We start from the raw sequence: 70,911 nt of genomic DNA, 5'->3' as shown, positions 1-70,911 counted from the left end.
TTCCTGAAAAACCACCTCCTCCCTCAAATGTCAACCCTTGCCAGTGCCTGAAGAGAGAAGGGATGGGTGGGAGAGAGTGGGGATGAATATTTGTAGATGGACACAAATTATGGTTGCCCAAGTCACAGTGGGATGGGTGCTTGAGCTGGGGCATGGGCTCTGGGGAAGGAAGGAAAGAAGGAAGGAAAGAAAGAAGAGGAGGGAAGGAAGAAGGAAGGAAAGAAAGAAGGGAGGGAAGGAAGAAGGAAGGAAGGAAGAGAGGGAGGGAGGGAAGGAGGAAGGAAGGTGGGGAGGGAGGGAGGGAAGGAGAAAGGAAGGGAGGGAGGGAGGGAAGGAAGAAAAGAAGGAAGGGAGGGAGGGAAAGAGGGAAGGAAGGAAGGAAGGAAGGAAGGAAGGAAGGAAGGAAGGAAGGAAGGGAGGGGGAGGGAGAAGAACAAAGATGTTTGGCAGACCCTGGCGAGCCCCTGAGCACAGGACCAGGCACTGTTCTGGACACTGTGCTTACACTACTCGTTGGGTCCTCGCCCACCCCTGTGCGGTAGATCCTGCCATCATTCTGCCCATCTCACAGATGAGGAGGTTGAGGCTTGGGAATGAGGGAAGGCTGAAACGTCCCCCCAGACAACCGCAGGTCCCATACCCTCCCCCTACTCCCCTAGAAAACTGCACATCCCTGCTGGGAAGTCAGTGCCAAGAAGGGCCCGAAATGTTCTGCCCCAGAATGTTCTGCCAATGTCCACACTCCTCCCACACTCGCACTGAGCCCTTATGATCTGGGGCCCCCAGTATATTGTTGATCAAGATTAACTGTGGTCAATGAAGCAGGGACTTCAAAGGAGCACACAGGAGGAATAAGGAAACAAACGAAAGAAAAATCAGAGTCAAATGTTCCCAGCAGGTGCTGACACCTGTTCCCAGCCAGGGCTGATCCCCGAAGGCGAAGACGCTGTCCCCATCTCACACCCCCACCCCGGCCCACCTCCTGGGGCAGGGCGAGAGCCTGAGCCTTAGGGCAGAGAGGACAAGACTTCCTCACACTTGGGGGCTGCTGAGTGGGCTCCAGACTGGAAAGAGTCACCATGACCTATGGGTCTGTCCCCTGGGGCCATGCTTCCCCCCAGGCCAGCCTCCAGCTCTCCCAAGCCCAGCCAACTCCCGGAGGAGCCCAGACAACTCCAGGAGGAGCGTGCCTTCTTCCTTTCTTTGTTGATTCAATTCTGAGCCGGGTCGGATCTCAGTCCAGGCCCCAGCTGGAGTTTCAGGGAGCAGGAAAGGAGGAAGGTCAGGGGTACAGGCGGGTTGAGCCCAAGGCAGATGGCCCAGAAAGTGATGACAAGTCGGGCTGGCTGGGCTGCAGGCTTTTTTCTCCCAGGTTCCGGGCTCCAGCTGTGCTCTGGGCCCCCGACGGACCCACCGTCCGCTGGGCTCCCTGCTGGGGAGGAGGCATGAGCAGGAATGGGGTGCTGGGGCAAGGAGGGAGGCCTGGTGGGAAAGAGGGGCTTCTCCGGTGCAAGATGTCCACCCACAGTTCCCGTGACAGCCGCCGGTGGCTGTGGAGGACCGTTGCCCGCTTCCTGTCAATCACAGAGACACTGAGGTCACAGACAAGGCTGGCGGGGGTGGGGGAGGCTTCCGGGGACCCAACACAGCTCCTAGGGAGTCATGGGGCCTTCTAGAGAAGAGGGCGGAGGAGGTATCCACTGCCTAGAAGGCCCTCCGGCCACTCCCTTCCTCTGATTTTACAGAACCCACTCCTGCTGGCTGCCTCCTTTATGCCCATGGGTGTTGGCAGTCACACCCGTAAAGCGGTTATTTAAACATCTTCCTCAAAAGGTCAGAGTTCGTTGCGGTAACGCTGGGAATTTATGGTGCATTAACTGCGGCCACTATTGGCTAGGAGTAGAAACAAAGGCCCGGTCAGGTGGCTGTCGACCCGCCGTTGCCGGGGCCGGGGTCAGGGTGCATGCTGCGGCCACCGGGTGAAGACCTTCCCTTGGGACTGCGTGTCAGGTCTACACTGCGGGCTCACTTCTCGGAGGAGGAGGAAGCTGGGAGGCCCTGGGCGTGACGCACACCGGGACCGCCACCCTCCACGCAAAGGCTCAGGAAGGAGCTCAGAAGAGCAGGTGTCCCAGAGAACCGTCGGGAAGCTTCGGAGGGCACCTGAAGCACTGGGAGAGGAAAGACAGAAAGGACAGGAGTAACAGGACTGAGCACACGTGTGTTCGCTCCTTCAGTGAAAGGAGGCTGCAGTTTCAAGAAGGAACAGCACATCTGTGCCCAGAAACCCTCTCTCCCGCAGGCCACACTACAGACCCCGGTCCCCTGGCAGGAACAAGGAAGCTCCAGGGATTCCTGCCTCCTGGCCCGCAGCAGTGCCCTCGTGGGCTACGCAGGAGGAAGGCCCAAGGCAGAAATGTTGCCAAGGGTGGGGAGGGATGATCTCAGGCAGGGCAGTCACCCAGAGCCTGATTGATGTAAACCAGCCACAAGGTGAATAGCTGCCTTCAGCTTCCATTGGTGCATCCGGTCCTACAGGAGTGGCATTTCCAGTTTGCCAGTTGGGACCTCAGTTTTCTCACCTCTAAAATGGGAACTGTAATCTCCATGGTGGTGGTGAGGATTGGACAACTTATAAGAAGCTTAACATGGTGTCTGGCGCACTGAGGAAATGTTGGTTCCAGTCTTCCTTTTTGTCCCGTCTGCCGGGCACCCAAGCTACATGTTGCTAGGGTTTCACAACCACTGGGATATATGAATGAATCAGTCAATCAATCAATGAACGAATGAATGAACGAGTGATGAATGCGTCAGTGAATGAATGAATCAACCAGTCAATAAGTGATGAACGAATCAATGAATCAATGAATCCACGAGTGAGTGAATGAATGGTTGGATGGATGAATGAGCGAATGAGTGAATGAATGAGTGAAAGGAGGCAGGGAGGAAAGGGAACAAGGAAGAAAGGGAGGAGGGTAGACACTAGGAATGCAACCAATACAGATTCCACTTCCAAATTCCTCAGAGCCTCCCTGGGAGTTCCAGGCTGAGCCAGTGCTCCAGGGCCAGGGCTCTTCCCCACCCTGAGCCCTCCCCCTGTCACACCTCAGCCGGAGGGCCTGTCAAAGGCCTGCAAACTTTGCTGAACTTTCCAGGGGGTGGGGGAGGTTCCCAGCAAGAGCCAGGCTGCATCACCCATAAGCTCAAAAGTGCCTGAAGTTCTCAAAGCCTCAATAAATGTTTCTTCGCCTCTGTTGTGGCCCCACAGGTACCCCAGAGGGACAAGGGCTTGAGGGACTAGGTCTGGACGGGGTCTGGTCGGCTTTGCGGAAGTGTTCTGTAACTGTGCTACGTCTCTCTTTCTCCCTCTCCTCCTCCCCAGCCTCCCCCTCCTCCCTTCTCCTCCCCCTCTCCCCTTCTCTCTCAAATAGATCAGACACCCTTCCCAGAAGGCAGAGAGCTGTAGGCCCCAGAAGCCTGGACCCCCGCAGGACGGGCGGCCACAACTTGTGTCTAGAAGGACAAGCCGAAGTCCTATTCCCGATGCCCTCAGCAGAGGGGCTGGAGGCTCAGGCAGCCAGGATTCAGGAAGGTTTTAACAGCAAAAAATAGAAATCTGAAAGGCCTCTCCAGCTCAGCTAGTTCCCTGAAGGTAGAGGGGAGGAGCAGGGAGGCTGGCCACCTGCTTTCCTTCCCTGGGCTCAGACACAGTGGGGGGGACTCCTGCCATCCACTCACTCAAGTGGCATTTAGCAAGTACTGGGCTAGGCGGAGGACCTACCAGTTCAAACACAACCAAAGTCCCTTCCCTCTAGCGGACATTCCGGGCCCAGCGAAGTGGGGAGAGGCAGATGACATCAACATCCTAGAGCAGAACATGACCGGAACTCTTGAAAGATAAACTAAGGCTGGGGCGCCTGGGGGAGCTCAGTCGGTGAAGCATCTGACTCTTGATTTCAGCTCAGGTCCTGATCTCCCAGTTGGTGAGTTCGAGCCCTGCCCCGGGCTCTGCCCTCACAGCGCAGAGCCTGCTTGGGATCCTCTGTCTCCCTCTGTCTCTGCCCCGCCCCAGCTCACGTAATCTCCCTCCCTCCCTCCCTCCCTCTCTTTCTCTCTCTCTCAAAAATAAGTAAACATTTAAAAAAAAAAAAGATAAACTGAGGCATACTAAAAATTTTAACAGTTTATCCGAACACAAATCCTCGCCAAGCGCGCAGAGCCAAGCCAGAAGCCAGAAGGGGTTAGGAATGCTCCAGCGACAGGAGCAGGGAGCAAAGAAAGGAAATTCTTGAGTGGTTGTAGTTGAAAGTCTGGTTGGCTGTTTCTGATGGTTGTCCTTATCATTTCATTGTTTGTTTGTTTGTTTGTTTGTTTGTTTTATTTTAGAGACAGCGCGTGTAAGCAGAGGAGGAGCAGAGGGAGAGAGAGAGAGAGAGAGAGAGAGAATCCCAAGCAAGCTCGGCCAGCAGCGCGGAGCCTGACGCAGGGCTCGACCCCATGACCCAGGATCACGACCTGAGCCAAAGTCAAGAGTCAGACACTCAACTGACTGAGCCCCCCAGGCGCCCGTTCCTTATCTTTTTGACTTCAAAACCTTGAGGACTTCACAGGCTCAGACTTTGGGTTGCTGGTATAAGGGAAGCCACCTCAGGCTAGTGCCCCCCCCCCCCCCCCCCCCCCCCCCGCCATGCTGCCACGGGATTTCCTGCAGGGGGCCGTAGCATGCTCACTCAGCATCTCTCTCCACCAGCGGGGTGTGGCACATCCTGGGGCACACAGCCCGAGGCGTGGCAGCAGGGGGGATCCCCCGTTGTCCTCACTCACAACTTGGGGCTCTGTCCCTAGAAGGGCCGAGGCTCTATTCCCTGGAAGTAAATCCAGCCAACCCAGAAGAGGGGTGGAGGGACCAAACCAAATCTCACCTCCTGGAGGGGGGTGGGAATCTCTACGTATGTTCCTGGGAAGTCTTCTGTAAAGATTGGTCTTTCGCTCGTATTTTTAATCCGCCCAATCATCTATTTCTATCAGTGTGAATTCATGTATGTTTATGTTATACTTTGGGTTATCATCCAACACTATGCTACTTTGTGGCTCAGATCGTCCCAGCTTTGGCCTTCGGGAGCTCAGTCAGGTTGGTCCCCATCGTGCATCATCTTTCTGGTTTTTAAGCCCTTCCTTACTTTCGGGCACTACATGATGCTCCGGGCTCATCTTGTATTATACATCTCCTACCACCACACCAAGGAGCCGCCATTCTTTTACCAGACAATGGTATTAAAAACCAAGTTGTGAGCACTGGGTGTGCTTGCTGCTTCCAGCACCTTCCGCAGACCGGGCTGGGTGGATGCGTGCATGGGTAACAAACACAAGTCTGGACACAGACATACGTCCCCTGTTTCTGCATCTACCCATCTGTGCACACACTGAGCTCCCTGGGACCGTCTCCAGTTCCAATCCAGCCCTCGGGATTCATCCCAGCCTTCTTCCAGCCTCCCTCTCCTACAGTACGAACAACCTGGCCCCCACCTCTGTCGTCCGTGTACTTACTTGTGTGTTGCCCCCACCCTCGACCCCCACCCCGCACGCCTATGAAGCAACTTCAGAATGCTCCCCTCGGGGAACCACACTCAGCAATCAGATGCGATACCTGCAGACCCTTTCAGCTTGAGCCCGACCGTGCCCGGGCAAAACCCTACTTTCCAAATTCAGTTGGATGGGCACCTTTTCCTCCAGGGGCTTCGGGGCGGTTCTGTAACGCATTTGTAGAAAGTTTGGGTCAGTCCTAACGGGTCTCCCACCTCTGAACACACCCTTCAGCGTCCTTTGGAGGGAGCACGATCCCTTTCGAGTAAGCTTTCTCGGTAGAGGGCGCTGGAGGGACACGGCAGAAAGAAACCCTTCGGCCATCTCCAGAGTGGAGGGGGGCCGGGGGAGGGCGGATGTGAGGACTGGCCTCGGGGCTGCCACTTTACAGCCTGGGTCCGGTGCTAACCCAGCAGCCCTCGCAACTCAGAGCTTGGAGCCCCGTTGAACTTGTGTGCCCCGCAGGCCCGCCGAGCGCTGGCACCCAGGCTCCCCCCCTCAGGAAGTTCCGTGTGGCCTGCACGCAGTGACCTGTGGCCCCAAGGGTCACAGGCTCACCTGCAGCCCCCCTGTGCAAGCCTCCATGTGGCCCAGGCACCCAGAAGGCCTCCTGCCCCCGCTGGTGCGCAGTGAACCACACCTTCTCCAAAGACACCTGACCCCTTCCGAGTATGTTCTTGCTTGAAAGTCTCCTCCCGCTCCGCAGTGCCATAGAGAGTGGCCCTCTACCTATGGTTAGTCTTGTGGTATAGTTTATGTTTCTGTATCAACTCCTCTACTACCCTAGGGGCATCCCCCCTGGGAGAGAAGGTGGGTCTTGGGCTCAGAGGAAACATCCTAATTTAATAAAGCTGCCCAAGTATGGCACCCACCCTTAGGTTGTATGAATTTCCTTATGTTTTAGTGCAAGTGATTCCCTACACGACATAGACTACCCTGCTGTGGGTTCTGTTCTTCCTTAAGGGGTATCATACTGTGTCTATTTTCAGCAACTTGAATTCTTTGCTCCACACTACCATTGGGAGATAGGTCCACGTTGATATACATAGCTCTAGTTCAGAGGTCAGCAGTAAACGGCCAGGTAATAGGTATTTTTCGCTGTATGAAAGAGGCTAAATGGAGGGTATTATGTATGTGTTGATGTAACAAATGGGAAACCAGATTTCTACGAAACTTTTCGTGATGCAATTCAAAAGGTAATAATAATTGAATAAAAATTGTAATATAGGTCTAATAACAAGAAGACTGAAATTCTCTTTTTTTTTTTTTTTTTTGAGCCACCCAGGCACCCTGGTATTTTTTATTAAACTTTTAATGTCCATCAAAATAAATCTGTAGCGATGATGTCCCCGCTTTCAGTTCTAATATGAGTAATTTGTGTCCTCTCTCTTTCCTTTTTTTTTTTTGCTCTGACATAATCATATATTTCCATCTTTGATTACAAAATAAATGCACATATGCTTAAAAACATCATTGCAAATCTTACAAACATTAAAAAGAGTATTAAGGTAATATCAACATCTTTATGTTATCCTGATCCTGAAAACATATACACCAATTCTAAGGAGAAAACTATAAACTAATATTCCTTCACATGAATACAATAATTCTCAAAATATATTATCCAATCAAATTGGAAAAATGTAGAAAACTAATACCGAATTACCAGTAGCATTTACCCTGGAAAGAAATATTGGTTTTATATCCCTTATATACTTCATTGGAATTTGCCACTTTATATTATTTTTTTAATTTAATTTAAATCCAAGTTAGTTAACATATTGAAACTCTTTTAGATTAACATCAAAGTTAATGTTCCCTGTCTATTGCAATTGTTCATCTTTATAAACCATTCTCGGTTCTCGGGTTGTACAAAAACAGGTGATGGGTCAGATTTGGCTGCAGGTAGTAATTTGCTGACCCCTAGTTCATTCATTTGTACTGCTGTATAAAATTCCATTGGGTAACTCTAAAAAATGCATTTATTTATTCACAGGGAATGGAGGAGTTACAGTTGTTTGATATTAAAATGCTATTTCTACAAACAGTCTAGTTTGTATCTGTGCACTACACGTATAAGTGTTCTTCTGGGTACCATACATAGAAGTAGAACTGCCAATGGTTGAATAGGGCATGTGGATCTTTAATACTGAACTGCCTTCCAAGGTGGGTATACAGCATATACCAAGTACATATACAGCAGTGTATATGTTTACGTGCTGGGCCACATGCTTATAAACACTTGGTATATTATCAGTGTTTTAGGTTTTTCAAATATGTGTGTGATACTATGGCATTTTTACTTTAATTTTCATTTCTGGATTACAGGTGAGGTTGAATATCTTTTCAAATGCTCGTTGACCTTTCATACTTTCTCTTCTGTAAATTGCCTGTTCATACCTTTTGCCCATTCTTCTATTGAGTTGTTTATATTTTTCTCATTGATTGGTGAAAGTTCTTCATACATCGATTAACCCCTTTTTAGTTCAAATGTGTTTGTGGCTCTGTGGCTTCTATTTTCCATGTTCAAGTGTGTCTTATGAGGGAAAAAGCTTAGTTAAGTGCATAGCTCTTCTTCTTGTGTCTTGTTTAAGCATGTACTTGAAAAAGTTTTGAAATTTTCCTTTTCATATTTAGGTTCTTAATCTACAGGAAATTAAGGTAGGGATCTAATTGAATTTATTGGATAGCACATTGTCCTGGATAAATGGATTGGTAGCTCCACCATTTCCTAATAATCTTTAGGGCTGTCTCTCTCATATATCACATCTCTACATATGGGTGGGTCTATTCTGGGCTGTCTATTCTGTTTCATTAGACAGTTGGTGAACACTGCTTTGATTTACTAGTTGTGTGTGTTTTAATTAAATGTTGATACCTAATAAGAAGAATTTCTGCCCCAACTTGATCGTCTTTAAAATGGTCTTAGTGGGGCGCCTGGGTGGCTCAGTCGGTTAAGCGGCCGACTTCGGCTCAGGTCATGATCTCACAGTCTGTGAGTTCGAGCCCCGCGTCGGGCTCTGTGCTAACAGCTCAGAGCCTGGAGCCTGTTTCAGATTCTGTGTCTCCCTCTCTCTGACCCTCCCCCGTTCATGCTCTGTGTCTCTCTGTCTCAAAAATAAATAAACGTTAAAAAAAAAATTAAAAATAAATAAATAAATAAAAAAAATAAAATGGTCTTAGTTACTTCTGTACAAATTTTAGAATCAAACTTGTCAAGTTCTATGAAAAATCTTGTTAGATTTTTTTACTGAAACTGCATTGAGCTTTTAGATTAATTTGGGAAATCATGACATTTTTATGCAGACTTACCTGACCTGTTCACATGTCATAGTTCTCCTTTGGGAAATATTTGGGTCTTTCTAAAATGTCTTTTATAAAATTATAGAATTTTTCCATAAAATTTTCAACATCCTTTGTTAGATTTATTCCTAGGTCCCTTAATTTTTTATTGTTACTGCTGTTGTAAATGTCACTTTAAAAAAATCTTTTTTTTTAAGAGCCTCTATAGAAATGCACATAATCTGGGTGTGTGCATCCTATATGTAGAAACCTTGTGGAACTCTTAATAATTTTTATCATTTAATCTATAAATTCCTTGGGGATTTTTTTCCCTATGTAAACAATCATACTGTCTGTGAATAATGGCAGGTTTTCTTTCTCTCTTCCTAATCCCTATAACCATTTTGTTAAAAACTTATTGGGCTGCCTAGGGCCTCTATTACAATGTGGAATAGAATTTCACATGTTAAATGATGTCTGGTACCCTTGTCTCATTTCTGATTTTTAAGGGTAAACTTCCATTGTTTTAGCTTGGAGAATGATTTTGCTGTTGAGTTTTATTAGATACTCTATCAAACAAAGCAATTCCCTTCTATTCCTAGTTTGCTAAGATTTGTTTTTCTTTTTGTCTTACATGGATATTGGATTTTACCAAATACCATTATTTTATTTTATACTATTTTGAAGATTATATGTCAATCGGGTGAATTACAATAATAATTTTCTATTAAGACATTCTTGCATTTCTAGCATAAATTCAAGTTGGTCAAGATGCATTTTACAATACATTGCAAGGTTGACTTTGCTGGGGTTTTTTGTTATTGTATATAGGGTTTTTTTTAAATATATATATGTTAAGTTCTCCGTGACATGGCCTACAATTTGTCTTCTTGACTGTTTTTTTTTTTTTTTAATTTTTTTTTTTCCAACGTTTTTTATTTATTTTTGGGACAGAGAGAGACAGAGCATGAACGGGGGAGGGGCAGAGAGAGAGGGAGACACAGAATCGGAAACAGGCTCCAGGCTCTGAGCCATCGGCCCAGAGCCCGACGCGGGGCTCGAACTCACGGACCGCGAGATCGTGACCTGGCTGAAGTCGGACGCTTAACCGACTGCGCCACCCAGGCGCCCCTTGACTGTTTTTTAATCAACATTATACTGCGCTAATAAAATGAGTTATCAAGTGTGACTTCTTTTTCTATACATGTCAAAAAAAATTGTGTAAAGTTGGAATTACCTTTTCCTTGAATGGTTTATAGAACTCACCTAGAAAACAAACGTAGATCACACAACCTAGTCCCAGTTTGGGTGGCTTTCTTTAATAATTATCAAAACAGTCAAATGCTAACTGTGATGTTTTATAATTTTGGCCAGCTATTTGTTTCCTCTGTTTCTTTTTATTTTGTTTATTTTAGGTAATATGTATTTATTTTATTTAAGTTTAATATTATCAAAATCTCCAAAGTAGAAAGCTGAAACACATATGTGCCACACACGTAGCTGAAAAAGAACAAATATGGAAGATATATATATATATATATATATATATATATATATATATATATTTTTTTTTTTTTTTTTTTTTTTATTCCAACAAACCAACAAAATAAACCACTCAGTTTTCAAAATGAAGTAAAAGAGGAGCCTGGGTGGCTCAGTTGGTTAAGTACCTGATTCTTGATATCGGCTCAGGTGATGATCTCATGGTTGGTGAAATCAAGCCCCATGTCTGGCTCTGCACTGTCACCTCAGACAGAGCTGTTGGTACAGCACCTGCTTGAGACGGTCTGCTTGAGATTCTCTCTCTCCCTCTCTCTCTGCCCCTCCTCTGTTTGCTCCCTTTCTCTCTCTCTCAAAGTAAGCAAATGTTTAAAAAGAGTTCTAAATTTAAAAAAAAAAAAAATGAAGAAAAGACTTTACCAAGTGGTTCAGAATGAGAATATCCAAATTGTCCATCAACATTATGAAAAGATACTCGATTTTCAATAATAATCAGGCAAACATAAATTTAAATCATAGTGAGATATTTCTCCATAACCGCTAGAAATGTCACATTTTAAAACAATAACAATATCAGGGGCGCCTGGATGGCTCAGTCAGTTAAGCGTCCAACTTCAGCTCAGGTCATGATCTCAACATGTGTGAGTCTGAGCCCTGCGTCGGGCTCTGTGCTGACAGCTCAGAGCCTGGAGCCTGCTTCGGATTCTGTGTCCCTCCTCTCTCTCTGCCCCTTCCCCACTCACTCTCTGTCTCGCGCCGTCTCTCATAAAATAAATGTGAAAAACAATCTTTTTTAATAATAACAATATCAAGTGTTGGTGAGTACTGACACAATTGAAATATTCATAAACTTTCCAAAACTGTCGTATCTACTGAGGGTTCACATATGCATACTTTATAACCAAGGATTTCCACTCTTCGTTGTATACCCACCAAAAAGGCATAAAAAGGCACAAAAAAGATATGTCTAAATATATGGATATTCTCATTATTCATAATAAGCAAAAACTGGAAACAAACCACACAGGCAACAACAGTAGTGTGGATAAATATATTGTCGTTTTCATTCAATGGAATATACAGGGTTGAGAATGGAATGGAACAGCACGGATGAATCCCACAAGTATACTATTTTGTAAAAGAAGAATTGAAAGATAAACTGAGGTACACTAACATTTTTCAAGAATTTATTTCAGCCTATACCAATTCCAATCAGGCAGCCCACAGATGCAAAGTGGCTACAAGTATGTTCCACCCACAGGAGCTAGGGGGGAGGTTTTTATAGAGAAGACTGAGAAGCCAGGCAAAGGAATTATTTGATTGGCTATAGCTTAAGCAGTATTTGGGAAAGTCTGGTTGGCTGTGCTACATAATTCTGAAGTTTCACTTTCTCAGATTCCAGTGCATTGACCCTGACTTAGGTTTCACTTTGCTAATATATGCTACCAAAGCACTGAGCCACCTCAGTCTAATGGCCTCCTCGTTTAATTAACAGAAGCAAAACAGGGCCCCTGGGTGGCTCAGTTGGTTGAGCCTGTGACTCTTGATTTCTGCTCAGGTCATAATGGCAGGGTCATGGGATGGAGCCCCGTGTCAGTCTCGGTCCTGAGCCTGGAACCTGCTTGGGATTCCCTCTCCTCTCTCTCTGCCCCTTCCTCTGGGTGCTCTTTCTCTCTCTCTCTCTCTCTCTCTCAAAAATAAAGACACATTTTTTTAAAAGTTCACTGGTGGCCTCTCATTGACTATGCTTGCCATTTCTGGGCAGAAAGAGGATCTTCCTTCCTCTTGCTGGAACTAGGTAAGCTATGAGGAGTGGTAGTGCATGAGAGCGCTCCCTTCATGGCTTCCTAACTCAATTTCGAGTAAGACTTCCTAATATTCTATTTTGTGAACTTGGTGGTATTTATACAAGTATTTGCTTTATAATTATTCATTATGCTCATATATTCTTCTATTTCATAAAACACTTTTGAAAAAAATAAAAGTCAAGATCTTAGAAGCCACAATGGACAGATATGAATGGCCTAAAGATGGGTACTCAGACCTATTTTCTTAAAATATGGTCAAAACGGGGATATTCTAGCTGTATTTAGGACAACAACAGCGACTTGCGGGTTCAAAAAGATTTAAAATAGGATGAATGAAATATATCAGAGATTAAACTGGACTGGCTTTCCAGGAGCCAACAGCAGGTGAACTGGGGGGTGTGGCGGTGAAGCCGTGGGCAGTCCCCAGTTCTCTAGCTGGGGACGAAACACCGTAAAATACCTTTCATTCTCTATGCAGTGTTTTATTCTCTCTTCAACCAGCCAAGAACATGGTTAAATCCTCTTTGCTTAATCCTAATAGTGCTGATTTTCATTTAAAAACTTTACTGTGAAAAAAATGTGTTATTTTGTGGAATATGCGTATCTTCAGAATGTCCGTTCTACTTCAGGACAAGTTACTGCAACAGGAGAGGCTCCGCTTCGGGCGAGAGTGGGATGAATATCAAACGGGCGTGTGAATCCCGAGCTTCAGTCCCTTCAATCTGTAACCGGTGGGGCCGCAGGTGGCGCGGGGGAGGGCCCGCCAGCCCTCCCCTGCAGGGGACCTGAACGCTGCCTTTTCTTCCCAACGCCGCGAGGCTTGAAATATGTTTTGTGGGGTGAGAGGGCACAAACCCTAAGACTTGAATAATCTGAAATATTACGTGTGCTTTGTTCCTTTACGGAGATTCTGGACCTCAACTCATCAGCGTACAGTTCAGATGGAAGGGCTTTTCCCCCTTGTCTGAGTCGGTCCCCAATGAGGGTCCTTGGCCCAGAGGGCCAAGCAGCGCGCTCCAGCAGCTACTACACACCGCCCTCCGCCCCGCCCTCCGCCCCGCCCTCCGCTCCGCCAGGCCCCGCGCGCGCCCCAGCACACTTCCGGCCCGCCGGCCGCGCCCCCTCCATACTTCCGGCCCGCCCCCAGCCTCCTCCGCCTCTCGCGCGACTCCTAGCGAGCGCCCCGGCCCCTCGTCCGCCGCCGCTGCCACCCCCAGTGGTGGACCCGGATCTTTCCTAGGGTGACAGCGAGGGGCGCGAAGCCCCGCGACTACCGTCGCCCCTTTTAGCAGCCCAAAGCCAGCACCAGGACCCCCGACTTAAATTCCAATTTCAGACGAGCAGCGAAATCAACTCTTAGTTGATTACACTAACTTTAGTGTAAAATTCGCTAAGAATATCATTCGTTGTTATTGAAATTGGAAGTGCAGATCCAGAAGACCCTGTGTTTCACCTGGCAGCCCCACTTGGGATCGGTGGGACCAGCGCCCAGCGAGCCGGCTGCCTTGCTGCCTGCCTGGTGCTCCACTGAGGCCGCCCTGTCTCTACACTATTTGTGGGCGCCTGCGGGGGGAGGAGGGCGGGGAACTGCTGTGAGGCCTGTTACTACCAACATATTTTAAAAATAATAATTATTATTATTGGTGTTTGGCTCCTTTTTTTGCCATTAACAACAGAAATAAACGTGTGTTTTGAATTTTAAAAATAAGAAACTTGAAGCCCAAAGATGCTCCAGGAGGGGACAAAGAGACTGAGCAGAGAGGACCACTGCCCACCCTGGGGGTCCCCGTCCTGTGGCCAGCGTAGGCCAGGAGCCGTGCGGAGTCAGAGGCCTCGCGGCCTCAAGCACCCCTGTACCCCAGCTATAGCCTGTACACCTTCTCGTCCAGCAGTTCCAGCGTGAGAGGCCTCTGCCTGGCGGCGGGGAGGAAGCAATTCCTGTGGCCCTGCCCGGGGTTCTGAAGTCGCATGGTCTCACGCTGGTTCGGGTCTGTTCATTACCTAAGCCCCGGCCCCGGGCTGTGAACCCAGGGGGGTGGGAAAGTTGTGTCAGTGAACAGATGATCAGGAATGGAAACTTTTATCCTATACCAGAGAAGTCATCCTGTTGTCTTGAAGTCATGAATTCTCTGTTGAATAATAAAACCAGTGGTTCAAATGGAACTTTCAAAAGCCCCAAGAGTGAAATACAGGGATGAGGAGACTGATGAGGGTTTTCTCAATCTCTAGAGGAACTAAATTGTCTCTTAAAGGTCTGTTTTGGTTTTATTTTCTCTCTTGCATTCAGCACAGGGACAGCGCAAAATCAAAGAAAAATAGTGGAAGTCATTTTAAACTTGACTTAGCAATTTCCTTGGGGAATAAGATCGCAGAAGCCAGAGTGGTCAGGTTTGAAAGAGAAGAGAGACTTACTTTGACTAAAAAGCTGGGACTGTAAAAGAAGGGCCTCACCCTTGAAAGCATTTTGTACCTATCCTAATGCAGTACCTACACGCCCGGGGCAAGTGGGGACAGATACTAGACAACAAGGGACAGCCTGTATGCCCAGGAGCCCAGGAAATTATTCGAGTTGGCCAATCTACAGTGAGCCCCTGAAACCTAGCTAAGCCCGCCCTGCTCGCCATATACAAACTGCCCCCTACAGCTCCAGGTTATTGTTACCTTGTCCCCCGGGGGGTGCAGCCCTCTGGCAACCTTCTGAAATGTAAATCACAAAAAATTCTGCCTTTCATCTGAAGGTCCTCGTGTTGTACCATCAAAAGAAACTTTAAATCATATAAAACAGATCTCATCTCAAGATACTTAATCTAATTATATCTGCAAAGACCCTTTTTCCAAATACAGTCGTATTCATAGGTGAACACTTGGGGGGGGGGGGGGACACAATTCAACCCCTACTCTACCCTCCTTGAGAAACTTTATATCTCATTTCTTGGATCATCCTCCTCTTCCCAGCTCTATGCAATGGGGGGGTGGGGGAAGGGGGTGTCTCAGGACCGAGCCCTGTGACCTCTTGATCTCTCTGTGTCAGCACTCACTGCAGAGATAACCTCATCCACCCCCACGGCTTTAAGACTGTCTATATCTCAGTGACTCCCACGTTTGTATCTTCAGTCTTCCCGTATCTGGGATTCCTTTATCCAACCTCCTGCTTACTATTGCCACCTGGGTGTTTAATATGCATCCCAAGCTTAGCATACCCCAAACCAAACATCTGATTTTCCCCCTGCCCATCCTGTTTTAATCCTTCAGTGTCTACAGCTCATCAAATGATACTTCCATTTCATTTTTCATTTCTGGCTCAGGCCAAAAGTCTTAAAGTATCCTAGACTCATCGTGCTCTTAACATGCTACATTCAAATCATCAACATACCTATAGGTCCTACATCCAAAATGCATCTGGATGACCATGACCTCTGGTCATCTCCCCCATGACCACTCTGGTATACATCTCTATGGCATCTCACCTGTCCCCCTGCAGCAGCTTCCTGGGGGGGGGGGGGGGTGGGGGGAGGGGTCTCCCTACTTTGTCCTTGACCCACTAGGCAAGTCCATTCCGTCCTCAGCTCAATGCGGAGACAGCAGAGAGCCTGAGTGGACAGGTCAGACAGCAAAGATCGCAATGGGAAATCAGGCCTTATCGCCCTCCTCCCCAAAACTCTTCAGTGGACTCCCGTCACGCGTGGAATAAAATCCTACGAGTCCCTGCTGCCCTCAGCTGTGTCTCCAAACTCATGTGCGCCTTGTCTGTTCGCTTGATTCTGCCCACGCTCGTTTTCCTGCTCCTGCACAGACACACCAGGCTCACTTCTACCTCAGGGCCTTGACACTGGCTATCCCCTCTGATCTGAATGTGCCTCCCCCACATATATGCTTGGCCCAGTCCTTCACTTCCGACAGGTCTCGGTTCAAATGTCATCTCACATGGCAGCCTTCTATCACTGCCCCCTTTGAGCAACCATCCCTCCTGCCACCCAGTCCACGCTCTTCCTCTTTCTAGCCCCTCACCCTGCTGTTTTCCTCCATAGCACTCACGGCTGCCTGACACGACCTTGCACATTTGGCTCACTGTCTGTCTCTGCGATGGCAGTCTTTGTTTTCTTTGCCACTGTACCCGTGGGGTCTAGAACACAGAAACTGACACTAATATTTTTGGAACAACGGAGGAACGCTCTAATGACGTCTGTTGGTGTCTTTTCATCTACCACATAGTGAACAAATGAGGGAGGCTCCTAGGGTGTCTGTCGGCACCTTGTGACATCACACAGAGGATTTCTTTCTCTTTTTTTAATGTTTATTTATGAGAGACAGAGAGAGGCAGAGTGCAAGCAGGGGAGGGGCAGAGAGAGAGGGAGACACAGAATCGGAAGCAGGCTCCAGGCTCTGAGCTGTCAGCACAGAGCCCGACGTGGGGCTCGAACTCATGGACTGTGAGATCACGACCTGAGCCGAAGTCGGACGCTTCACCGACTGAGCCACCCAGGCGCCCCACATAGATGATTTCTTGGGGGATTGAGCAGAGGTTACAGACGCTCCGCTGTTTGGGGAGAGAGCAGAGAGCGCCGCAGGGGAAATGATGATACAAGGAACTGCCAGGAGTGGCCGGACGGCCTTTGGCACAGGGCTTGGAAAGCCCTAAGCTGAGGATGAAGAGGACTTGCTTTCCTGGAATATATAAACCACCACTCCCCCCCACCCCCACCCCCCAGATTCCAGGCAATTTGGTACACTGGAGTAAAAAGAAATTGCGGTCTGAAACGGCGAGATTCAGAGTTCCCGGTGCATTCGATCAGTTACAGCCAAAGCGAGGGGTGCACCTTCGGTTAATCACCGGTTCAGAAGCCTGGCTGGTAGAAGAGTGGCACTTGGGTCTCTGGGCCTCAGACTCAGGACAGGAGCCAGCAGAGGGCCTGGAGATCCGGCAGGGGCTAATAGTAGAGCTAACTGCACGCGTCGTCAGCAACTTTCTGGACAAAAGCTGGGTCCCAGGGGAGGGCCACGCTCGGAAGTGATTTCATTTCCCCAAAGCAGCTCCCCCCGGTAGAAGGGTGGGAGGGAAGACAAACCACGGGGTGGACAAAGAAACTGCAGTCCTTCTCGCGATTTGCCGTGGTCACAGTCCGTAGAGGTGCCCAAAACACTGGAATAGCAAATGCTGAACCATCGCTCCCAGGGGAAATACAGACTTAGGTTCCTGCCAGCGTCTAGTACCGTTTTGTTCAACTACTCAATACAGAACCTTATGTGGCTTCTGTCTAAAGACACCTTGGTTAGCAAATATTGTTAATTTATTGACACTGAACTCGCGGCCGTCGGCACGAGAACGCGTGCCGGAATGGAGCTTATCTAACACGCACATTCTCTCCGTGAGGCGCATCCCAGCCTGCTCACGCTTAGTGCACTTGAACTTAGGGGCACCAGGCAGAGCTTGGGCACTACGCTTCGTGGCCACTTCAAACCACGAAACCACCAGCCCCAAACCACAAAACTCTGGAAAACACGGCACAAGTAGACCACGAAAAGGACATTTGTGTTCAGCGCAAGAGCTGGTGCAAGAAGGCAGAGTGTCGTCTTGTTCAAGGTCAGCAGGGCACATCCCAAGCTTTCCGACATGGCGGCCCCCTCCCAGCAGCAGAGCCAGGCCCCAGCCGATGGTCAGAAAGAGTGACAGCAAAGGTCCCTGACCTTTGGGACCTTGGGAGGAGAATGGCCTCTGGGTTAGAAGGTGGGTGTGAGGAGGGACGCGCCCCAGCCATTGCCCACGAGGAAGGGAGGGACAGAACCCTTGCCAGGCAGAGGCAGTGAGATGAGCTCCTGTTTATACACTTAAACCCCCATTTCCAGAGTGGAGGGGTTTCCGTGAGAGTCACCGGCCCAAGCGAAGTCCTGGGAATTGTTTTTGTAAAGCTTCAGGGACCAGCGGTGGCTGCCTTCTGGGCCCTTCTCTGCACCAGGCATGCCTAGTATCCTTCCTCATAAAAGCCCAAAGTGACTTGTCCACCGTCACACAACCTGTCGGAGCCCCAGACCAAAGACCTGACCACCAGCGCGATTCTGTCCCCTGTCCCCTCACCTGCTTTATAAATCTCTCCAGCTGCAGTGAGGCCAGGAAGGAGGTTGCCAAAGTGGCTTCAGCAAACCCCTCTTGCCTCGCCCCTCCTACCTTTCTTTTTCCTCCTTCCCTCCCCTTCCGCTCTCCCACCCCACCCCTGCCTCCTCCCCACAGCTCAGACTGCGAGCGTCTGACCCCGCTGGTGGATGCAACCAGGCGGTCTTAGGACAGTTTTAGGCAGTCTTAGGCCTGGCTGATTCGGGCACAGCACTGGGGGGGGTGGGGAGGGGGCGCGCAGGGATGGGAAAAATCTCTGCCTCCGAGTCTGCGATTGCTGGCCAGGACCTGCCCGTGTTGTCTTTCCCTTCAGCCTCCCTGTCTCCACCATAACCAGGCCTTGGAATCGCTTGAGGAGTTTTTAGAAATCTGAGGCCCAGACCAGTTCAATGAGAACTTCGGGGCTGGTCCGAGGAATGTGAATCTCTGGCTGTCTTCAGGCCTGCTCAGTTTATGTGCCTCTTCCTAGGCATTGACACCCCGCTCCTGTCCCAGACACCCAGAATTCTCTGGAAGATCAGGTAAATGACGTTACTCACAATAGAGGGAAGACATTTAGCCTATGTTAACGTAAATGTGACAAACTTTCTCACATCATTAAATGCCTGTGTTCACATACTTATATCATTTAAGAATTCAGAATTTTCCAGTTAGAATGTTCTTATTGATGGGGCGCCGGGTAGCTCAGTGGGTTAAGCATCTGACTTCGGTTCAGGTCATGATCTCACGATTCAGGAGTACGAGCCCTGCATCGGGCTCTGCGCTGACAGTGAGGAGCCTGCTTGGGGTTCTCTCTCTCCCTCCCTCTCTGCCCTTCCCCTGCTTGTGCTCTCCCTAACAGGATAAATAAAAAGAACATTTAAAAAAAATTTTTTAATAAAATAAAATCAATACATGAATAGAATATTCTTAGTAGAGCAAGACGCCAAAGGTAATCTTCACAGGACATAGAAACACCGAGCCATCTGGGGATCTTCAAGGTCTCCTTGCACACTGGCTTTCAAGGGTAGTTTTAACAACACAGAACCACCTATGACATTTTCACACAAGACCTCATACCAGACCCAAAAGTTAAGATGGGCCATTGTCTCAATACCCTCTGGTCTCCACCTCCCTCTGAATCACCTCTGTGATGCAGAAAAGCATTTGCATTTATACAACTATCCATGGGTGAGATTTCTTTCTCGGGTGCAGCTAGGACGTTGGTGGGGGCCCCGGGGCGGGGGGACGAGGGAAGGGGCGTGGAACACGGAGCATGCGCTGTTGGGCCCTGGAACTGGACCTGGGGCAGGAGCCACGTCAGCGAAGGCAGGTGCTCTGCGTGGGGCGAACGTGAGCACAGGACGCGGGGCTGCGTGGCACGGAGTGAGGGGCTGTGGCTTAAGGTGTAGGGGTGGATATGGGCTTGGGAGAGGATGGGCTGGGCAGGGCCAAGGGTGGCCTGTGAGGGCTTCAAAGGCCATGCTGAAGTGCCCTGTGCGCGTGGGGCCTTCCACTCCTCCCCCAGCTGCAATGTGGAGAGTGGCTGGAGCTGCACAGAGGCGCCTGGGGGGGACACCAGGACAGAGGCTCTTGTGCCGCGAGAGGCTGAGGCCGAGGCCACGCTGGAGGATGGCCAGAGGCGGGGCTTTTCTTTTGGAAAGGAGAAAGTGACGCAGGTCAAGACCAGGCTGGCCTAGGAGGGTGTCGTCCCCAGAATCTCACCCACCCTCCCTGGGCCGTTGCCTGCCCCCCCGCTGCTCTGTCCTTCCTTTTCAAGCCTCTCCTCCAGGAAGTGGGGTCGGGTGTGGCCACTGGCCTCTCACCCCCTTGGGGACCTTGCAGCCTCATCTGGACACCCAGCTTTGTTTGCGTCAGCTTTCTTTTCTAATGGGGAGGAAGACGAGCCTCAGGAGTCTCCTTGGACAGCCTGGGGGCTGTGAAACCTGGTCCTATGAACCGGAAGCAAAGAGCACAGAGCAGGGATGCAGGGAGCCGGGGAGGGACACGATGGCCACGGCCCTCTTCTTTGCGGCTCTCCTCCCCAGTCGGGAGCACAGCAGCCCAACGGATAAGGCCTTTCAAGTGCTAGAACCAGAAAGAGCCCGGGGAAGCCTCTATCCATTCCAGATGAAGGGGCAGGTGCTCAGAGCCAGAGTGAGTGCACTTCTTCCAACCCAGGGTCCCGACCTTGCCTTTGGTAATATTTTGTTGGCCAAAACCATGCACGCCGTGTCTTTCGAAATTCCCTGTGGAGGCAAGCACTGTTCTCAGAACTAGGAGCCAGACTCGACTGACCTTTGACCTTGAGGCAGAGAGCTGCTCCACGGGCCCAGTTCAGGTCCACAAAGGGAGAGCGGGCCCCAGCCCTTGCTCTGTAAAGCTGGAAACCTCATGTCCTGCTTCCAGATCCGGGAGAGTCCAGTCAAAGTCCAGGAGATCCTGACGTACCCGGCTCCTCAAGAGCAGTGGCGATGGGTGAGGACATGGAGGTATGGAAGCAGGTGTTCCAGGAATTGATTCAGGAGCTGAAACCATGGCACAAATGGACCTTGACACTAGACAAAGACCTTCTTCCCAACACCCTGCAGCCAGGGTGGTCACAGTACCAGCAGTGGGCCTTCGCCAGGTGAGTGGGGAACGGGAGGGGACGTATTCCAGAACATTCTTGTTTATTCGTTGCTGTGTATACTTGCTACTTTTCTTTCTTATTTATTTTTTTTAATGTTTATTTATTTTTGAGAGAGAGAGAGTCAGGGACAGAGCAAGAGCAGGGGAGGGGCAGAGAGAAAGGGAGACACAGAATCCGAAGCAGGCTCCAGGCTCTGAGCTGTCAGCACAGAGCCCGACGCGGGGCTCAAACCCACGACCTGTTAGATCACGACCTGAGCCGAAGTCGGACGCTTAACCCACTGAGCCACCCAGGTGCCCCTACTTGCTACTTTTCTTATTCCATTCTGTGCTTGCAAATTGAGCGCTACAGGAAGTAAGATGCCCATCACCCAAGAAGCTTTAGCTTCGGTGAAGGCTTTTTCCTTGCTACAGTGAACCTCACACAGTAGCAGGACTGGGCACTGGTGTAGGCAGACGCCTTGATGCAGAGAAATCAGGGGAGGAGATAGCAGTGAGGAAAACTGAGAGAGCTACGTTCCCTGCATACGCTCCCTGCCTCGGGGGACCTGGGGCTCACGACAGAGCCTAGGAGGGAGAGGCCTGAGGAGCCCCTCCGGGAGAGGACAGAGGACAGGGGTAGCTGAGGAATATGCATCTTGTCCCCTCTGCTCCAGGCTGATGGATCCTTTTAAACTAAGACCCTCAGGAGTCCATCCAAAGCCCCACCCTTTTATCCGGGTGGGAAAGCAGAGCTCCAAGGGTCAGGTGGGTGGGGTTGCCCACCTGCCAGAGGGTAGGAGCCCGGGACTCTCTCCTAGGACTGGGGCAGGGGCTCGGTCCCTGCCCACTGCCCTCCTCTCCGGGGCAGGGTCTGGGCAGAGGAAACAGAGCTCTCCTCTCCTGGTGGCCCACGGCTTCCCAAGCCAGGAGCACCTGAGCAAAATCTCAGCTTCTTTCTTTCTTTCTTCCTTCCTTCCTTCCTTCCCTTCCTTCCTTCCTTCCTTCCTTCCTTCCTTCCTTCCCTTCCTTCTTTCCTTTCCTTCCTTCCTTCCTTTCCTTCCTTCCTTCCTTCCTTCTTCCTTTCTTTCCTTTCTTTCCTTGAACTCTGAGCTGGCACATGAGCAGAACAGCATGACCCAGAGGGAGGGACAAGGGACAGCAGCCAGAAGAGCAGAGCCCAGCGCCCCCCCCCCGCCCCCCAAACCACGAACTGTCAGTGATTTGACCTAACACATGGTCCCAGGGTCACCGAGGCGGAGGAAGAAGAGTGAAGCGTTTTCCAAGAGCTTCTGCACTAGATTTGGAAGTAGCCTACGTCACTGCCCACCTCCCATTGGGCAACCGGTCACATTGCCCAACCTAACTGGGCTGCGAAGCAGGAGAGAGCACACAGGCAAGCTGATCAGCATGAGACGGCCCTGCCACCCTGCAGCTTCTGTGTCTCCCATGATTCCCATCGTGGGGACAGCCATGTGCTTCCCTGCCTCCTTCCCCTCTCTCCATCTCTCCTGCTGTGCGTGTCCAAATATCTGAGCTCAGGAAATTGCCCTCTTCCCTGTGGAGATGAGGTGTCATTCTCTTGTACCCTGAGACCAGGCACACACAGAACCCAACTGGGTTGGAGGGGCGTAAAAGGAGAGACAGCTGGACACTGTGATCTCCCTGTAATACTGGCAGATCAGGGACCCTGGGCAACAGGGCAGAACAATGTTTTTCTTAGGACACTAGACCCTCCCTGATCTGTGGGGCTATGACTTATTGCCTTAGTCTGTTTGGGCAGCTATAAAAAAAACAAAGAAAAACAAAAAAACAGAACAGAGCAAAACGGAGGCTCCTGGGTGGCTCAGTCAGTTGAGCATCTGGCTTCGGCTCAGGTCATGATCTCGTGGTTCATGGGCTCGAGCCCCATGTCAGTCTCTGTGCTGACAGGTCAGAGCCTGGAGCCTGCTTCAGATCCTGTGTCTCCCTCTCTCTCTCTGCCCCTCCCCTGCTCATGCTCTGCCTCTCTCTGTCTCTCAAAAATAACTAAACATTAAAAAAATTAAAAAAAGAAAAAACACACTGGGCAGCTTATATGCAACAGACATGATTGCTCATGGTTCTAGGGGCCGGAAGTCCAAGGTCAGGGTGCTAGCTGGTCAGGTGAGAGCCCTCTTCTGGGTTGCTTCTGGGTTGACTTCTGTTGTATCCTCACGTGGTGGGAGGAGCTGGGGAGCTCTACGGGATCTTTTTGATAAGAGCACTAATCCCATTCGCATGGGCTCCCCCCTATGACCTAATCACATCCCAAAGGCCTTCTAACATCGTCCATCACCTTTGAAGGGTAGGATTCCGGCATGTGAATTGCGGGGAGGCATAAACTTTCAGAAGGTAACACTCAACCAACACCCATTTGTACCATTGGTGGATTTTAGTTCAGGGTTCTTGGGGGCTGATTTTTTTTTTTAATTTTTTTTTTTAATGTTTATTTATTTATTTTTGGGACAGAGAGAGACATAGCATGAACGGGGGAGGGGCAGAGAGAGAGGGAGACACAGAATCGGAAACAGGCTCCAGGCTCCGAGCCATCAGCCCAGAGCCTGACGCGGGGCTCGAACTCACGGACCGCGAGATCGTGACCTGGCTGAAGTCGGACGCTTAACCGACTGCGCCACCCAGGCGCCCCATCTTGGGGGCTGATTTAACAGCTGCTGTTGCACCTGTAGCTTTTTGACCCACTTCAGTCTACATTTGAAGAAGCCTTGGTTTGGGGCCAGGAGCCTGGAGGTCTAGTCCTGCTTCTTACGCCCACTGAGTCTCTGCACACGATTAGTTCCAACAAGTGCCTCATCTCCAGCGTGATCGAGTTGGACTTAGAAAATCCCCTCCAGCGCAGACACCTTGTGATTAGCCATTTTCATGACAGACACCTGTGGGTCCCAGGGCATGTTGGCAACACCATGGAGGCAGGAGTGAGGGGCTCGCTGAGTTCTTTCCCCACTCACCGCAGCCCCGGTCAAACCACATCTGTGTGTTGTTGGGTCCCCTTTCTTCCCTCTGGCCCAGCCCCCAACTCAGCCTTCCTGGGCCAAGCTGAGGGTCTCATCTTCTGTCTCCACAGGTTCCAGTGCTCCCTGTGCTCTCGTCGTTGGGCCTCTTCCCAAGTTCAGGTCCTTTTCCACATGCACAAGAGTAAGGGGGAACCCCAGGGCCAGGTGAAGATGAGGGTCTTTGCCCAGAGATGTCGGAAGTGCTGTCAGTCTCCATTTGAGGTTCCCGAGTTCACCACAGAGAACATCTCAAGGATCCTGAATAACTTGGTGTTCCGAATTTTGAAGAAATGCTACAGAGAAGGATTTAAGTCAATGGAGGAGCTTCCTATGATCAAGGAAATCTCTCTTGAGGGGCCGCATGACAGTAACAACTGTGAGGCATGTCTACAGGGCTTTTGTGCTCAGAGTGGGGTGGGTCCAGCTGTGCAGGCACCGGTGTCCCCAGCACTTGCCTCCATAAGCTCACCTACTTTCGGGACCATCATTCCCGTGCCCTCTCCCGCAGGGAGTGGCACCACAGTGGACGCGGTGAACACCCAGGCCAACAAGGGGAAGCCTTTACCCAGACCCTCGTATGCAGGGCCCACGCAGGCTGCCAGCCTCCCCACCCACTGGAGCCCGAGAGCAAACACCTACCACCACGTGGAGAGGCGAGTTCAGGTCACCTGCTGGAGGAAGGGGCTCTGTTCCCACATAGCCCCGAATCCCAGGTGCAGGTATGGGAATGTTTGCTGTTTTTGCCTCGTTCTAGTCATCGTGGTGGTGATTATCGTAGAGACTGTTCAGTGGATCTCAAGGTGATGCCAAGTTCAAAGTCATGTAGTATGATCCCAAGGATAGGAAATTTCCAGAATAGGTAAACACAGAGACAGGGAGCAGATTGGTGACTGCCAGGGGCTGTGGGGAAGGGGATTAATCTGTACGGGGGCTTTTTTTGGGTGGGGGGAGGTGGTGAGTGGTGATGAAAATGTTTGGCCCAAGATGGAGGAGGTGGTTGTACAGCACTGTGAATGCAGTAAAGGCCATTGAATTGTTCGTTTTTAAATGGTTGATTTCATGTGAGCTTTAACGGTTAATTTCATGTTAATTTCACCTCCATTCAATGTTATTTAAAAGACACTGAAATCTTGCTCGTTCTCTGTAGACCGAAACCATTATAGCCCACAGAACCATCTGGAAATCTCAGGAGACCCGTGGGTCCTCTCACCAGAGAAGCTTGCCCAGACCCTGTGACATCAGTCTGTGGAGGCACTTGCTGTGGTTTTCATTAGGCTGAAAACCTGGGTCTCAAAGCAGTGGTCTCCACAGCAGGGTCCACACAGCTCAGGGGGGACCAAGGTAGCACCACCTGTGTGGTCAAGGTAGGACCATCTACCCAGGTTGGGGCTAGAACCTTCAAACTCCATTTTTTGTTTCTTTGTCCTTTACTATTTCTTGTTGTGTGGCTTATAATGTATGTTGATGTATGAGTAGAATGGTATTGTGACACGATGTGTAAATAAACAAATACACACCCACTTGGAGCGCGTGCTCAGCTTGTCACTGACTTCTTCATTTTCAGAACTCTGTACCCATTAGACGACAACTCGCGTTTTCTCCCTCCCTCAATCCCTGCTAACCACCATTCTTCTTTCTGTCTCTGTGAATGTGACTTCCCTAAGGACCTTATATAGGCAGACTCAGACAGCGTTTGTCTTCTTGTCACTGGTTTATTTCACTTAGCATAATATCCTCATGTTTCCTCCACGTTGTAGCATGGGAAGGATTTCCTTCCTTTCTAAGGCTGAATTATATTCCATGGTTTGTATATCCCGCATTCTGTTTATCCATCTGCAGACATCCGGGTGGCTCCCACCTCTCAAAATGCAAATGTATCAATAGCTCTTTGAGACCCTCCTTTCAACTCGTTTGGATACACGCTCAGAAGTGGAAATGGTAGAACATACAGTAATTCTATTTTTAAGTTTTTGAGGAATTGCCATGCTATTTTCCATAGCGATTCCACCATTTTACACTCTCACCAACAGGGACAAGGGTTCCAACTTCTCCACATCCTCACCAACACTTTATTTTCTGGGTTGTTGTTTTCTTTATAATAGCTATACCAATGGGTGTGCTAAATTTCTAGAAAATACAATTTTTTTTACCATGGAAGTTTTCTTTTTTTAAGCAAAGATCTTTTTTATTGTTTTTTTTAATGTTTATTTTTTATTTTTGAGAGAGAGAGCATGTGTAAACAGGGGAATGGCAGAGAGGGAGGGAGACACAGAATCCGAAGCAGGCTCCAGGCTCCGAGCTGTCAGCACAGAGCCTGTCACGGGGCTCAAACTCACAAACCGTGAGATCATGACCTGAGCCGAAGTTGGACGCTTAACCAACTGAGCCACCCAGGCGCCCCAGCAAGCTTACTCTTTCAAGGCAATATCAGAAATAATATTTGTACATCTCAGAACAGACAGAAGTATTGGGAACACAAAAGAAATGTGTAGGCAAATTCTTCTGGGGCTTGCTATTTGTTTTCAAATATTTGAGCCCAGTCTGTATACCTATTCAGCAAACTCCAGAAACTTAAAATGTGATAGTGGACAAGACAGTTACAAACACATGTCTAAGGAACAAGCGTACCTAGTAGCCCCATAAACAGCTGGCAGCTGAGTGACCAGTGAGGTAGGAAGGACATGGTGGGTCGTTAATATAAAAAGGGGTTCTGGGGCACCTGGGTAACTCAGTTGGTTAAACATCCTACTCTTGGTTTCGGCTCAGGTCATGATCTCATGGTTTTGTGAGTTCGAGCCCTGCATCAGGCTCTGTGCTGACAGTGCAGAGCCTACTTGGGATTCTCTCTCTCTCTCTCTCTCTCTCTCTCTCTCTCTCCCCCCCAATCATGTTGTCACTGTCTCTCTCAAAATAAATAAACTTAAAAAAATTTTTTTTTTGAAATTTTTAGTGGAAGGCAAGTCATAAAATGTTTAAGATGGAATCAGCCTTAGAAATTGTCTTCTCGGGGCACCTGGGTGGCTTAGTCAGTTAAGCATCCAGCTTCAGCTCAGGTCACGATCTTGCGGTTTGTGGGTTTGAGCCCCGCATCAGGCTCTCCGCTGTCAGCACAGGACCTGCTTCAGATCCTCTGTCCCCCCCTCTCGCTGTCCCTCCCCCACTTGCTCATGTTCTCTCTCTCCCTCTCTAAAATAAATAAAACTTAAAAAAATAAAGATTTATTTTACTTTTTACTTCTTGAGAGAGTCCTGGATCCCTGAGTCCCGGTGGTGACCAGATTGCAGAAGAGCCTGGAATGGGCATGTGCGTGTGAGTCCACGTTTGCACAATAAAGAGATGGCACATACAGGGAGGTGGGAAACACGTGCCGATATCCCTCCCAGAAAGACTCTACTGTATCCAAAGATAGGCGGGATGGGTGGAATGACTTAGTGTATGTCAATAAGGAAAACAAACTAGAACACAGTAGAAAACTTAGATAATGGGGACATTAAGGGAAGCGGATGTTGAATAATTTGTAAGCTCACTGAAGACTAGAGTCAAGAACTTTCATTTCAAGAAGGAATTGGAAAGTACGTTAAAATCCTAAGAAGTGTTGTTACATGATCAAAAGTTACTCTGATACCAAATATTGCTACTGACAAGTAGGGTGGGGGAAACTATTTGCTGTCCCTGTGCATCAGGAATGGAGCAGACTTAGGACACGGGAAATTAGAATCGAGTAAACCTACACCCACCACAAAACAGTACCTCGAAGTATGTTTTCCTTCCCGCTCAGAAGTAGTGAGAGATTCAAGAGACACATTGAGGTGGGAAGGAAAGGATACAGAGAAGGAAAGACAGTAACTGATTTCTGGACCTTTCTGTTTGCCATCATCACGAAGTTACCCTAAACTGGAGTTTGGCAAGCACGCCAACCGGTCATTCTAGAAAGCTCCAGCCAAGAAATGTGATGCGGACCTTGCTAGTAAGTAAAATGCACTACTGAATGATTTCACCTGAGTGTCTTTGTCCCTTTAACGTCCAATATATGAAAACGGGTATACTAATAAGCTTTTGGAACCAGAGCATTTTTCTTCTAAGAAGTACATCTTATGCCTTTATTCATATAGCTTTAGTGCTCATACCTGTGCCCCGCAATGGAAATTCCTTTTCCAAATTATGAATCAGTTCAAAAAAAAAAAAAATTAAAAAAAAAAAAAAAATCTCGCGGTCCGTGAGTTCGAGCCCCGCGTCAGGCTCTGGGCCGATGGCTCGGAGCCTGGAGCCTGTTTCCGATTCTGTGTCTCCCTCTCTCTCTGCCCCTCCCCCGTTCATGCTCTGTCTCTCTCTGTCCCAAAAATAAATAAAAAATGTTGAAAAAAAAAAATTCAAATTATGAATCAGTTCATACGCATCACATCAAATTTTCAAATCTCTAGGGTATTTCCACTAAAATACATATTCTGCGCTATAATCTGGCTGCATTTTTATACATATATGAATAGATTAAGTGGTGTCCTGCAAACGTCATATTCAAACAATATATTTGGTTTGGGATATTATGTAACATGAGATAATTATATATCAGTGCAGTACTTTTTCCCTTATATGTAACACCAACACAAGGTTTTTGCACAAAAGACTGGTTTTATTGAAATAAATTTTACATAAGTCATGGACAATGTTCATGAAAGCCCCATTTGCCCCCCCTTAAGATTTATTTTCTATTTGACTATCTACAACATATACCTTGGCATGAAACAAAGTCTCAAACTTATTCGAGTAGTTCAATTAATAAATTTCAGTCCCGATTTTAAGGAGGTAAAAAGAAAAATATAATTGTTTGTCGTTCACGTGAAGTGATTTCTCATTTTCCTACTCTCTTCATCTCTTAACCTACTTCTCAGAGTTTGTTTCTAACTTGAGGCAATCCTCCGCTGAAGTATTACCATGTGATTCTAGAATGCTCTGCCCGTTTTGCATCTGTTGAGGATAAAATACTTGGAATTATGATTCAGTCTACCAAGACAAAATATGGGGGGGTGTCATAGTAGCCCTTCTGATAAGAGAAAATAAAAATCACCCTTCATTTCTTCCCCCAAAACCCAACTGGCTAGATGTGCGTGTTCAATATGGGAGCCACCTGTGGCAATCTAAAATTAAATTTAATTAAAAATTCTAAATTACTTAAAAATTCTGCAGTTATGCCAGTCATTGTTCAAGTGGTCAAAAAGCACATGTATCTGGGGGTCACTACATTTGGACAGCACAGATATAGAACATTTCCATCACTGTAGAAAATTCTACTTAACAGCACTGAACTAGACCATGTAGGAGTTGATTCATATATAAATATATGAAATATGCACTTTTTCCTTCTTAGTCACGAGAGCTACTTGTTAAAGCTTATCTTCAACTCACAATCCTGTTGATTTTAGCTCAAGACAATGGTATAAAAATAGATATTTGTACAATTTCTCCAAATCATACGATGTGTTGTAAGAGTCCAAAGCCCTAAAATGAATCCCATCTTTGCCACCATAAAACAGTCTCATGAGCTCCCTGCGGACCGCAGCATTATGGCCATGGGCAGAGTTCTCCTGTGGTATCTGCAAGGAAGCCTTGCTAGGGGCTCCTCACCATGGTAGACTAGCCATCCCTGCTATCCTGTGCAGCCACCTTGGAAGAGGAGTCCCTGAGGGTACTACCTCTGCTCCCTGGTCTAAGGTGGGTCCCAGGACCCCCAAGGTTCCCACTCAGGGCAGGGGGACCATCCATGCAGCCCACATAAGGCTTCCTAGGACCAGCCAGGCCCCACACGGCCTCTGCTAGGGCCACCAGTGCACCCTCTGAGTGTCTTGTGCCCAATGCACGGACAGAAAATCCAGCCCTTCTTTCTACAGTCAATGCCCAAATTATATCCAAAGTCTCTCCCAAGACCCTACACTTACAAAACATCATTGAAACATATGAAAATAGCAGTTTGTATAAGCCCAAGGAAAACTCTCCTCAGTAAAAGAAATCACACATTAAAACTCCTTCAAAATAGGGGTGCCTGGGTGGCTCAGTTGGTTAAGCGTCCGACTTCAGCTCAGGTCATGATCTCACGGCCTGTGTGTTCGAGCCCCATGTCAGGCTCTGTGCTGACAGCTCAGAGCCTGGAGCCTGCTTCAGATTCTGTGTCTCTCTTCCTCTCTCTGCCCCTCCCCCATTTGCACACTCTCTCTCTCTCTGTCTCTCAAAAATAAATAAAACGTTAAAAAAAATTTTAATAAAAAAATAAAGGTAAATAAAATAAAATCTCATTTGACTAGCCCAATACAAATGTTCTTTTTACAACCCCTTTCTTTATTCCTGGATTCTTAAAATCAGTGCGATCAACTTCCTAATTTGGTCTTTGAGTTATAATTTTTAAAACGAACGCATTTTCTAAAATATTAAAGGTGGATTGTTTAGAAATAAGCATATGCAAATGAACCCTTACATATTACTTCTATAAACCCGTTTATCAACTCTCCAGCCCCCAGAGAGAAGTATTCATAAATGTGAAAATTGAAAAACATTTTTCCTAACTATGACCGTGATGTCTAGACTTTGTCCTTACGCACAAACCGTTATTCCACAACACCAAGATTGCTAGCTCCACGGGACAGGGAGATTCTGCAGTCTTCTGATGGATGGTATTAAAGCTGAAGGCTGAAAGATACTTTGGTGGTATAGCTGGGAACAGATTCTGTAACAAGAGGAACAAGTCAATTCAACCAGTCCCCATTTTATCACGCACTGTAGCTACAAGCTATGGCTTAGGTCACCACACAAGTTACTACGTCATATGTTAAGTGTAGAGATAAATGCACTCTCCTGTCCCCATTAAGGGTGACATTTGCCTTCACCAATCCTAGTCGTGCGTTAGAAACATTTACATCTAGAAGAGAATTCTTAACCCTCATTCTTTTGCAATCTCTCCAACAGACTCACACGGCTGCATCAGGATCTGGGAACTTTTATGACCCTAAAATAATACCGACTGACAAAAGAGAAATCAAAGGCCAAGGACCTGAGACCGTGGACACCAGGTAGAAGAGAAGATGGTTTGGGAGCAAAGTTGGGGCTATTCCTAAACCAAGTAGGATCTTAGGAAGTATGCCTTTTCTTAGTCTTGCTGTTGACACTGGTTACTGCCCACTCTGTCTTCACAGCCAAATTCTGTCAACGGATGGTCTAGACCAATGGCTCTCCAGGTGAGGCTCCCGGACCCAAGGCATCAACATCACCTGGGAACTTGTTAGAAATGCACGTTCTAAGCCCTACCCCGGACCTGGCGAGTCAAAATCTCGGAGGGCGGGGCCTGCAGGTGATTTTTTAGGTTCACTAATGCTTGAGGACCAGTGAGGAGTTTCACTTCCTCATCATGCTTGAATCACATGACGTTGGAGGGTCACATGTCTCACTAAAGCTACCCTTTTTTCCTTACAGCTTTGGACTCTGGGTCTGACTCAGACATTAGAGTGAAGGGGAAGGAGAGAAAAGAGGGAAGACACCACGATGAAGAAAAGAAAACAAACTTTAAAAATATGCCCAACCACATATAGGTTGAACTGTTAAGAAATTGTCATTTTTGGGGATGGCCTGGGTGGCTCGGACAGTTAAGCATCCAACTTCAGCTCAGGTCATGATCTCACGGTTCATGGGTTTGAACCCCACATCGGACTCTGTGCTGACAGCTCAGAGCCTAGAGCCTGTTTCAGATTCTGTCTCTCTCTCTTTCTCTCTCTCTCTCTCTGCCTCTCCCCCGCTTGCACACTCTGTCTCTCTCTCTCTCTCTCTCTCTCTTTCTTAAAAATAAACTTTAAAAAAATTTAAAACAAAGACATTGTCATTTTTACAGGTAAAAACCAGCTGAATATTGGCAATATCCTGTGAACCAACATAAACATATGAAGGATAGAATTATTATAATTATTTAGAAATAAATGAGTGAGTTCAAAAGCTATCATCACTAGAGGAGCCTGAGTGGCTCAGCTAGTTAAGCGTCTGACTTCGGGCTCAGGTTCTGATCTCAGGGTTCATAAGTTCAAGCCCCACGTCAGGCTCTGTGCTGACAGCCCAGGACTGGAGCCTGCTTTGGATTCTAGGTCTCTCTCTGTCTCTGCCTCTCCCCCACTCATACTCTGCCTCTCAAAAATAAATAAACATTAAAAAAATTAAAATGAAAAAAGCTATCAACACTAAAGTTAAATTTTAAAAGCAAATTATGTTATCGCTGACCAACAGATCCAAAGCTAAATACCTGTGTTCTCTAATTCTTTCTTGCATTTTTAAACAATAACTCTAAAATGCAACTATGAACAAATCAACAAAATACAACAATGAAGGTTTACCCAAGAGGAAAATTATACAATCCAAAGATAAATTTTGACAAAATAAATGGTTCTCTATTTGTTTCATGTTTCACACAAATTTCTAATTTATTTCACAATATTTGGTTTTCTCAAAGATTTTTTAGTGTTTATTTTTGAGAGAGAGAGAGAGAGAGAGAGAGAGAGCAAGTGGGAGAGGGGCAGAGACAGAGGGAGACAGAGGATCCGAAGTCGGCTCTGGGCTGAGAGCAGAGAGACCATTGTGGGGCTCAAACTCACGAACCGTGAGATCGTGACCTGAGCTGAGGTTGGACATTCAACCGACCAAGCCACCCAGGCGCTCCTATCTCATAATATTTCAACATCCAAGATTAGGGATGACCGAATAGATCGGAGGTAAAAGTTTTAATTTGACAAATAAATGGTGTCTTTCAGTGCTGTCATGAAACCCCTGAATAGCTACATGTGATCAATCATCTTTAGTCCATGAATGGGGGGTGAGGGGCGGGCAGCAAGCCCACATGCAAATTTTCTGAGGGTGACTGAGGTGCACATTTTCAAAGCTCTGGGGGCCAGGGCCACCTCCTCCCTAAATCCACCTGCGGGACATCTTTCTGGCAGGTCCATACCTAACTCACAAAAACAAGGGACCTGGAAAAGTAAGAGAGAACTCTCAGGCATCCATACCCAGGAAGCAGGTGGCGATTAGAAAAACAAAGAGTGACTTATGCCTTTTTCCTGTGTTTGTGTGCTTGTGGCAGAAAGAAGGGCTTCTGACATTCCCGAAAACACTTTGGAAAACAGCCACTGAGGAGAAGGCTTCCCGCCCTTTCCTGAGGTCCTGTGACCGCCCGTGCTCCTCTGTAATATCACCACCCGTGGGAAAACCAGAGCTAAACCAACCTAGGTACTAGTCTGCCACCTCGCGTTTCTCCTTTTGTGATTTTTATATATAAGTGGACCTTGATTTATGTAAGACCCAACTTTTCTAAAGTTGAACTTAAATGGACTTTGAAATGGAATCTTACCTTCCCATTAACTAGGATAGCCTTTTGTCAATGTCATTTAGTTAAAAACTCATATACAGTCAGTAATGCCAAGTCTGAAGTGTATGCTCCCTGGCCTGTCAAATAGTTGATGACAGGTACACTAGAAAATGTTAGTATTGTAGAGAAACTATAGATATTGGGTACCTGGAAAAATAACCAATTAGCGTGTTGTCGATGTGACTCGTGTCAAATGTGTCGCATGAGCGCACAGAATCTTGTATATTCATTTAAAAGAATTTTAAAGGTGATTGACGTACCTCTTTCTTTAAGATCTTCAATATAGGCTTTCAAAAATTCTTTATCAAAGTGTTGACGATCTTGTTCACTTTCCATCACTTCCACACCGTCTTCACACTGGGTATTATCAATAGGATTGTCCATAAGGCTTACAAATCTATTCGAGAAAATATGGACAGTATCACATTTTCACCTGTGCATTTTTAACCACAACATTCCTCTCACATGAAGTGAAGTTTTGTGGTACCGAATCGCAAGTTCTTGGTTATCCTTGAAGGTCACAGCCGGCCACATAATATTAACGTCACCAGTGGAACTGCCCTGTGGAAAAATCTAACAGGATTATGGGAGCAGTCCTGCCTGCTCAGGGCCTGCTGGGAAAATGAGAGCTACTTAGATGCAAAGGACAGTGGACAGGAGGCCCTGAGACAGACGCTAACCCTTGCTCACAGTCAGGCCCTTTAAACTGGGTGATGTCCAATGGAATAGAATAGAAACCTCAGAACTAGACCCACAAACGTATGGCCAACTAATCTTTGACAAAGCAGGAAAGAACATCCAATGGAAAAAAGACAGTCTCTTTAACAAATGGTGCTGGGAGAACTGGACAGCAACATGCAGAAGATTGAAACTGGACCACTTTCTCACACCATTCACAAAAATAAACTCAAAATGGATAAAGGCCCTGAATCTGAGACAGGAAACTCAAAACCCTAGAGGAGAAAGCAGGAAAAGACCTCTCTGACCTCAGCCGTAGCAATTTCTTACTTGACACATCCCCAAAGGCAAGGGAATTAAAAGCAAAAATGAACTACTGGGACCTTATGAAGATAAAAAGCTTCTGCACAGCAAAGGAAACAACCAACAGAATAGGAAAAGATATTTGCAGATGACATATCAGACAAAGGGCTAGTATCCAAAATCTATACAGAGTTCACCAAACTCCACACCCGAAAAACAAATAATCCAGTGAAGAAATGGGCAGAAAACATGAATAGACACTTCTCTAAAGAAGACATCCAGATGGCCAACAGGCACATGAAAATATGCTCAATGTCACTCCTCATCAGGGAAATACAAATCAAAACCACACTCAGATATCACCTCACGCCAGTCAGAGTGGCCAAAATGAACAAATCAGGAGACTATAGATGCTGGAAAGGATGTGGAGAAATGGGAACCCTCTTGCACTGTTGGTGGGAATGCAAATTGGTGCAGCCACTCTGGAAAACAGTGTGGAGGTTCCTCAAAAAATTAAAAATAGACCTACCCTATGACCCAGCAATAAGACTGCTAGGAATTTACCCAAGGGATACAGGAGTACTGATGCATAGGGGCACTTGTACCCCAATGTTTATAGCAGCACTCTCAACAATAGCCAAATTGTGGAAAGAGCCTAAATGTCCATCAACTGATGAATGGATAAAGAAATTGTGGTTTATATACACAATGGAGTACTACGTGGCAATGAGAAAGCACGAAATATGGCCCTTTGTAGCAACGTGGATGGAACTGGAGAGTGTTATGCTAAGTGAAATAAGTCATACAGAGAAAGACAGATACCATATGGTTTCACTCTTATGTGGATCCTGAGAAACTTAACAGAAACCCATGGGGGAGGGGAAGGGAAAAAAAAAGAGGTTAGAGTGGCAGAGAGCCAAAGGATAAGAGACTCTTAAAAACTGAGAACAAACTGAGGGTTGATGGGGGTGGGAGGAAGGGGAGGGTGGGCTGGGCGATGGGTATTGAGGAGGGCACCTTTTGGGATGAGCACTGGGTGTCGTATGGAAACCAATTTGACAATAAACTTCATATATTGAAAAAAAAAATTTTTTTTAAATAATAAACTGGGTGATGTCCTACTATGTTTGCTATGACTCCCAACTAGTGTTATCAAACTCTAAAACGAGGTGAGTTAAGTTACAGAGGACACTCAATAGACAAAATCCCCACAACGAAAAAGATGGAAAGGAAAGAAACAAAAATGGGATTTGATCTGTCTTCACAGTTTTCAAAGATGTTTTGATGTGAAAGGGGATGTTATTATTTCAATTCAAAATAGGAAATCCCTCAGGGCACCTGGGTGGCTCAGTGGGTTAAGCATCCGACTTCGGCTCAGGTCATGATCTCACCGTTCGTGGGTTCGAGCCCCGCGTCAGACTCTGTGCTGACAGCTGGGAGCCTGGAACCTGCTTGGGATTCTGTGTCTCCCTCTCTCTCTGCCCCTCCCCCACTCGCACACACACACACACACACACACACACACACACACTGTCTCTCTCAAAAATAAATAAACATTAAAACAAAATTTTTTTTAATAAAAAGAAGAAAAAAAGGAAATCCCTCAAATAGTCTTTGGTCTGTGGGCCCGGCCGGCTTGGGCGATAGCTGTTCTCATTGGTTTGTAGGAGTTCTATATACATGGAAGATAAAGCCACCCATCTATCCTATTTCAGTACACATATTCCTTAGTTCAATTCCCTTTTAACTTTATTTAATGTCTAACGTGGAGATAGCAACAAAGTTGTAATTTCCTTTGCAAGCTCTTTCATTGAATTAATTTTATCACCCTTCGCTATCCAGGAAAAAAAAAAAGCCTGTAGGTTATCATTCTTCAATGTTTTATCCAAGTAATTGCTGTCTGTATTTTATTTTTTGCTGTTTATTTATTCATTCTGAGTGACAAAGAGAACAAGAGCAGAGGGGACGAGAGAGAGAGAGAGAGAGAGAGAGAGAGAGAGAGAGAGAGAGAGAGAAAGGGAGAGAGAGGGAATCCCAAGAAGGCTCTAGGCCATCAACTCAGAGCCCGACACAGGGTCTGGATCCCGTGAACTGTGAGATCACGACCTGAGCTGCAATCAAGAGTCAGATGCTTCGTCGACTGAGCCACCCAAGCGCCCCTGTATGTATTTTAAAATTTGATAGGCACAAGGATACTTTTTATTGAAAGCCATAGTCTCTCACCCTGCCTCTGTCTCTCAGATCCCAGAGGCAAGCTCTTTCATCTGTGAATCATTATTTTTACTTAACCTGCCGGAAATCTCTTTTACGCAGGACAAATACTTCAATGTTGTTACATCAAGCGGAGGCATCCCTTCTCTTCCCTTCAGTTGCCCGACCCTCCCACCTCCCAGTTTTTACGATCCATACTTTCACTTTTTCAACATCCTAGTATGGAAATTTTCCAACGTTCAAAAGGGTCGAAAAAATTTTACAGTGAACACCCCCATACCCACCACCTAGGTTCCATACGTAAGATTTTATGGCTTTTGCCTTATCACACACCCAGCCGTCCTCCCTCCATCCACTCGTCAGGCCGTCTTATTTTTTGATGCATTCAAAGCACATCGCAGACATCACAGACTTTTACTTTTGCATTAACACCAACGCTGTCCGCATCCTGATCCAAAACCGTATTTAACTTTTCCATCTTGCCTGAAGTTTGATTCTAAAGTTGAAAAATTTGTATTCTTGGGACAATTATCTGGGAAGGCTTGGTGATGCCTTCCCCCTGGGGAGGCTCCAAACACAGAACTCCGGGGTCTTTCCCCCAGGGCCACCCTAGAGGAAACCTCAGGCTTTTGGCCAGGGGGCCAGACTGTGGGGGGTGAGTGGTCTGCCGGATGGAATCGAGGAGGAGATTGGAAGGTGGGGGGGCCATCTGTTTACTTGAGATTTTCCTTTATTTTTAGCACCATGTCTCAGGCGGCACCAACACGTGCCTGGAATTTCTGACCTCGAGCTTCTTCGGAGTTCTCCAGGGCAAATGGGCTCAGTTTCTTGGTTTCTAAACTTGGTTTCTAAACTTGGTTTCCATACAATTTTTATCAGTCACCACTGTTCTGTCTGCCGTTTGTCTCCCAAAGTTGTGTTATGATCTCTCATTCTGGGAAAGCCTTCTCCTGCTTTCTTGATCATTGTCGATTGTAGGTTTTATTATTTTCCTCATCTCAGCGGGGTCTCCAGAAGGATAGGTGTTAAATACATGGTCAAGCTACCATCATTAACATCTTATTCCTTTTATGGTTTTCTTTTTATATTTAATCTGTGGCTTTCTCTATATGTCTTCCTACATGCTATATACGATATACAGCACATACATGGCTATGTGCCATAAGCTGTCTTATGCTATAAAGTGACGAACAGACTTTGTCTTTCCCTGAGTAGCCAACTTCTTTAATGGCATATTAAGTCACTCATACCTTCCCCACTGGCTTATGAAAATCCCTGTATCATATACTAGGGTTAATTTCAGTACTACCTATTCTGTTCTAATAATTCACCTACGAATCATTGCCTAACATGACCTCATTTTAATTATTACACGCCAGTTTTTTGTTTTAAGTTTATTTATTTATTTTGAGAGAGAGAGTGAGCGTGGGAGGGACGAGAGAGATAGAGAGAGAATCCCAAGCAGGCTCTACGTTGTCAGCATGGAGCCTGATGCGGGTTCGAACTCACAAACTGTGAGGTCATGACCTGAGCTGAAACCAAGAGTCGGACGCTTAACCCGACTGAGCCACACAGGTGCCCCGTTATTCTACCTTTTAAACCCATCATAATTCTCAGTAAGGCAAATTCTGCCCCGTCACTCTTGTTTTCCAAAGTTATCATTGCTGTTCTTAGCTTTTTGCCTTTTAGGTGTACTTTCACATCAGCTTTTCAAGTTCCAAAAAAAGAAATTCCACTGGAGTTATGGTTGGGATCATATTATACACTTAAGTATAATTTTTGGAAGAAATCATATGTTTATAGTCTTTTCATCCAGAAAAGACAGTATGTCTTTCCAAATATTCAAGACCTCTTCGGTAGGCTTTGGGAGCACTTTTTTAGTTTATTCCTTATAAAGAGCTATTTTGCTAGCATTTTGTCTAGATTTCTTTTTTAGGTTTTTATATTTTTGGCTAATACTATTACTGTCATTATTCCCTTCCACTATTTTTCTACAGGTTATTTATAGAAGTCTTAATGCAAACTTCTATCTAGGGGTTTTTTTTTATTTAACTTTTAGGGGCGCCTGGGGGGCTCAGTCGGTTGAACGTCCGACTTCGGCTCAGGTCACGATCTCACGCTTCATGGGTTCAAGCTCCTTGTCAGACTCTGTGCTGACAGTTCAGAGCCTGAAGCCTATTTCGGATTCTGTGCCTTCCTCTCTGTCTCTGTCCCTCCCCCACTTGTGCTCTGCTTCTCTCTCTCAAAAATAAATAAACATTAAAAAAAATTTACACCTTTATTAATTCAAAGAGCTTCCATCCGGTTCTTTGAGATTTCCAAGTCCTACAATTACTATCGTTTGACATGACTTTAGTCGCCTGCACGCAGGTCAGTTTTACCCTGAGCGGAAGTCTCCTGACCGGAAGTCTCCCTCCCGTGCATCCTTGGTTGAGAAGCTGTCACGCCTGCTCCCAGCTGGCTGAATGTGGAAGGGGCTTAAGGGTGGGTCCTGCCAGCCCTCTCACCAGGGGGCCCCTTCTCATCCAGAAGACATTCCTGGGACTGCCAAGGACAGGGGAGGACCCATTCCAGTGGAAAGAGTATGTGGGGCAGAGGAGAGAAGTTATACCCCATTCATCCTGTGATTACACAGTGAGGGATGTAGTCTCTCTCTTTGCAGTTGTCAACTTCTTTACTTCTGTCTGCTATGCATCTTATTGCCAGGATTGGAAGACGAGGAAGATTTAGGCTGATAGTGAGCATTTACCACTGGAAGAATTGGGCGCCCCTGGGAAAGAGCCCCTTGAATGATGGTCTTAGCCAACAACTGGTACTCAAGGCAGGGGGACGCTCTGGACACAGTGATAAAATGGCTGTCACTGGAGTGGCCTCGTGTAAAGCTTCCTGGAATGGGTCAAAACGGGCTCAGGAGAGAGGTGATGGGGGGACCCCCCCGCAGCCTCAAATTCTGGCAGCCGGGAGCCGAGGGGATGTGCCCTGGGGTCAGCTTCAGGGGAGGGTGGAGCGGGGGGCTTTTCAAGTCCACTGCCAAGGTAAGAAAGACCGTTCAGTGTCTCACGCCAGATTGGAATCTGTTTGGGTCACATTTGCATGGATGGTTTTTCTGAGTTTGGGGTGGTTTACACATACCTTTAAGGAAACCAGAGAGCGAGGCAACCAGGAAACATTCAAAGCCACTGACCCTCCAGGCTCAACAACAGACCAGGGAGCCCTGGACAACTGCCCTGTCATGCTTTAAGTGGTAGCATTTGCCCAGAAATCCTCTGAGTTCTACCTCCCCATGCCAGTGGCCAAAACCTTCAAAATCCTGTCAAAAGGCATCGGAACCTCTGTGAACCTCTGTGAACAGGGATCAGGTCCTCAGAGCACAAGAACCACCTAACCTGGTTCCTGAAACAGGCGGGCGCCCAGGCTCCAGGCTCCAGGCTCCAGGCACTCGTTACCTTGTGTCTGACTGTCTCTACTGGGATCTACTCACTTTAAAGGTGTGGACGAGTCACACAGGGCCGTGGGGAGCTCCACCAAATGGTCCCCACTGACGACTAACAAGGCCAGCTTCTTTAGGTTAAGCAAGGCATACGGAAGGTAGGTCAGCTTGTTCTTATACAAGATAAAGGTCTGCAGCTCTTCTAGCCTAAGAAGGAGCAAAAGGCAATAAAATATGAGGACTGACGTCACAGCTGAAAAACCAAAGCAAATGACACATCAATTCTGGTATGAAATCCCTATAGGCGACCCCTGCGAGAATAAGCTGACTTCGAAATTTAAATAGAGTCATGCCAGGTGACGTGAATTTTAAGTTTTCTCTGGCTTAATTGCCAGCCGAAGACCCAAAGAGAGCAGCGGGATCAGCAAACTGCACAATGTGCACGAGGCCGAGAGGGGGCCTGACACCCGGTCATCCCTCCGAGGAGCCGTCGCATTCCCCGGGGTCAGCGGGGCGTGGGAAAGGACCCGCCCTGGAGCTGGGCTGAGAACGAACAGATTTGGGCAACATATTGCCTTGTGCACATCTGGAAAGCACAGTATTCCTCCCCCATCATATTTCCTATCTTTGAAATGGAAAAGCAACCCGCAGAATGAACAGGAAACGAGCAAACTACGCTCCCGCTGTGTTTCACTTCTTTCCCATTTCATTCTAACTCAGTGACACCCCCCTGCAGCTTTTTCTTGCATTCACTTGCAAAACCTTGACCCATCCCACAAATATTTCACAGAGTTCCCCTTGTGTTTCAAAGTAGAGCAGTTCCCACTTAGTCTCACAACCTGGGAAGCACCGATGTATTACAGGTGGCCAAGAGTACAGAAAGGTCATATGAGTGACCTTCAGAACTGAGCCAGTTTTGGCCTCTGTGTCATAACAGCTTACTTATTATTATATACTTCAAGTATACTTAGAGTAGTAAGTATTACTTACTTATTACTATTTTGTTATAATGAAGACTGTGGATTTAAAACCATGTTAAACTCTGGACCAGCCATGCAGGAGCCTAATATTATTGGTGGAATGAATGAATGAATGAATGAATGAATCTTACATGATCCAGTGTAATTTTTTTTTTTTTTAAGTAAGCTCTACACTCAACGTGGGGCTTGAACTACGACCCTGAGATCAGGACTCGCATATTCTACTGACTGAGCCAGCCAGGCACCCCAGTGTGATTAATTTTTTTAAAAATGACATACAAGTATATAATTGGAAAAAACTTACTAACCGTATCAATTTCGTTTGAAAGATTTGGTACAATAAACCAATAAATGAAACCAATAAAAATGATCCTTACTGATACTATAAACAGAGTGGTAATATGTATAAAAACACAGAGTGATAGGTTTCTATTCCATAGATAATAAGCATGCTTTTCCATTTCTGTGGAATAAAAGAAAGCTAATGATAGCATTCTATTGAGGACAGAAGTAAATTAAAGTTCACCAAGACCAAGAAGGTGTGTTCAAATGCACATTTATGTGCACACACACGTATGACACAGACTGGAAATTGTCTTATTATTTCCCACAGACGCATCTCCCGGAAACAACAAACTCTTGGAAGATGCGTTGATTTTGAAGACCATCCACGGGTTACACATGTTTAAAGTGGCAACGGTGTTTAAGGCGTTAGTAACTAATGCATACACACCTCACCTTCAGAACGCGAGTAGCTACCTGTCTATATCTTGGGGCAGGTCAGTCAGGCTATTGTTGCTGATATCCAACCACTGCAAATTAGACATCCTCAGGACACAGATCGGGACACTGGCAAACTTGTTGGCCGCGATATCTACGAATGTCACTTGCTTCAAGTTACTTAACTAGAAAGGAATAACAACATGTATACTCTAATTACTTTTCTAGAATGAAGTTCGACTAATAATTTTTAGGTGATGTTTCTTCTCAAAGGCACCTCTAGAAATCTACGCAACACAGACCCATATAACATGAATTTTGGAGCACCTACGGATGTGCTCCATGCTGGGGGTACTAAGATCGACGGCACATAGAGGCTGCCCTCAAGGAGTTCACACTTTCCAAAATAAGCAATGCAATTTTTATGTAGCAAGAACTAACGTGAAGAAGGTTTCAACTGGCAGTATTCGGTAACACAGACATAAGTGGCTAATATGCCAACGTCAAGGTGGAGTAAGGGTCAGGGGTCAGGAAAGATTTCATGGAGAATGGAGTATTTGCACTGGGTCCTGAGGTTCCTCGACAGGTGGGAAGACAGGGAAGGCAACTCCAGGTGGGGAACAGCCTGTGCAAAGTCCCAGAAAACAAAAAAGCACAAGCTTTCGAGAATAGAATGACTTGAAGACAGCCAAAGGAGTCCCAACAAATCTTAAAAAGACTCAGAAAGGGACAAGGCAAATGATCAGAGATCTCTACTATTTCAGGGTTTTTTTAAAACATAATTTAGATCTCTACTATTTATGTCTTATCTCCATAATCTGTGTTTTTAACATGGTGACTGAATCCGTAGGGGAATATACATTTTTCAGTTTATTTATTTATTCTGGGAGAGAAAGTATGAGTGGGGGAGGGGCAGAGAGAGAGAGGAAAAGAGAGAGAATCCCAAGCAAGCCCCATGCTGTCCACGCAGAGCCCAACACGGGATTCAAATCCACAACCATGAGCTCATGACCTGAGCTGAAATCAAGAGTCGGACGCCCAACCGACACAGCCACCCAGGCGTCCTGGGAAATATACTTTTTTTTCTTTCAAATGCAAATCTATGAACAGCGAATAAAGCAGGAAAATGTCTCTCATGTTTGGATTTGATTTTGTAAATCAGGCCGTGACTATGAAATACATAATAAGGAGCTACCTTTTACTGGCTTATTCTGAGAGTCCACAAATAAAACTTGAGCTGCCTCTCAGAATACATTTTCAAAATGGTTCCACAATATGGAACCAACTGGACCAATAGGAGGAACTACTAAAAAGTAGAGAAGAAAGAAGCAGTAGGTTTATGCCTCTATTTACCTGAATATAATACCTAATTCCATATTGCCAAATTTGCCCAAGCGAGGCACAGTCCAAAGTGGTCCTATTGAATGGGCACATCCTAATTTTGCTCTTGTTTTGAGTTCATAAAAAGAAATGTGAAAGGCCGCCTGGGTGTCTCAGTTGGTTGAGGGACTAACTCCTGATTTCAGCTCAGATCATGATCTCACAGTTCGTGAGTCTGAGCCCCACATCGGGCTCTGTGCTGACAGTGCGGAGGCTGCTTGGGATTCTCTCTCTCTCTCCCTCTCTCTGCCCCTCCTCCCCTTCTCTTGAAAAAATAAAATGTGCGAGGTATCAGAAAAGGATTTGGGGAGCACCTTAAAAAAATGAGCATGAAGACAGGAATGTGACAGTCAAAGAAGATGCTTTGGGTGCCCACGATTCAGTCTGAACTTCCTGACTGTGTGGCCAGGGTTATCAGATCAGCAGAAAAATCAAGACTGAACTCTCCTCGGTCTCTCGTCTTTCTTCTTTTTACGATAAATGTAGAAAGTGCATTTTTTGGACTGTAGAATAAATTACCGGGGATATTTAAAGGAAATGACGTAAGACGTTTGTGAAAATTAGAATAAGGAAAATCACAGCGGTATTCAACTAGCAAGGAGACGGAAGGCCCAGATCTAGCCATTGCCCACCAGCTACTTTCATCAAGGGCAAAGCAAAACACTCACAAACTCTTTTGAAAGGTAATTCTATTTGTCTGAAAATTCCAGTGTTGTCTAGATAAAAATCTGACGTTCAGTCATAATAAATACAACACGCATTAACACAGAAGTTTCATTATCTTTACCTTTGTCTCAAAATTCCTGACGGTTCCTTCCGGTAACTTTCTATACATCATTTATTCTACTCGCTGTCTATTTGAATTTGAATTCAGGATTACATCAATTATTTGTGAGAGAAGCATCCTCATGAAGACAGGGCACAACAATGTGACGGCATTGAACCCTACTGAACCATACACTTAAAAATGGTCACAATGGGGGCGCCTGGGTGGCTCAGTCGGTTAAGCATCTGACTCTTGATTTCGGCTCAGGTCATGATCTCACAGTTTGTGGGTTCCAGCCCCACGTCAGGCTCTATGCTGACAGCTCAGAGCCTGGAGCTTCTTCGGATTCTGTGTCTCCCTCTCTCTCTGCCCTCCCCTGCTTGTGCTCGCTCACTCTCTCTCCCTCAAAAGTAAAAAATGAACATGAAAGAGAATTTTTAAAAAATAATAAAAATGGTCACGATGGCAAACATAATGTTAGTTTTTTAACCAATAAAAAATTTTTTTTTCAATGCTAGCATTTGGATATGGCATCCGGGCAAACAGTGGTTTCCTGAGTCTGTAGACATCAGAACCTGGGGTGCTGTGTGCTTCCATTGGGTAAATACAAGTTGGACACGTGAGGCTGAGATGCCCTCACAGATGACACTGCCTTTAACATGACCGTGCAGCCTGTCTTCAGGTATATGGTTTTTCATCTATCTTGAATAAACCACAGTTTGAACAGATAGTTGAAAATGTTGGCCACTGAGAACCGTTCAGGACTGAATTCGCGAAGTTATAGATAGGAAGAATCAGTGAACTATGAGAACGCAGCCAACTGGGGAAGCATAACAAATACTGTGCATTTATGGAATCCCATTCAAAGCAAAGAGCCTAGGGGCACCTGGGTGGCGCAGTCGGTTAAGTGTCCGACTTCAGCCAGGTCACGATCTCGCGGTCCGTGAGTTCGAGCCCCGCGTCAGGCTCTGGGCTGATGGCTCGGAGCCTGGAGCCTGTTTCCGATTCTGTGTCTCCCTCTCTCTCTGCCCCTCCCCCGTTCATGCTCTGTCTCTCTCTGCCCCAAAAATAAATAAAAAACGTTGAAAAAAAAAAAATTTAAAAAGCAAAGAGCCTAAAAAATCTATATCCAGAGGGGCGCCTGGGTGGCGCAGTCGGTTAAGCGTCCGACTTCAGCCAGGTCACGATCTCGCGGTCTGTGAGTTCGAGCCCCGCGTCAGGCTCTGGGCTGATGGCTCGGAGCCTGGAGCCTGTTTCCGATTCTGTGTCTCCCTCTCTCTCTGCCCCTCCCCCATTCATGCTCTGTCTCTCTCTGTCCCAAAAATAAATAAAAAACGTTGAAAAAAAAATTAAAAAAAAAAAAATCTATATCCAGAGACCATTTGCTCCCGCGGGTGTCAATATAGTTTAGGTGAACCAGGTGAAAAACAACAACCCAAATGGTGACTGCCTGGTGCTGCCTGATATGCCAGCTCATGGGGATTAAGTGCGAGGAGGCAAGACAGAATTTCGAGGGCGAGATCGAAATATCCTACAAGTGAATTCGGTGGATCGTACACTTACAATGGCTGAATTGGGGGCCGTATGAATTATATTTCAACAAAGCGGGGAGGCGAGGAGAAGGGACAGAGAAGCAAGCCTAGGAGGCTAGGTCAGGTGACGGACAACACGGGCTTGGACTAGGGTGTTGGTGGCAAGGTGCTGGGCAGGAGTCAGATACAGAATATATTCTAAAGGGCATGCTCAACAGGACTTATTTACAGAGTGGTTACAGGGCGTGGGAGCAACAGAGGTCAAGTTGACTTGGCTTGCTTCCAGCCTGGACAACCGAGAGAAGACTGGGTCCCTTTCTTTCTTCCTTTCTTTCTTTCTTTCTTTCTTTCTTTCTTTCTTTCTTTCTTTCTTTCTCTTTAATGTTTATTTATTTTTGAGAGAGAGGCAACAGCACAAGTGGGGAGAGGGCAGAGACAGAGGGGAAGATGCAGAACCCGAAGCAGGCTCCAGGCTCTGAGCTGTCAGCACAGAGCCCGACGCGGGGCTCGAACTCACAAACCGTGAGATCATGACCTGAGCCAAAGTCGGACGCTCAACCGACTGAGCCACTCAGGTGCCCAGAGCCATTTTCTAAACTAAGGAGGCTTGGGGAATGAGCAGTCTTATGAAGGGGGTCACGCCCTTGGGGGGGCACCCCTCACCCGGACCACTGTCGGGCATTTCCTGGGGCGACAGTAGAAGCGACTACTTCCTCCCACCCAGAAGTTTCCAGGCAAGGACCATAACACCCCATCTAGGACTATAATCAGTGGGCGTTGGCAGGACCACATGAGCACTACTGTTTCCGGTGTGTTCATTACCAGTTCGTTACCATGAGATCCATATCTCCCTTCAGCATAAGAAGCCTGTTGAGTTTTATTTGGCAATAAACTCTGCTCCCTTTCAGCTGTTCCATTTTATCAGAATATGATGTTAAATCATGAATGAATACAGACCAAAAGTAATGAACTTAATTCATTTGATTTCGATTAATGAACTTTTAAAATCCTATCTGTAAGACGATTTTTGTTACCTCTTAGTTTTTATGAATATATAAACTTTAAAAAATCTTACCCCCTTTATTCCCATTTCTGATTTATTTCACAATTGCAGATAAGCATTACAGACAACAGGAATCTTACATTAAATAGGCATTAAATAAAAATATCCTCTGTGAAAATAGGACATTTTGCCTAGTTTTTTGTAGCTTTTTATTTGTTTTGTTTCTTTTAAGTTTATTTATTTTTGAGAGAGAGAGACAGAGAGAGTGAGCAAGGGAGGGGCAGAGAGAGAGGGAGAGAGAGAACCCCAGCAGGCTCCACGCTGCCAGTGCAGAGCCCAATGTGGGGCTCAAACCCACAAACCGTGAGATCGTAACATGAACCGAAACCAAGAGTCAGACGCTTAACCAACCGAGCCACCCAGGCGCCCCAGTGTTTGTTTTTGTTTTGTTTTGATGGCTTTTCCGAACTTAAATTCAGCTCCTGGTCTAGTGTAAGAACACTTTAAAGGACCTTCCAATTGCTGGTATAGTGATTGACATGTCAAGAAACTGTGATATAACAAAGATGGATTTCATCTTGTAAAACATCTTCCCCACGTTATAGATCATCCCACGTCATAAGTCAAATAAAAGTAACTCATAGTGCAAACGTGATCGCTTTCTTACTTCAAAGGGGAGCTCAGTTAATTCCAGATTTCCGGAACAATCCAGTTTCTCGAGATTTTCGCAGTCCCCCAGCTCCGGAGGGATGCTCTTCAGATGGTTGAAACTCACATTGAGTTCTCTCAGGTTCTTCAAACAACCTGTCATCAGAACAAATGAACATCCATGGGGTAGATCCCTTATGGTTTTTTAACGGCAAAAGCAAGACAAAGATACAACACGTTTGTACAAATGGTGGGGGGGAGACAGGAAACATAATTTTGTATTTGTTTTTTTAAGCACTTCACTAGGCAGCCGCAGACCTTCACCTCTCACACCCCAAGAAAAAGAGAAGCAGTAGTGATCATCCGGTCTTCATTTTCAGCTACTGATGGAAATTTATCAAATGTTGATCAAAATGACCTACCAGGCTACACGAAACTCATCAACGGAACTAATATCCGGGACCGACTATTGAGGTTTATGTTTACAGTGAACATGTCATTGCACGTTTGTCCTTCTAAAACTGAAAGAAAATAGACACGAAGCTCCCAAACACGGCACTGCTCACTCGTGACACTTCTAGCTTCTTCTGCGCAACTGGCCCACGTCTGCCTGTGCCGAGTTCCGCAGGCGGGACGAGTTCCGCAGGCATCGCTGTCCCAAGGGGACACTGCAAGCAAGCCAGCGGCTCTGGGAACACGGGCAACAGCCCCGTCCAAGCAGCCTCCCGGAGGGCCATGCTGCCCGCTTCCCAGACCAGAACACCGAAGGCTCCCGCTGGGGAACATACCAATTTCAGCCGGAAGATGGGAGAGTTGGTTTTTTGGCAGATCCAGAATTCTCATCGCTTGAAACAGCTCGATATAGGTAGGAATGATTTGAATCAGGGTATTGCTGATGTGCCATTCTTTCAGGTGTGTCTGCTCCTTCAACGAATCCGGGAGCTCCTGAAACAAAATGAACGACGTCAATCACAACAAGTTCCTCAGCGTGTTGGGGCTGAGGGGCGGCGTGCACAAAGCCGCGTACATCGGGGCATCGATGTAGAAGACGAGAGAGCACGCGGGAGAGCGTCAGGCGTGACCTTCGCCAGCTCAACAGCCCCTTCACGAAGCCACTTTTAAGACTGTGTAGGGGCGCCCGGGTGGCTCAGTCGGTTAAGCGTCTGACTCTTGATTTCGGCTCAGGTCACGATCTCACGGTTCGTGGGTTCAAGCCCCACGTCGGGCTCAGCCCTGACAGCGCAGAGCCTACTTGGGATTCTCTCTTTCCCTCTCTCTCTCCCTCTGCCCCTCCCCTGCTCTCTCGCTTCCTTGCTCTGTCTCTCTCACAAAATAAATAAACATTAAAAAAAAAAAAAAAAAGAAAAGAAATCCAGACAAGTACCCAGTACCCACGGATCTCAATGATGGGGGCTCAGGAGAAAGAACACTAGAGGCCATACAGTGATCATCTCTCCCAGCATCAGAGGGCAGTGCAGCTAAGAAATCGGTGTCAGAAAATATCCACTCATTTGGTCGCCACAACAGCCCTCGCGGGGGCCGACACAAGCATTAGCACCATCTTACTGGGGGGGAGACAATATATATATATATATATATATATATATATATATATATATATATATACTGGGGGTAAACTGCCCCAGGTCACATGGCCAATAAAGGACGGCCCCAGGATCACCCCCCAAAATTTAGTCTCTCGGCCCAGAGCCCCTTCAGCTAGAAGTTGGGGGGATAGAAAGAGATGAAGGGTAGGTCCCAGAGAGCCCTGTCCCCCAGAAAGGGACCACAGCCCAGGTTCACCTGCCCACAGCACAGCAGGTGCCGCTTCCACGAGTAAACCTGTAAACCTCGGATCACGGGGCAAGCCCTGGAGGTGCCTCTCCAAGCAAAGCAGCAGGTCAGGGGCGGAGGGAGCAGGAAGCCAATGTAAACACCGGAGGAAAGAAAGGGGGCATCTTTGTCGTGGCCTCAGAATCTCAGAGGAAAAGCAGCTAAAGGGTCTGCCGAAATTCCTTTACTGCTCTGCACACCCTGACACTTCAGCAAAGTCACCACCACCCGCTGGGAAATGTTCGGTGAAAGTCACAGTTCATTTAAAAAAAAAAAAAAAAAAAAAAAAAAAAAAAAACCAGAAACAAAAAAAGGCAGGAGCGCCTGGGTGGCTCAGTGGGCTAAGCGGCTAAGCCACTGACTCAGGTCGTGATCTCGTGGTTTGAGCCCCAGAGATTGGCTCTGGGCTGACAGCTCAGAGCCTGGAGCCTGCTTTGGATTCCGTGTCGCCCTCTCTCTCTGACCCTCTTCCGCCTGCATTTTCTCTCTCTCTCAAAAATAAATAAACATTAAAAAAAATTTTTTTTAAAGGCAAAGTGATTTTAACATTTGGGGGAGAGACGGCAGGATTAAGCATTTAAAGGCTGCGCCATTCTGGGGAGGGCCCACTCCCCCCTCCCCTCCCCCCCAGGTCCCAGCCCCTGCCAGCCTCGGAGGGATCCAAGGGGATCCTGCTGCCCCCTCCCGCAGGACGACAGGGTCTTACACAGAGGGAGGGATGTGAAAACCCGGTTTGGTTCGAAGCAGGCAACAGCCTCCTCCCCATCCAGGGGAAAGCTCTCTAGAGGCAGGAGCGCTCTCTGGGTCAGGGCCAAGGCCAAGGCCAGTGGCCTGAGCTCAGCTCAGCAGCGCTCACCGGGCACCCCCTCGCTGCACTCACCGTCCACTGCTCCCCCGAAAGTTCAAACACAAACGCACTCCTCCGTTTGTCTCTCTCCTTGGAAAGTAAACTCTGCCTGGTGAGAGAGTTCCTTTCGATCTTTTCCAGAAGCCTCACGCTGGTGTCTACGAAGCCATTCTTGCAGTACGCAGCCTGGGGGATGCCTTTCCTCCTGCACTCGGCCACGAAATTCCACTCTTCCTTTATCCTAGATGGCCAGCAGAAGCCACAGTCACTCTCCTGGGGAACCGCCCTCACCTCCCTGGAGCAGCGGGCAGGTCAGCCTGGAGCCGGCACAGTCCCTCCCCGGGCCCCTCGGCCCCAGCCCCCAGCCCCCAGCCCCCAGCCTAGGGGGACTTAAGCACCCACCCAACCCTCAGCCCTCCCAGCTGAGCCTCCTCCCTCATTTCCTCTGCTGCGGGAACATAGGGGGACCTTAAACCCTCAGAGACGGGAATTAGCAACTCTGACTTAAAAAGTAGACAAGGTGGGTGGCATGGAAATCTTGCCCAAAATTTCTACCACGTTTACCTATGCATTTGATTAATTACAATTTCCTTGGATATTATGTGATGCTAGCCCAAGTTTTTTGTTTTTGTTTTGTTTTGTTTTTAATGCAGGGCCAAAAGAACATGCTGATCTTTCAAGACCATCTGATTTGAACTACACAGGCAGCCCCGGTTCTCCAGATACCTGACAGGCTTTGACAACTCTGTAGAGACCACGGTGAACTTGTAGAAAACCGACAGCAACACAAATACTTCTCGAGACGGCGGGCACACAAATCGATTCTGTCCGGTGGACGGACGGCCCTCCTCCACCTCTGGAGACAGTCTGTTCCGGGCGCGGTGCGTTTCAATTTTCCTGCCATCTAAATGTGTGTGTCCCCTGGGCTCCCCTTGGACCTGGTTGTAACACCTTACTGCTCATCCTTTTGTGCAACCGTGAGAAAAAGGGGATTTTTAACACACATTCCTTTTATATCTATGGCAGCGCGAGGACTTCACCTTTTTTAAAAGATGAACCTTTATCACAAGGTGGGTGTCCTCTGAACACTCGGGGTTTCAAAGGCTGGGCAGGGGTGTGGTGAGGCGAGAAGAGGAAGCCCAGACCTCTTGCCCTCATCCCTCCTCGGATTGGGACCAGCAGGGCCCAGAGAGTCGTGATCACCTCCTCATTTATGTAGTTTCAGCCGCCTTCTGTCCTGTCTGGCTTTTGTTTGACCCACCAGGCATGCTGTATTGGTTCTTTACTTCACACGATCCTAACTGCCCGCTCCTGACTAAATGCGATGTGCAGACCCGAGAGGATGAGCAAGCAGGGAAATCACGGGCAAAGGCGCGGGGACGGCGCAGAACTGGCAAAAGAGCCCTGACTCAGGGCTGGGACCACGCTTTTTAAGGAATCGCATGTGTTGAAATATCCTAGTAGGTGCTTCACAGACTCTTTCCTCCAGTCAAATGTTAGGAGTGTTAGCAGAGCAGGTCTAGTGTGTCATTAAATGTCAGTAATCCCCGGGGCGCCTGGGTGGCTCAGTCCGTTAAGCGTCCAACTTCGGCTCAGGTCATGATCTCACTGCCTGTGGGTTCGAGCCCCGAGTCAGGCTCTGTGCTGACAGCTCAGAGCCCGGAGCCTGCTTCGGATTCTGTGTCTCCCTCTCTCTCTGCCCTTCCCCAGCTTGTGCTCTGTTTCTCTCCCTCTCAAAAATAAATGAAAACATTAAAAAAAAAAACCAAAACCCTCAGTGTGATTAGCCTGAATGAAAGAATCCAGACCAAAAAAGGGAATGATTCCATTTATAGACAGTGATTCCATTTGTATGGAATATAATAAATGCAAAATAATCTTCCGTGGCAGGAAGGAGTGACTGCATGGGCACTGGGGGCGGGAAGTGAGAGGAAGGAGTCACCATGAGTGAGAAAGGGGCTTGTAAGGTGACGGATAGGATCCTATCTGGATTGCGGGGATGGTTTTACAGATGTATACCTGGGCCAGACTTTTCAAATTATCTACTTTAAATGCGTACAGTTTATTGGGTGTCAGGTATACTCATCAATAAAGCTTTTATAAAATAAATGTCATGGGCCTCGTTTTAATCGCCTCCTGCATCCCTCCTCGACCCCCTTGCCCCTCTCTTGCTCCCTACTGTGCACTTGGACAAAGCTCAAGTGGGTACCTGCTGCTCCCCTGCTCCACGCCTACGCCCACCCAGTACTCGGGCACGGGGGAAAATTCGCAGCCTTGCAAACTGGCCTCGCTTTGACCCTCACTCCCTTCGGGGCTAAACCCAGCCCTCCAAGACTCAAGGACTTTCTGCAGGGGCTCTCTCTCTCCTCAGTGTTTCGCTTTGGGAGACCATTCCCATCAGCGCATGAGCACGCGGTTACCTCTCCCAGCTTAAAGGGCACTCCCCCTCCACCCCCACAACCTCACGTCTCCCATGGGGCCCGCTTCTCTGCTCCACCTTACAGTCAACCCTACGAAAGAGCTATGCTGGCTCACACCCACAATCCTTCTTTCCCACTCCACCCCACCCCCGTTCTCTGTTGAACCCCCTTCACTCACCATCACGGTTCTTTAGAAACTATTCCCAAGGTCATCATGACCTCCATTTTGCCAGACCCAGCGGTCAAATCCAGTCCTCATCTTCGCGGACCCATCTGCAACATTTGACACAGCCCTTCCTCCCCGGTGAAGCCTGACTGTCATTTGGCTCCCAGGACCCCTCTCTCTGCTGACTCCACTCCTGCCTCTCCAGTGACTGGGCTGCCTCCCCCCGCCCCCCATCTCTTCCCAACCTCCAAATCTCCAAGGCCCCAACACCCAGCCCTCGGGCCTCTTCTCGTCTCTCTCTACACTCATTCTTTGGCTGTCTTTCAGTCTCATGGCTTTAAATATATCTGTATGCTATTGATGATCAGTTCTGTTTCTCTAGCCAAGACTTCCTCCCTGAATCCAGCCTCTTTGCCTCCCCTGGAGCTTCACCTGTATATCTAAAAGGTGTCCTGCAATCAACATGTTCCAGACCAAACTCCCAATCCTCACCCTAAAACCTGCCTGTGCCCCATTAAAGCTGTAAAAGCCTTCCAGAGACTCTGGCTAAAAACCTCAGGGCTCATCATTGGCTCTGTGCTTTTTTCATACCTCGTAGCAAATCCGTCAAGGGATGTGATCGGTTCTACGAGAATCCGCACGCCTCACCGCCTTCCCTGCTTCCATTCTTGCCCATGTCACCATCATCTCCTTGCAGGCACCACTGTTGTCCCCCCCTACGGTCCAAATGCACCCAGCGGTTTGAGTAAGCCCATCACAATGTCCCTGATTCCTCATCTCACACAGCAAAGCAATGTCCTACTGCACCGACAAGGCCCTGCAGGTCTGTGCCGTCACCTTGCCTGTCTGGCCACTGCACAGTCACTTGCTTTTTCTGGCCCGCACGCTGGCCCCCTTGCTCTCCCTTGAACACCCACGCCAACGCATGCCTCAGTATTCACATTGCTGTTGTGTCTGCGTGGAACATTCGTTCCTGGATTTCTGCAGAGCTGGATCCCCAGGTTTCTGTGCAGACTTTTTGGTCTTTCAAAACCTCTTTGGGTATCATTGGAGTTTCCAACTTGCCATTAAGCTGGGAGAAAGGGGAGTGTTTGAGAAAAGTATTTCGCCGATGGGCCTGGCTGGCCCAGCTGCCACCCTACCCAGGTCCTAGTCACTGAGCTGAGCTGAGGATAAGCACTCAGCAACCAAGTAGGTAGGGCTTCGGGTTCTACAAAGAAGTCTATACATAATGCAATAAAAGCAACAAACTTAAAAATACCCGCACATGGAGAGAGATGAATTTAATCCTGGGGGAAAGTGATGGGATTGGCTTGGGATTGTTACTTTTCATGATTAGCTCTTCTGTATAATGTAAATATTTTAATACCTGTGATAAAAAGAAATGCAAATACCTGCCCACAGATTTAGATCTGATTGTAGCAGTCAAGGATGTGGGGCAGACCCTGGGTCTAAGACATGTTCCCTGAACAAATGGAAGAAATTGCCCGAATTGTCAACGAGCAATAGTACAGCCATCACCAGGTCTTGGGTTCACCAAGTACTTTTCAGGCTAATGCCTCCAGCTTTTCTACCCTCATTTCTTAGACCAAACCTGAAGGGATGCCCTGCCAATGTAATGAAATGATGCCCGTTAAGCCCTACAGAATACACCCTTCCTATATTACACATTACAAACCAACGTAAGTAGCTCACATATTTTGGTACAGGCAACATAAAAAGGAGAAAAAAAGGATATCAGACAGATTTCATTAAAAATAATCATTTACCATGGGGCGCCTGGGTGGCTCAATCGGTTAAGCATCCAGTTCTTGATTTCAGCTCAGGTCATGATCTCATGGTTTGTGAGTTCCAGCCCCGTGTCAGGCTCTGTGCTGACAGTGGGGAGCCTGCTTGGGACTCTCTCTCTCTCTTGCTCTCTCTCTGTTCCTCCCCTGCTTGTGCACGTGCTCTCTCTCTCTCGCTCTCAGAATAAATAAACAGACTTTAAAAAGTAAACATATATCAGGGGCGCCTGGGTGGCGCAGTCGGTTAAGCGTCCGACTTCAGCCAGGTCACGATCTCGCGGTCTGTGAGTTCGAGCCCCGCGTCAGGCTCTGGGCTGATGGCTCGGAGCCTGGAGCCTGTTTCCGATTCTGTGTCTCCCTCTCTCTCTGCCCCTCCCCCATTCATGCTCTGTCTCTCTCTGTCCCAAAAATAAATAAAAAAAAAAAAAAAAAAAAAAACGTTGAAAAAAAAAAAAAAAAAGTAAACATATATCAAATCTTTTTTGGATTTCTTTTTATTTTTTTTTAATTTTTAAAAAATGTTTATTTATTTTTGAGAGAGAAAGAGAGAGATAATGCAAGCAGGGGAAGGGCAGAGAGAGAGAGGGAGGCACAGAATCCAAAACAGGCTCCAGGCTCTGAGCCGTCAGCACAGAGCCCGATGCAGGGCTCGAACCCACGAACCGTGAGATCATGGCCTGACCCAAAGTCGGACACTTAACTGACTGAGCCACCCAGGTGCCCCATTTGGACTTCTTTTTAAATATTTTATGTCTCATTCCCTCCAAAACCTCATAAGAATATGAGCCCTTGTTTAGTGAGAGTCAAGGTGAACATATAAACCTTTTTTAATTCCATTCCCTTCCTTGAGAGTAATTCAAATAAGTAAGCTGTCTAGCATAATGTATAGAGTTGTCGAATCACTACGTCATACACCTGAAGCTAATGTGACATAGCGTGCCAGTTACACTTCAATAATAAAAAAAAAAAAATCCGATGGGGAAAAAAGATCAAATGAGATCAATAAACTGTCATTGTCTTTACACTTTATCACCCATATAATTGAATAACCTTCCCCCTGAATCAATTTTAATAGAACGTCAAATAAGAGCCAAACACGTAAAACAATGCCCTTAGGGTCCTACTAATTAAATAGATCACGTGCAAACAAAATGTTGCAAGGAGCCTCGTTGGATGAGGAAATCATCCCTCGGAGCCTGACAGCGACTCCTCTCTTTCTCTCCATCAGTGATTGGATTTCATTCAGGTAGTGATATTCTGTATTATGTCTCTACTTATAACTTCTAAGTTTTGATACATGCTTCATGGAACAAATTCAGTCTTACAAAATAAAGTACCATGAAGGGAGGTCACAGAGCAAGCCGCAGGGTTTGGCCTGTTTTCGTGAAATTAAATTAACCAGATAATTGCCTCTTACGATAAGGCATTCATCAGTTTTTCGACGTGTTAATGTCCCCGCGGGAAACGGATCTTGAGAGACTCAAGATTAACCTTCAGATAGTATTAATAATCACAGTATGAATCATATGATGGAAACTCAGCTACCTGCATAAAAAGGTAAATTTACCACCTGTTTTGCAGGTCTTGGGAAACCAAGAAGCTTCCTCCTTGAACACCTACGTTCCTCCTTCCACCATCTCCACTTCCCCCTCACCTGCCCAGCCAGTTGGATGGCTCTTTTTCTTATCTTGAGCTAGAAAAGCCTAACAAATCCCTAAAAGGTTTTCTGTTCTTAGGACAAGATAGGACACAGCACAAGCCCAATGACCCCAAGCCCAATTCAAGGCCTACCTGGGGCACAAGACACATGCGCACCTGTTCATGAAGGCATTTAGCACCACAATGAACGACAGAGTCCAAGAGGCAAACACCACTCCAAAGCAACTGGGAGAAGAGTCTGTGGACCCCAGCTCTCTGAAGATGGTTCCTGCTCCCTTAGAATCCTCGGGGGGGGGGGGGGGTTACATCAGCTACAGACACTTTCCCCAAAACCCCCGGGGCTTGGGTCCCCATTCAGCAAGTTGTCCTACCCTAGGGTAACCCCAGATGCTAGGAGGGAGGAGGAGGGAGGAGAGGAACAGAGCTGAGAGTCACTCTGAGCTCACAGGCCCCTCATGTAATTCGTGCTAGTGTAGATAATTCGTGCTAGTGTAGATGGCTCAGACCCATTGATGCCTACTCTGAGGTTCCCGTTCTTAAATTCAAGATTCACATCATATTGGATAACCTCAGACGAGTGCAAGTGAAAAGAACATCCCAACTCTCTGGGATCACAGCACGATGCAGGGGGAAGAGCTTGGCCAAATCCTCCCCTTACCAGCTGTATCAACTCGGGCAAAGTCACTCAGGCCCCAACCACCTCGTCTTCAGACTGGGGATAATGATATCCCCCTGGGACAGCGGTGAGGCTTACAGCCACAGCAGAATTATCAAGCATGGTCAGAACAGGTATTTGTTGCGTCCAAATAGTTCAGAAAAATGGAGAGCCCAGGATAGAGAGACATTGACACCTTACGCATTTTGTGTTTTAGCTTCAAGCATAGAAATAGGTCACCAGCTGCCAACTTGAGACAGGGTCATGGACCTCCCCCGAAAATGGGTCTGCCAGTCGGAATCCCATTCTGCCTTTCTTAGGTAAGTCACATCCTTAACGCATCAGCCAGGAGCACCGGTTTGGGTTCCTCCGTAGGAAATAAAAAGTACAGACATGCAAATCCACCCACATGTGCAACCTTTCCAGCTTGTCATACTCAGACTTGCGCAGTGCAGAGTCCATTGTGTGGCTCATATTTTTCGTAAATGTAGTTTTTTCCAAAGCACTCGACTTAATTTCATAGACAAGTAACTCTCTTTTCCTCAGACTTCATGAGTCGACTCGAATAGTTAGTCCAATCACATCATCTCAATCGGAGTAAAAAATGCATTGATACAGGGACTCTTATGCAGCCTTCAGTTCAATAGGTGAGGGCTGAAATGCATGAAGGGGAGTGGCCTTGAGCTGCCCCGGGGCATGGTCACAGGGGCCGCCCAGGTGTGGAGAGCATCAGATGGCCTAGTAAGGCCAGCCTGGCAGCCTTCCACCAAGTTCCCTGTGTCGTCCTCGTGCCCAGTACCGCGCCTGGAAGGTATGTGGGTCCTTACGACACTGGGGGTGACTGTTAACAGGAATCGAACGTTCACTAGCCAGGCAACAGCGTGACAGCTCTGAGGTCCCACGAGCAAGAGTCACTAACTGAGAAATCCCAGAAGAAAGGCATCCCCCTCCACTATGCTGCCTGCCAAGCCCCCGTGTCCCCAAGAAGCCACAGGCAAGTACAGAAAACACATACTTTTCCAAAGCGCTTTTCTCAAGCCTTTCTGCCTCCTTCTTCTGCCAGGCTTTGTGCTTCTTGACACGAGTTTCCCACAAGGCTCTGACGACAGAAATGTCGAATACGACCACTTTGTGTCCCATTTCGGGTGTGTGAAATTACCTATTTGAGAAACATACGTTATGTCAGCTTTGTACACACACAGAGAAGAAAATCGTTGTAGCATGAACTTTAAAATGAAACATGAGGCGTGTCTGGGTGGCTCCGTCGGTTGAGCGTCCAACTCTGGATTTCAGCCCAGGTTATGATCCCAGGGTCATGGGATTGAGCCCCACATTGGATGTGGAGTCTGCTTGAGATTCTCTGTCTCTGTCTGTCTCTGTCTCTCTTGTCTCCCTCTGTCCCTCTCCCCCGTTCACACACACACACTGTCTCTAAAATTAAAAAAAAAAAATTTTAATGAATGAATCAATTCTCTTAAGCGATGATGAAATGCCTGTTACTTCCAGGATGGCATTTGCTAATGTTCTTAAAGCCTGATCGTACTCTGGGGAAGTCAAGTTCAACATCACCCTTCAAGCATCTCTTCTAGAAGTTCACACTTCTGCCCTTGCCTCTCAGCTGAATTGTGGGTTCCCAGAGCCCCCTGGGCATTCCTTCCTCAAGCCTCATGGTTCTGCCTTCTACTGAATTTCTAGCAACTAATCTTCCCACAGGTTGGAACATACTCAAAGGGAAGTTTGTGAGTTAATCAGAACACACACACACACACACACACACACACACACACACACACAGCGTGTCAGCTGGCCAATAGCAGGGCTGTTGAATACTCTCTGCTCCAGTTCCAGATGCTTCTAAATGGCAGTCAGTGGGGATACAACACCAAATATTTAATCTTCTGACTCAGCTGTGTCCTCGCCATAAATGGCCTGCCAGTCCGGGGGGGGGGGGGGGGGCGGACGCAGCTTTCGTCTGTGCAGCCGAGCGCTGAGGAGCCGTAATTTCCGTCTAACGAGCTGAAAATGCTGACCCCAATTTATTTCCGTCTTTCCCTTCATTTCTGGCATCTGGAACTGTCTTTGGTCTCCCTTAAAACTCTTTTACCTACAGAGATTTCTGATTCACGTGCAAACGGTGCACGTCTTTGTACGGACATGTTTTCGGTTCTCTTGGGTAACTACGTGGGAGCGGCTTTTGGAGGGTCGTCTGATAACTAACTGTGTGTTTAACCTTTTTAGGAACCGCGGGACTCTTTTCCAAAGCAGCTTCATCATCTTACGGCCCCAGCAGCCTTGCTTGGGGCTCCAGGGTCTTCACATCCTCTCCACACTCGTTCTTCTGTTTTCTTCCATCAGAGCCGTCCCAGTGGATGGGAAGTGCTATCTAGTTGTTTTGATCTGCATTTGCCTGCCAGCTAATGATGTTGATCGAACACCTTTCTATGTGCCTGTTGGCCCTCATTATACCTTCCTGGGACAAATGTCTATTCAGATCCTTTGCCAATTTTTCAATTGGGCCATTTGTCTTTTTATTGTTGACTTGTCATAAATACTTCTTTATATATTCAAAACGCAGGTCCTTCGTCACATAGATGATTTGCAAAACTTTTCTCCTGTGTTTGGAGTTGCTTTTTCACTTTCTCAATTCCATCCTTTTACTTTTAACCTAAGTACGTATATGGTTATATTTGATGTGAGATTTTGCAGCTAGAATCTTTTGTTTTTGTTTTTTGTTTTTTGTTGGTAGGCTGCATACCCAATGTGGGGCTCGAACTCACAACCCTGAGATCAAGAGTCGCATGCTCCACCGACTGAGCCAGCCAGGCTCCCCTGTAGACAGAATCTTGTCGGATCATTTATTTAGACACACTCCAACAGTGTCTTTTAATTGGTGTGTTTGGGCAATTTACATTTAATATAATGCCCGATACTTTGCGTTTAGGTCTACATTCGTTTATTACCCGATTTCTGCATGACCCCTCCTTTGTTTTCCTCTTTACACCTTGCTGCTTTCTTTTGTGTTTCACACCTTCTAGTATTCAATTTAGCTTCTCTACTGTGTTTTTGACTATGTTTCTCTGTGTCCTTCCTCTTCATTTTCATGGTTGCCCTCCGGAGGATCAACTCTGGCTTCACTTCTTATCTCGGTCTATCAGAAACAACATTTCACCACTGATAGTGAGCCATAGACACCTGACTCCCACCAAGGTTCCCCTAGGCTCTCTCGCCTTTGTGCTGCGGTTTTCCCATGCACCGAACCTGTCAGTGTTCTATTTTTGGCTTCCAATCATGAAACTTATGTTAAAGAATGCACAAGAAGGACACGAGCCCATCACGTCTACCCTGATATGTACCATATCTGTTGTTCCTCCCACATTCCTGTGGTCCCATGTCCCCTCAGACAGGGGATGTCTGCTGATAAGTGTTGTGTCCTCCCCCATCTGAATATCTCGTTTTCACCTTTACCCTGAAGATTGTGTTGGCTGCCTCTGGAACCCTGAGATAATGCTTTTTCTTCAGCACCGTATAGACACTGTGCCTGTGTCTTCCGGCCTCCGTGGTTTCCCAGGAGAAATGTGCAGTTATTGGAACCATAATTCTCACCAAGGTGACACATCATCATTCTCTCACAACTTTCCTAGAGCTTTCCCTTGTCTTGGGTTTTCCTCGGTTTAATTATGATGAATCCGGGCATGGATTTCGTTGAGTTTATCCCGTGTGGGATTTGCCTTGCTCCTCTGGTCAGGAGGTTTGATCTGTTGCCAAACTGGGGGATTTTCAGATCTGTCCCAAACTGGGGGATCTGTTGCCAAACTGGGGGAAAATCTTCAAAGATTTTCTTCTGCCCTGCCCTCTTTCTCCCCTCCTTCTGAGACTCCGGCAACACAAATATGAGCCCTTTCACTATCGTTTCGTGGATTCTTGAGGCTGTTCATTCTTTATAAATTTCTTTCCCCCTTTTTTCTCAGGTTGGTATTATCCAGCAACCCATCTTCAAACGTCCCACCTCTTCCCTATATCATAACATCTCCAATTACGTTTATGAGCCTATCCAGGGAATATTTTATTTCAGTGATGGCCTATTTTATTTCTCAAGGTTCCATTTGGTTCTCTATAGCTTCTGTGTCTTTGCTGATACTTCCTACCTCTCCATTCACACCAGAGGGCAGAGGGAGAGTACCCCAGAAAGGGCAAAACTTGGAAGGGCTTCAGACCTCGCTTTCGTTGTCAAAAGCAATGAAAGTTTTCTCCACCCTCTGGGGCCTGTAACTCCTCTGATCAGAATGGAAGGATCCCCTTTCTCCAAGCTTTGGGTGACCGAGGTCCTCTGTTATCAACCTTCCCTGTCCCTCCTGTTACCGCAGAATCCTTTGGGGGCTGAGACGTGACAGGATGGGGAAAAGAAGAACAGGGATTTGCCCCCACTCTCTGAGCACTGGGAGTCCCCTTTTCTATTCCTGGAGCACGACTAGGAACCGTTGTGCCCAATTCTGGGCTCCAGGCTGCCTTGGGTCCAGGCTGCGGAACACTGGAGGGGAAAATGGGAAACACACCTCAGGTTCCTGGTACTTGGAATTCTGGTGTCTTTCTCTGATCCTCTTGCAACCAGTTACTTTTCAGAGTCTTCATATTCCATGTATTCCGTCTGGGTTTTATGGAGCTGCCTTTGGTGGGAGAGACACAGCAGAGTATGCCTAACTCCGTCTCACCCAGAACCAGAAACCGCTGCATTTAATTTGTCTTCTATCAGTTTCCTTACTGTCATCTTCAGGTCCGGAGCGCCTAAGCTACCAAGGGCTTAAGGTTTTGGTTTTTGACAAAAAAAAAAAAAAAAGTTTCCATTAAAACATGCGAGGCACCAGCCTACAAACGAGAGCAAAGGCCCCCTCCTGAAATGGAGAAAAATTCAAAAGAGAGAAAGAACCAGATAGACTAATTGCTTTGAGGCGATCTCTACACATAAACCAAGTTTATACGGAAAAACAAAGCAAAAAGGGGGTGCCTGGGTGGCTCAGTTGGTTGAGCGTCTGACTTCGGCTCAGGTCATGATCTCATGGTTTGTGAGTTCGAGCCCCGCGTCGGGCTCTGTGCTGACAGTTTAGAGCCTGGGGCCTGCTTCAGATTCTGCGTCTCCCTCTCTCTCCGCTCCTCCCCCACTCATGCCCTGTCTCTGTCTCAAAACTAAAAATAAAACATTAAAAAAATATATTAAAAGCAAAGCAAAAACCAAAGTAAAGGGAACTTTCTGAGCAGCGTGGACAGCCCAGGCAGTCAAGTGTACTTAAAGCTGAAGGACAGCGTGTGTGCTCTAGATCAATCAGCCGTGACTCGGCCTCTATTGCTGAGTGTCTGTCATTTTCTTAGACCAGCAAATCCTTGGGGAGTAGCCAGATCTGTACCTTAATTGCCCATGCATTAAAACACAAAACCAAGAACCATTGCTCATTAGTTTCCATGCATTCATTTGGAGAAATATGATTCAAATTTGCGTCTTAGAGGAATGGTCTCTTCTTGATCCTCCGGGTTCTATTTTTAAATGATTGTAAATCAGTGTTAGTGTCAGTGTTTTGGTGGGAAAGAGTATATCCTGTCTGCCATCCAACCACATTCCCCATTTCCCCTGCGTCTTGCAAAGCAGTGAAGGAGGTTCTAGTCTTCAGTTAAGAGGGTTTTGAATGTGCCGGGATTTTAAGTCAAGGTCTTGCCGGTGAGACGTTCTGTTTGCAAATGCGTGTGACAAAATGTGGAAGCTCTAAGAATAGTAAGAGATGACCACATTCGCTAGGGGTCTACACATAATGTGAAATCCAGGGAAGCTAAGAAATACCAACGCCTGAAGGCTGTGTCCAGCCCAGCCCCTGGTGTCCTGTGCGGGCCAGGGCAGCACGGAGGCCTCCCTAAACAACCGGACAGGTTCAAAGTTAACCCTTCAGAGACTAGCTCTACGGATGGGTGCCAGATCCAAGAAGCGGTTTTACAACAAAGCCCATGAGTCATTGAAGGACAGGTAGGAGACCCTCCATCCAGGGACAAAGCCACTTTGGGGGGGCAGAAAGCAGGCAGATGTCAGGGACCCATGCAGGTGACAGTCACTCAACAGGTTCAGGAAAGAGAGCCGGTCTCAGGAAAGAGAGACAAAGCTAATCTCTTCTTTGTAGCATGAGTTCTAGTCAACACAACCTTTCCTGCAAATACGTAAAATGTAATTTCCTGAGCATTAACTTTCTCCAGAACTATAGAAATAGCACCATGGTAAACTCTACCAAAACTGGAGTACAGACAAAAATTCGCCTCTACAGGATCCAGTCTGAGAGACCCTCCTTTCAAAGAAAGCAATATCCTCCTAGAGAAATCTCCACATCCGAGTAGACTGTCCTGAGGCACCGTAAGAAACGCAGGGCTTTAGCGTGAGCCCTCACTGAGTTTTACAGCAAAGATTCACGAATCCAAGAAGACGCCTGATCCCAGTTCCCTGCTGGAGATCTGGCTTTGCACGGTTACAGCAGAATCATAAGGGAACACAGATCCCTAGATTTGGGCTACATGGTCCGCAGCCACAGGGCATCTTCCCGACAAGAAACCACATGGGACTAGAAGAGAGCAGAGGATAACCATGACGTCACTCATGGCAACAGAAAGGACACTGGGACAGAGTGTCGTCAGGCTCATTTGTGTACCTCTCTTGGTGTCCCGGGTCCTGAGCGAAAACGTCAACAATCAGAGACTCTCCAAGTTTGGATTCCTAGTGGAAAGGAAAATTCCTCCCGGAAAAATCTTTCGCTTTGCTCTAGGGGTCAGCAAACCTTTTCAGGAAAGGGCAAGAGAGTAAATGCTGTAGGCTTCGCGGGCCAACCGGCAAAATGGAAGATATTATGTAGGCGCTTACATAACAAAAGAGAAAGCTCCTGGCCTGCCCCTCCCGGCTGACTTGGCCCTGGGCTCCCCGGAGCCTTGAGCTTGCTTCCATGTTTTGTGATCAGTTGCCACCTGCTGGAGACATACTCAGGACAAGAGCCACTGGCCCAAGAGGGAAAGGCCCCAGCAGGCCAGCACGCGGAAGGACAGGGAACGGGGACCTGCTGTGCTCAGTTTCCCTCCCGGCCCCTGTGACGCCCAGATGCTGGTCTGTCCTTCTCTCCTCTGTGTCAGCTCAGGTTGGGTAGCTGGCTGGAGGCTAGGTGGACTTGCTAAGTCACCAACCCCTGAGCAGAGATTCCATTGCTTGGTGCCTGGCAGTTGCAACCACAGCGGAGTCTCCAACATGTAGGTGGCAACCAGCGTGGGCTTCGGGCAGACGCGAGATACAGCGGGCCAGGCAGACAGGCACTGAGAATGAAGGGGAATAGGGGGAGGCAGGGGGCGGGGGTGGGGGGACTCCAGCTCGGTCTCCATGGCTCGCAGCACCAGCCCCCTCCAGCAGTGCCCGAACGCCATACAAAAACGTGTGCCAGCCCTGTTTGTGCTTCCCGGCTTCGGTGAACAATAAAATGTATTTTGTTTTGTGGATGTGATGGCTTGCAATTGTACCCACAAATTCCTTGACATTCTTTCCTTTAGAAGGGTGGAGCTTGGGGCACCTGGGTGGCTCAGTCGTTGAGCATCCGACTTCAGCTCAGGTCACGATCTCGAGGTCTGTGAGTTTGAGCCCCGCGTCGGGCTCTGGGCCGACGGCTCGGAGCCTGGGGCCTGCTTCGGATTCTGTGTCTCCCTGTCTCTCTGCCCCTCCCCTGCTTGTGTTCTGTCTCTGTCTCTGTCTCTCTCTCAAAAATAAAAAATAAACATGAAAAAAATATTTTAAAGGGTAGGGCTTGGGGCCCCTGGGTGGCTCAGTCCATCCGACTGTTGATCTCAGCTCAGGTCGTGATCTCATGGTTCGTGAGTTCAAGCCGCATATCGGGCTCTGCACTGATAGCATGGAGCCTGCTTGGGATTCTTTCTCTCTCTCTCTGCCCCTCCCCTGCTTGTACTCCCTCTTGCTCTCTAAAAAGGGGGGTAGAGTTTCATTCCTCCCCCCGCCCCCCGAGCGTGGGTTGGATTCAGTGACTCGTCTCTAATGAATAAAATGTGGTCAAAGTGATGGCGTGCAGCTTCTGAGAGTAAGTCCCACCGGGCACTGCTCTCTCTATCTCTTGGGTCACGCGCTCTGGGGGAAGTCAGCCGCCATGTCATGAGGATGTTGAAGCGGCTGAATAGAGAAGCTTCCTACGGGAAGGAGCAGAGGCCCCCTGCCAGCAGCCATGTGAGCAGAAGCTGTCTAAAAGCAGGTCCACCAGCCCCAGTTGAGCCATCAGATAGCAGCAGCCCCGGAAGACATCTTAAGTGCAACTTCACGACAGACCCTGAGCCAAGACCGCTCAGCTAAGCCATTCCTGACCCTCTGAGAGAGAGATAATCTGTTTTTTGTACTAAGCTGTTAAGTGTCGGGGCAATTTCTTATGCGGCGATAAATAATGAATACAGCGGACAGTGAAATAAGAGCCACTTAAAAGAAACGGTCTCAATCTCCGCTTCCTTGACATATCCACCTGGATGTCTCCCACATTTCTCGAAGAAACACAACTCCTTTCCAGAGTTACTCACTTGGAATCTATCCGTCCCCGGCCGCCTTAATTCCTCACCTTGACTCCACCGTTACCTGGAGGTCACTCCTTTAAGCCTTCTGTGTCCTCACCCCTCCCGCCTCGTGGGCATGAACTCATACACAAACACACACATTCATTCACGCGTCCGATCTATCACCCAAGCCTTAGAGGGCAGGCATTTCTCACCGCCGATTAGTGTCACAGCTGGCCCCGGTCGTGCAAAAGCCTTACAGCTGGCGCCCCGACTTCCCACTCACCCACGTCCAATCCATTTGTCACCCAACAGCGAGAGCCATTTTCCGACGAGGGTGAGATCACGCGGCCACCTGGCTCAAGTGCTCCAGAGACTTCCCTTTGGGATGAAGGGGACATCCCAGCCCCTCACAGGGCCCTGGCATGTCCACCCTCGACTGCTCTCCTCCTCAGTGCCTCGGCCTGGACCCCTTCCCTCGTCCACGGAGCTCCCCTGCACCCCATACCCTGAACTCAGTGTTCTCTCCTTGGCATGGCCTCTTCCTCTAAGCCAGAGCCCCCTGTTACTTTCTCCCTCAGACTGTTGCTTGTTTACCTCACGGCACACAAGGCAAGTTGAATTGCCCGCTGGTCGGTTGAATTTCGCTTTGTCCGTAGACCGTGCTGAGAGGGCCCCGGTTTGCTGACGGGAGCAGCCCCCTGAGAGGCCCCAGAGGTGGGTTCTGAGTCAGGCGCGTGCCCCGAGAGGTCACCGGGTGAATGATGGTAGCCCTGGAGGGGGGGGTGCAGCCAGGGTCCGGCTCCTTGACCTCAACACAGAAACCCTGCATATTGGGCCAGTTCCTTTGCTGTGCATTTCTGTCCTTCAATTCCTGGGAACCCCAAGTAACTGACGTTTGGGGGCGCTTGTCAAATGCAGAAGGGTGAATGTCCCTGCGTCAGAGCTCTCCCCCTGGAGAGGGGAACAGAGGCTCAGAGAGACGGATTTCAGCGCGGCGTGGGGATTTGACAAGGGCGGCTGGATAGACGCTGTGGAGGCGGGTTAGGAGGGAGGCCCTCAAGCGCGTGTGGAGAGTGGGGCTAGGGGAAACGCCACGGGACACTGAGGAAGGGGAAGGGGACTATCCGTGCAGGTTTGCTTGAGTAATTGTCCACACTCCCTCTGCAAGCCAGGCACATGAGAATCACTTCGCAGAACCACCCACCGTCCGAGCCAGAGGGCATGACTGGAAAAAACACGTCCCCTAGCACCAGAGCACAAGTCCCCACTCAGAAGATGTATGCCAGCGTTCCAGGTGGGAGGGAGGTGCTTTCTGGTCACCTAGTCCTCTCCCTTCTTGTCAAACAGCAGTCTGGACAGAGAGGGGGCAGGGGGTGGGTAGAGGGCTCACATCTCTGAGAATCTAAGGTGCAGAGGCCCCGGGGGAAGAGACCCCGCAAAGCCCACAGTGCAGGTGCCCAGCCATTCTGGGTGCCAGGCTGGGGGAAGGACAGCGGCAAGTGCGGGGAGGTGGGGAGACAGGGACGGAGCTGAGGTCAGGAGGTCAGCTGAACAGCCATGGGGAGAGGGGCCTGCCCCTCACCCCGACCTACTCTTCAGAACCCCCGGGCCCCCTCTTTCCCTTGGGCAGACCAGCTCCAGACCCTCCACAGCATTCTTCCCAGTGTATCTACCTCGGGAAAATGACACCCACCTCAGCCTCACCAGAGCTCAGGGAACAGCCACAACCAGTGGGAATTCTTGGCAACCCCAACGCACGGAAGAGGCAGTAACGTGGCCAACAAGGGGCTTCAGCGTCGCACAAATCCCGTTCTAGCCTCATGTAAGACTACTGCCTGGACCCCAGAGCTGGCACCCAGAGTGAGTTTTCGGCTAGAAACAGTAGGGTTATGAAGGGCTAAGTGCTCAAGTGAGGTCAGTACCATCAGGATAGTTCAGCCAAATTCTGAATTAAATGACATCTTACGTCACAGGGTCAGAGTTTCCCTGGGAGCACCCACTGTTTTCCTGGTAACTTGTTAAACCAGAAAATCCAAGCAGGGAGGCAGAGGCCACCGGGCATGGGATTAAGAGGAGTCAGCCTGCTTGGGCTGGGTCCCGCCTCCTCCATTTATGGCTTCGCGCCCCTGAGACAGTCACCTAACCCCTCTGCGCCCCGGTGTACTTCTCTGAACATGGGTTGACAGGGGCACCCAGCTCACGGGACTGGCGACTGGAGCGCATGTGATCATTTCGGTCAAGTGCGTAAGAGAGTATTTGGCACCCAGTAAAGCTCCAAAAATGTCAGTGATTTAAAGGAAAAAAAGAGAAGAGTCGAAGACAGACATCATCCCTTATTAAACGTAAGACACAAACCAGGGGTCCGTGAGCACCCGTGGATTCTTGTGCCCAGGGCATGGTCAGCGGAGGTTTTCTGGGAGACGGCCCCAGCCCCTGAGTTTCCGGAGAGGATTTGGTGGAGAAGAGCTGCCAGCACAGCTGAGCCGCTCACAAAACCAGATGGTTTTCCTCTGGGTCTCCGATCCCTTTCCCACCCTTGCCCTCTCTCTCTGGAGAGCGGGGAGCCAATCCCCAGAAGGAAAGTGTCCCCCCACCCCCAGATGTCAATCATCCCTTTCAGGGCACCGAAGACACAAACAAAGTTGATTTATCTCCCCCTAGACAGCACTTTGGACCGGAACATTTTGAGCTCAGCCGCGGGCACCAGGGCAGTTTCCTGGGAAAGACTCACAAACCAGGAGCAGGAATCTTGGGGACCCCCCCGCCACAGCGGCAGCCTTTCCGGGCACCACCCACCTCTGCCACAGTCTCTCCTTCTCCATTCAGTTCCATTTCTTGCCCTAAAATGCAGATAAATTGCTAATCCACCCCCCCCCCACCATGTTCCACTGGGGATGTTTGCCAGGGTCCTGCCATGCACGGCACAGTGGGAAAGACATAAACAAGGAGGCACTGCCCCCCAGCCTCCCACCAGCAGGTGCACAAGCCCCCTTGTTCCCATTTCCCCCCACGCCCCCACGCCCACGACAGCCACCTACCCGTGAGAGCGCCGCAGTCCCGGCCCCTGCCCGCTGCCTGCCAGGTGAAATCCGGGCTGTGGAGTATTGTTGACACCCACAGCAGCCATGCACACTGGAGCCTCCGGCCTGTGCGCTAACGGGCTATATTTGTCAGTCGAGAATATGATCTGTAGGACATGTGCTGATAAACTATCTATCTATTCTATGTGACTCAGCCCGGCATGAGACAAAACACAGTTCAGAGGGGAGGGCTTGGCCCAGAGCAAGCGACGAGCCGGCCAATTCGAGCCCTGTAACCCAGGGTTACCGCGCCCCCCGTACAGACCGCACGGCCTTTTGTACGCTAGCCATCCTGGAGTGCATCGAACCCAAGAGGCCAGAGAAACAGGGAAGGGGCCCCGTGCTCTTAGCACTCCAAGCTAAGAATCGAACAAAACAGGGGATCAGCAAGGGATAGGACCCAGGGAAGGTAAAACTGTTTTCCGTGTTTGAAGCCACAGATATCAGAGATCTGGAGTTCCCCTTTTTTTCTTTTAAATTTCCTAAAACAGGGGTGCCTCAGTGGCTCAGTCGGTTAAGCACCCGAGTCTTGGTTTCGGCTCAGGTCACGATCCTACGATTCGTGAGTTCAAGCCCCGTGTTGGGCTCCACGTTGATGGTGTGGAGCCTGCTTGGGATTCTCTCTCCCTCTCTCTCTCTCTCTCTCTCTCCCTCTCTCCCTCTCCCTCTCTCTCTGCCCCTCCCCTGCTCATGCACTCTCTCTCTCTCTCAAAATAAATAAATAAACTTAAAAAAATAAATGAATAAATTTCCTAAAACATATGCGAATTTGGGTTCTCTTTGGTGATCTTACTAATTGGACAAAGATGCTTTGCTAAGAACCAACACTGTGACAATTTGACGATCAGTTCATCAGGAATTGCTCTCACCTCACTGCATCCCCCACCCCCACATTCCCCCGCCCAGCCCCTACCCCTGCCTGTTCCAAGAGGTCCATATAACCCCCACTTCATGGCCACAGACTCCTCATACACTTTCATCCGAAACAGAAAAACACCTTTTGCCTACTATAGACAAGATAACTCTAATTACAAAATAGTTGGGTTTTGAAAGGACTATTTTCTGTGTGCAACATCTTCTATTTGTTGGCATTTATAATTAAATTATAATTTTATTGGGGTGCCTGGGTGGCTTAGTCGGTTAAGGGTCCAACTTCAGCTCAGGTCATGATCTCACAGTTCATGAGTTTGAGCCCCTCATCAGGCTCTGTGCTGACAGCTCAGAGCCTGGAGCCTGCTTCGGATTCTGTGTCTCCCTCTCTCTGCCCCTCCCCTGCTCACACCCTGTCTCTCTCTCAAAAACAAATAAACATTAAACAATTTTTAATTATCATTTTATTAATGCAATCCCTATCCAAATACCAACAGCATTTTTCACAGAATGAGAGCAAACAATCTTAAAATGTGTACGGAAACACAAAGACCCCAAATAGCCAAAGCAATCTTGACAATGAAAAGCAAAGCTGGAGGCATCACAATTCCAGACTTCAAGTTATCGTACAAGCTATGCTCATCGAAACAGTATGGTGCTGACACAAAAGCAGACACCTAGATCAATGGAACAGAATAGAAAGACCAGAAACAAGCCCCCAGTTATATGGGCAATTAATCTTTGACAAAGCAGAAAAGAATATGCAGTGGGAAAAATACAGTGTCTTCAACAAGTGGGGCTGGAAAACTGGACAGCGACATGCAGGAGAATGAACCTGGACCACTTGCTACAGCATACACAAAAATAAACTCAAAATGGGTTAAAGACCTACATGCGAGACCTGAAACCATAAAAATCCTAGAGGACAGCACAGGCAGTAATTTCTCCAACATCAGCCCTGGCAACATTTTTCTAGAAAAGGAAGGGAAGGGAAACAAGGGAAGCAAGGGCAACAAAAGCAAAAATAAACTATCGGCACCTCATCAAAATAAAAGCTTCTACACCATGAAGGAAATGATCAAAAAACTAAAAGGCAACCTATGAAATGGGAGCAAATATTTGCAAATGACATATCCAAAATCCAGTATTCAAAATATATATAATATATATATATATATATATAAAAAAAATATATATATATATATAAAAACTGATACAACTCAACACCCCCAAAAACCAAATAATCCAATTAAAAACGGGCAGAAGACATGAACAGACATTTTCCAAAGAAGACAACCAGATGGCCAACAGACACATGAAAAGATGCTCAACATCACTGATCATCAGGGAAATACAAACCAAAGCCACAGTGAGATACCACCTCACACCTGTCTTAATGGCTAAAATCTAAAACACAAAAAGACAACGAGCGTTGGTGAGGATGCAAAGAAAAGGGAACCCTCATGCGCTGTTGGTGGGAATGCAAACTGGTGCAGCCACTCTGGAGAACAGCGTGGAGGTTCCTCAAAGCATTAACAATAGAACTACCCTACGGTCCAGTAATCACACTACTGGGTATTTACCTAAAAAATACAAAAACACGAATTCAAAGGGATACATGCACCTGCTATGTTCACAGCAGCATTATTTACAATAGCCAAATTATGGAAGCAGCCCAAGTATCCCTGGAGAGATGAACAGACAAAGAAGCAGTGGTGTATATATATATATATATATATATATATATATATATATATAATGGAATATTATTTAGCCATAAAAAAGAATGAAATCTTGCCATTTGCAATGACATGGAAAGAGCTAGAGAGTATCACGCAAAGAGAAGCCAGTCAACCAGAGAAAGACAAATAGCATTATCATTTCACTCATATGTGGAATTTAAGAAACAAAACAAATGAGCAAAGGGAAAAGAGAGAGAGAGAGAGAGAGAAACCAAGAAACAGACTCTTGTCACTGGAATCTACTCCTGAAATCATTATTGCACTATATGCTAACTAACTTGGATGTAAATTAAAATATAAATAAATAAATAAATAAATAAATAAATAAATAAAATTTTTACACGTGATCTTAGC

The 70,911-nt window shown here is 47.6% G+C and overlaps 2 protein-coding genes across 4 annotated transcripts; one reads left to right on the top strand and one right to left on the bottom strand.

Annotated features, from left to right (window-relative positions):
* The first annotated feature begins 19,870 nt into the window (after positions 1 to 19,870).
* RTP3 (receptor transporter protein 3) lies at positions 19,871 to 25,423 on the top strand. The gene is made up of 2 exons (XM_058727203.1): positions 19,871 to 20,890; positions 23,975 to 25,423. The coding sequence occupies exons 1-2, from the start codon at positions 20,736 to 20,738 to the stop codon at positions 24,705 to 24,707; spliced, it is 888 nt and encodes a 295-aa protein (XP_058583186.1). The 5' UTR covers positions 19,871 to 20,735; the 3' UTR covers positions 24,708 to 25,423.
* Positions 25,424 to 28,512: 3,089 nt separating this feature from the next.
* Positions 28,513 to 68,027, bottom strand: LRRC2 (leucine rich repeat containing 2). Of its 3 annotated transcripts, none has more exons than XM_058727201.1 (9): positions 67,904 to 68,008; positions 57,325 to 57,468; positions 49,656 to 49,863; positions 47,731 to 47,887; positions 46,962 to 47,098; positions 41,653 to 41,798; positions 39,965 to 40,120; positions 33,552 to 33,688; positions 28,513 to 30,618 (listed from the first exon to the last, which is right to left on the bottom strand). In XM_058727201.1, exons 2-9 carry the CDS (start codon positions 57,447 to 57,449, stop codon positions 30,569 to 30,571), a joined length of 1,116 nt encoding a protein of 371 aa, XP_058583184.1. In that variant the 5' UTR covers positions 57,450 to 57,468; positions 67,904 to 68,008; the 3' UTR covers positions 28,513 to 30,568. The 3 variants fall into 3 exon arrangements, with proteins under 3 accessions (XP_058583184.1, XP_058583183.1, XP_058583185.1); XM_058727200.1 differs by lacking the exon at positions 67,904 to 68,008 and adding an exon at positions 66,559 to 66,902; XM_058727202.1 differs by lacking the exon at positions 57,325 to 57,468 and having other exon boundaries at positions 67,904 to 68,027.
* Positions 68,028 to 70,911: the final 2,884 nt, after the last annotated feature.

This window comes from Neofelis nebulosa, chromosome 4 (assembly GCF_028018385.1).
Source record: "Neofelis nebulosa isolate mNeoNeb1 chromosome 4, mNeoNeb1.pri, whole genome shotgun sequence".
Taxonomy (NCBI): domain Eukaryota; kingdom Metazoa; phylum Chordata; class Mammalia; order Carnivora; family Felidae; genus Neofelis; species Neofelis nebulosa.
Note: the sequence above shows the minus strand (reverse complement) of the source record. Positions and strands in the feature narration are given on the sequence as shown.

Bases quoted from the DNA above. Each gene is read 5' to 3' on its own strand.
- RTP3 (XM_058727203.1), top strand. From the start codon at position 20,736: ATGGGTGAGGACATGGAGGTATGGAAGCAGGTGTTCCAGGAATTGATT. The intron at 20,891-23,974 runs GTGAGTGGGGAA...CTGTCTCCACAG, and splicing joins CAGCAGTGGGCCTTCGCCAG to GTTCCAGTGCTCCCTGTGCT.
- LRRC2 (XM_058727201.1), bottom strand. From the start codon at position 57,449: ATGGGACACAAAGTGGTCGTATTCGACATTTCTGTCGTCAGAGCCTTG. The intron at 49,864-57,324 runs GTATGTGTTTTC...CTGGCCATCTAG, and splicing joins GAGAAAAGCGCTTTGGAAAA to GATAAAGGAAGAGTGGAATT. The intron at 47,099-47,730 runs GTATGTTCCCCA...TTCTGATGACAG, and splicing joins CCATCTTCCGGCTGAAATTG to GTTGTTTGAAGAACCTGAGA.